This window comes from Pinus tabuliformis, chromosome 3_1 (assembly GCF_031772625.1).
Source record: "Pinus tabuliformis cultivar Carrire ecotype Pingquan chromosome 3_1, CPIR1, whole genome shotgun sequence".
NCBI lineage: Eukaryota > Viridiplantae > Streptophyta > Pinopsida > Pinales > Pinaceae > Pinus > Pinus tabuliformis.
In genome coordinates, this window is record NC_142301.1 from 766090727 (window position 1) to 766162815 (window position 72089).

Here is a 72089-nt window from a genome sequence, read left to right on the forward strand (position 1 = left end):
AATATTAAAATACTTGATGTTCTTTCTTATTGTTCTGTGTTCTGGGTATATTTCTTCACATGTTGGTATTCTGGTATCTTCTCGCAGGTTAAGAGCATAACAGGCAGTGTCAACCCTTATGATTTGCATAACTCCCCGATACTTGGACAGGATATTACATAAGATATATTCTATGGAGCTATCGGGTCCGCACCTTATATTGCAATCATAGTTTTTATTGTGACATCCCTTCATGACTTGCGATATGAAATTTTATATGATGGATGAGATATTGGATTATCGAGTATTGTAATGGAACCATCGGGTCTCGTAATCAACATTTTAATATAACAAGACCTTTAAACAGGACTTGTGATGTGGCAGATGCGATGTTGTATTACGACGTATTGTAATGGTTCCGTGGGTTCGTATATATATCGTAATCGCAGATTTTGAGTGTGACATTCCTTTGCATTACATAATTTCTTATGCAACAGTTCCGGTATGATGGATGTGATATAACAATAGAACGTGTTCTATTGGAGCAGTCAGGTTCGCATATCAAATCGCAATCAAGGGTTTTGTGAGGTGGCATATAATAGAACCCACCGATATGTTTTCTGTCGATATTATATACTGTCAAAAGGATTCCCATGATTTATTACTTCTGGAATATGTGACTGTCGAAAGGGTCCCCATGATTTATTTGAGTACAACAATCTACGGCAGCTATGTACTCGGCTTCAATTGTAGATAGTGGTATGGAGGTTTGTTTTTTGTTGAGCCAAGATACTAGACAATCTCCAAAGAAGAATGCATTTCCACTAGTACTTTTACGATTGTCAACACTTCCGGCCCAATCAGCATCGGTGTATGCAGTCATAGTAAGAGTTGAGCTCTTAAGGTACCAAAGACCGATATCAAGAGTTCCTTTCAAGTATCTGAGAATTCTTTTTACAGCCAACAAATGGGATTGTTTAGGAGTTGATTGAAATCTTCCCACCATTCCTACTGCTTACATAATCTCGGGTCTCGTAGTATTTAAGTATAGAAGGGCTCCAATTATTGACCTGTAATGAGTTGCATCTACCGGAGGGGATTCATCATCTTTGCTTAATTTGCAATCTGTGGTCATAGGTGTGCTCATGGGTGCACAGTCTTCCATTCCATATCTTTTAAGCATGTCTTTAAGATATTTGGCTTGAGATATGAACATGCCTATCGTGGTTTGAGATACTTGTAGTAAGATAACTCTCCTATCATCGACATCTCTAACTCTTTTGACATATTGTTAGCAAACTCATGGCTCATCTCATCATTATTACTAGCAAAAATCATATCATCAACATAGATAAGTGTGACTAGTAACTTATCCTCATCCGTCTTTATGTAGAGATTACTTCCTACCACCCCCTTCTTGAAGCCTTGTTGTTGTAGATAGTGATCCAATATTGTGTACCAAGCTCCAGGAGCTTGTTTCAACCCATATAATGCCTTTTTCAACTTACAAACAAAGTCTTTTCCTTCTGCTAGATTAAACCCTTCTGGGTGCTCTTCTCTGCTCTGATATCCTCTATTGTGATAGCTCTGCTCTGCTATGATATTCTCTGCTCTAATAGCTCCTATGACTTCCGATATTCTCTGCTCTGATATTCTACAATACTCCTCTTATATGTTAACTCCTCTAATATCTTCGATATTTCATGTTAACTCTTCCGTTAACACTGTTTATGCACCTTCGTCGATGTGTTCCATTTTGGTTCTCGTGGCTTGCAATGACCTCTTTGCTCCTTAGATTCTTGCTCCTGTTTCTTCACAGATCTACTCTGCTTCTCCTTGGCTTCATATCATCATTTAGTATCCTAGAATATTACCATATTGACATTAATGAAAATCTAGATCAATACATAGAGGGGGTTTTAAGATAATTTTTTAGTAAATTGCCTTAACTTAAGACAATAAGAAACTTTCAAATTGTCTTAAATATCTTATTCAAGCAAGTGTCGCAAATTATTGTCTTGAAAAATTGTTTCTAGAAAGATAATATAGAACACAAGTATTATTGTCTCTTAAGAGACAATTCACTTTTGTCTCTCAAGAGACTATAGCTACTATTAAACACACATTGTCTCTATAGAGACAATATATCTTTAAACCTAGTTATTATCTATGTAAAGACAATAAAATATTATCTTTAGAAACAAAATATAGAATATGAAATTTCTAAATATAGAATATGAGTATTATTGTTTCTTCAGTGATTAATTCATGGTAGAGCAATGGAATCACACCACCAAACTCTTGTTAGCAAGGTAGGTGCTCTTTCATTGAGTTGACAGTTTTATCTCAATCAGGAAAAAAAATCAACGTACCACATTAAAGCTCTTAGAGTAATAAATAGAAAACCTCTCAAGTGGTCTTATGTTTGGATACCATCTCACTTGATTGTATTATCTTGCTTCTTTTCCAACAACTCTTTTACACACTTATATGTGATGTTGTGGGTTCTATGAGCATATCCAACTCAAAGATAAAAATTCACATTACAAACATTAATTAATATATATAAACTCACGAAAGATATATAATACTAACGAATAAAGAATCATCTTTGATTTCCCTGTACACAGCATGCGAGAAGTATCATTCGTTTGACCTTCTACTTGTTTATAGTTTTACTCCATTTAATTGTCTTATTAATTACGAACAGAAAGGACCTTAAATCCCAAAATAGATGCTCCTATAGTGTACACAATATCTTAACAAATATAGTAATACCTATAATCCTCACAACCAAAAAGGATTTTTTCACACTGATTCATGTAGGATTAATCCTCAGTACCAGACGTCACAATCACCCAATTATCATTCAGTAACTCTGCTGCAAGACAAGTGCCGTATGTGGAAACGGATTTTATATAATGCAAAACACTGAAACTGATCTCGGTTCAAAACCAACTTTAATCATGTTGTTAGGCATCACATTTTTATATGCATTTCCAAGAGGAATAAAATAGGCTTCACCGTGTCTTAGGAAACATTAAAACATCATTGATTTCTTACATTCTTGGGAAGAAAATAGTAACTAGGTGTACAACGCTCGCAATTGGACCAGTCAAACTCAGAAATCAACTTGTTCATAGATTTATCTTTGCTTGGAAGTATAAAAGTATTGATATTTACGCCGTAAGGCGTTTCCCTCTGAGATGAACTCCCCCATATGCCTTTCTGTCTTAATGGTATTCGTCCGATCTTTTTGTTAGACGATTGAAATAAAATCAGCCGTACAATTTAATAAGAAATATTTTAAAACATTAAGAAAACCGTTATCGAACCCGTCATGACGCGTGGATATCAACGTTTGATGTAGAGGAGGGCGGGGATGTTGACGAGGGCGGGGACCTGCAGAGAAGCGTTCGTGCAGAGTTTTGTTAAGGAATATTACTCTGAACGCGTTGTTAAGGAATATGAAATTCTTGGGAGAGTAACGATTCCTGTGAATAACATAGACAAACGACTGGATGATAAGCCTGTGAATCCTCGATGGTTCAGACTTGACAACCCTGCTGTTGCTCCGGGGGAGGGAAAGTCGAAGAAGAAAGAAGTGGAGTCCGCGAGTAGAATTTATCTGAGATTGTCTTTAGATGGGGGCTATCATGTGATGGATGAGCCTATTCATTACAGTGGCGATGTGAGGCCGACCGACGAGCGTCTCTGGAAGCCTAACATTGGTATTTTGCAGGTTGAGATCTTGCGCGCTCAGAACTTGCTTCCTACGAAGTGCAAAGATGGACGACACAGAATGGATGCTTACTGCGTTGCAAAATATGGACAGAAATGGGTTCGTACCAGGACTATGATTGATACCTTGAGTCCAAAATGGAATGTGCAATATACCTGGGAAGTTTATGATCCCTGTACAGTAATGACTGTTTGTGTTTTTGACGATTGCCATCTTCAAGGAGACGAAAAGTCTTCAGCATCCGTGAAAGATGCCGGGATCGGTAAGGTTCGAATCCGCCTTTCGACTCTCGAAACAGATCGCGTATACACGCATGCCTATCCTCTGTTGAGGTTTAATCCCTCAGGAGTCCTGAAGGTGGGCGAGCTTCATCTGGCTTTTCGTTTCTCCTGTTCGTCTTTGATGAACATGATGCTGATTTATACACAGACATTGCTGCCGAAGATGCATTATCTTTGTCCCCTTTCTCTAAGGCAGTTTGACCATTTGACATACCAGGCAATGCGGATAGTGGCAATGCAGCTGAGCCGAGCCGAGCCTCCTCTGAGGAGAGAAGTGGTGGAGTATATCATGGATGTGGATTCACATATGTGGAGCATGCGCCGCAGTAAGGCGGAATTCTTCCGCATAATGAATATCCTGGCTCCTCTCACAGCGGTAAGGCGATCGTTTAACGATATATGCCTCTGGAAAAACCCTGCAACCACCGTCCTGGTGCACATCCTCTTCTTGATTCTCATCTGGTACCCAGAGCTAATTCTTCCTACCGTCTTCCTCTGCATGTTCCTGATTGGCTTATGGCAATTTCGTTTCCGTCCACGGCACTCACTCGATATGGACACAAGCCTCTTCCAGGCCGGACTGGTTCATCCTGACGAAATCAGTGAAGAATTCGACACATTCCCCACTAGCAAAGCCTCTAACGTTGTGAGAATGCGATACGATCGAATCCGGGAGTCTGCTGGGCGAATACAGACCATGGCGGGGGATATGGCTACTGAAGTAGAAAGGCTTCAAAATCTTCTGAGGTGGAGCGATCCACGAGCGACTACCACCACCACAGGATTACCATAGTCTCTGTTTATTAACCAAAACTAAGAAGAAACAGTTGTAAATTTTACGGCGTTTCCCTCTGAGATGAACTCCCCCATATGCCTTTCTGTCTTAATGGTATTCGTCCGATCTTTTTGTTAGACGATTGAAATAAAATCAGCCGTACAATTTAATAAGAAATATTTTAAAACATTAAGAAAACCGTTATCGAACCCGTCATGACTCGTGGATATCAACGTTTGATGTAGAGGAGGGCGGGGATGTTGACGAGGGCGGGGACCTGCAGAGAAGCGTTCGTGCAGAGTTTTGTTAAGGAATATTACTCTGAACGCGTTGTTAAGGAATATGAAATTCTTGGGAGAGTAACGATTCATGTGAATAACATAGACAAACGACTGGATGATAAGCCTGTGAATCCTCGATGGTTCAGACTTGACAACCCTGCTGTTGCTCCGGGGGAGGGAAAGTCGAAGAAGAAAGAAGTGGAGTCCGCGAGTAGAATTTATCTGAGATTGTCTTTAGATGGGGGCTATCATGTGCTGGACGAGCCTATTCATTACAGTGGCGATGTGAGGCCGACCGACGAGCGTCTCTGGAAGCCTAACATTGGTATTTTGCAGGTTGAGATCTTGCGCGCTCAGAACTTGCTTCCTACGAAGTGCAAAGATGGACGACACAGAATGGATGCTTACTGCGTTGCAAAATATGGACAGAAATGGGTTCGTACCAGGACTATGATTGATACCTTGAGTCCAAAATGGAATGTGCAATATACCTGGGAAGTTTATGATCCCTGTACAGTAATGACTGTTTGTGTTTTTGACGATTGCCATCTTCAAGGAGACGAAAAGTCTTCAGCATCCGTGAAAGATGCCGGGATCGGTAAGGTTCGAATCCGCCTTTCGACTCTCGAAACAGATCGCGTATACACGCATGCCTATCCTCTTTTGAGGTTTAATCCCTCAGGAGTCCTGAAGGTGGGCGAGCTTCATCTGGCTTTTCGTTTCTCCTGTTCGTCTCTGATGAACATGATGCTGATTTATACACAGACATTGCTGCCGAAGATGCATCATCTTTGTCCCCTTTCTCTAAGGCAGTTTGACCATTTGACATACCAGGCAATGCGGATAGTGGCAATGCAGCTGAGCCGAGCCGAGCCTCCTCTGAGGAGAGAAGTGGTGGAGTATATCATGGATGTGGATTCACATATGTGGAGCATGCGCCGCAGTAAGGCGGAATTCTTCCGCATAATGAATATCCTGGCTCCTCTCACAGCGGTAGGGCGATCGTTTAACGATATATGCCTCTGGAAAAACCCTGCAACCACCGTCCTGGTGCACATCCTCTTCTTGATTCTCATCTGGTACCTAGAGCTAATTCTTCCTACCGTCTTCCTCTGCATGTTCCTGATTGGCTTATGGCAATTTCGTTTCCGTCCACGGCACTCACTCGATATGGACACAAGCCTCTTCCAGGCCGAACTGGTTCATCCTGACGAAATCGGTGAAGAATTCGACACATTCCCCACTAGCAAAGCCTCTAACGTTGTGAGAATGCGATATGATCGAATCCGGGAGTCTGCTGGGCGAATACAGACCATGGCGGGGGATATGGCTACTGAAGTAGAAAGGCTTCAAAATCTTCTGAGGTGGAGCGATCCACGAGCGACTACCACCACCACAGGATTACCATAGTCTCTGTTTATTAACCAAAACTAAGAAGAAACAGTTGTAAATTAAGGTTCAAACAAAATAGTTCAATCATAAGAAGAAGCAGTTGTAACTTAAGGTTCAAACAAAATAGTTCAATCACTTCATTTCGACTAAAATAGTTCAATCACTTTATTCCAACTATGATGCTTAAAGCGAATTCAATCACTTTACTTCAACTAGGATGCTTACAGTGACATCTGTGAAGTGGTTTGTGGAATTATGCAATTGATGTGAGTTATTTCTCCATCTCCATATTCTGTATGGCTGTGCAACACCATTGTATTAACTATTTCAGCATGTAAATATTTTGCATCACTGTCCAACACATATGCAACAACTATGGAGAAAGCAGGTCAGACTCCCTAAACTTCCCTGAGTTACCGTTTTGCATTGAACGAAACAAATCTTCAACCTGTAAACAGTGCTAAACATACCCTAACCCTCCCAGTATCCAGTTCAATTCTAAAGTCCTCACCAAACAGGATTTCATAAAACCTCTTCTTTTAATGAATCAAAATTTTGTAAGAAGTATCACATGTGTTTAATTTGAGTGAATAAGAAAAATTTACTTTTGGAGTTTTGGTGTTTGTAAAGCTCATAAAACCTCTTCTTTTAATGAATCAAAATTTTGTAAGAAGTATCACATGTGTTTAATTTGAGTGAATAAGAAAAATTTACTTTTGGAGTTTTGGTGTTTGGAATTGCTTTACAGTAGTCCCACTAATGTGCCCTCATTTTTTGCACAGTTTCTATTTCTATAAAATGACATGTTGATATTTTATGATAAAGTTTCTATTTATGTAAAGTGGCATGTTGGTATGTTATAATAAAAATAAAAAGTAAAGATGTCTTAATTCTTACTGAATTAAATGAGAAAGATAAAAATTCCAAATAATATGTCTCAATTCTGGTTAAGTTTGTAAAATTTAGTTAAGTTAAAAAGATAAAAACTCCAAATAACATGCCTCAAATCTTGTTAAGTCTATTGATTGTTGATACTACCTTAAAAAATAAGTTAATTCTTGTTAAGTCTGTAAAGTTTAGTTAAATTAAAAAAATAAAAACTCCAAATAACATGCCTCAAATCTTGTTAAGTCTATAAAATTGAGTGATTGTAAGAATGGTTGATACCAACTTAAAAATTAAGTTATAATATCAAAATTAAGTTATAATGTCAACTAACTTGACCCAAATAAATTAAGCAGTAAAAAAACATTTAAAAACATTTCATCAATATAAAATTGTGCTAACTACATACACCAGAATTTCCCCCAAAACTCATTCCATGGATAATATAAAAAAGAATTTAATATTGTGGGGATGACACTCTCAACACCTTATCTATTTATTTTAGTAAAAAGATTCTATGTAAATTTTCTTTCCCTTATAAAATATAAATTTTGATAAAATACATTGGGGGTTCATTCGACGAAATTTTATTTTTTAGTTAAATTTCAAATCATATAATTCATAACTTAAAAAGGGTGCAAGAGAGGGATTCCAAAGTTTTATTTTATGAAGAATATCATTGTTCATTTAACTTTTTGTTTCAACGAGTTTTATTTTAGAATAAAGTTTTATTTTTATATTTGATATTAAAATTTAAATATATGAAAAAATTAATATTAAAAATTAATTTTTTTTTAAGAAAAAACAATTTCTTTATATGGATTGCTTATGATGATGATAATGAATGGTAATGATGAAATGTATATAATTTGATAAACTTATTTATAAATATATATTGCATAGAGATTTTCTTTTTAAAAGATTTATAGGTGAATCTTTCATGCCTTTGCAGTCAATAAAGGGATAATTGTTGTCATCAAGCTTTTTACTCCCTAGGGGATGCGTTATCGCTGCTGCCGGGGTTCTATGCCTTGTGATTTCATTTTACATATTTCATGCACTAAACTACTTGTCGATCCGATGTAAGAGATGAGAATGTAGTCAATATCGCCACTTAAAATGCATGCAATCACATGCCCACCTCAGCTTTCGATCCACTAGAAGAGATGTCAATGTTATCAATATCGCCACTTGAAGTGCCCCACAACCACATGTCCACCTTAGCTGCATACTCGGGAGTCCCTTTAGGAACAACAACGATAATGCAAGTGAGAAGCTCTTCATCACCATGAGCCATAACGAAGATGAAAAAAACTCGGGATGTTCTGGGGAAGGGTTCGATAGTTCTAGGCTTGTCTTCGTCAATACATTGTCTAGTGGTAAATGAACTATGCTCACGGATAGATATAAGGTAACCATATGAAAATATTTTTAAAGTTTAGATATGTGTGTTTCCCAATAAAATGAAACAATTGTCCAACAGTGGTTATATCTTGCCCCTTTATCGTTTTTTTTAAACCCAAGGTACTTTACAAAACATATAAGGGTTGTTCTTTGTATTTGTGGCTGGGAGACTTCATTAAAGATGATATTACTAATGCAAAACTATTTTGCTTTCATAAATGAGTATGATATCTGAGTTTTCACTTGTCATTTTCTTTTGTGATGAAGTTTGTGATATTTGAGTTTTCACTTGTCATTGTGTTTTGCGTTGAAGTTTGAATGTTGTATTCACCATTGATTATGATATTTACATTTTTACTTTTTATTTATTTTTAACTGAAGTTTGTTGGAATAATTTAATTTATATATTTTTGTAAGAGAAGTTAGTATTTCAACATGTTAATGGGCATGTTAGTTCATATTTGGTTTCTTGTTAGTTGACATTTGGTTGCATATTTGTTAGGTGTATCTTTGCACCTTATAGGGGAAATTGCCAGTATAGACTTTTAGTGAGTTATCTTGTATCATTTTTTTAATACTTTTTAGGTATGCTAAATGGTTTTATTAATCAGGTAATTAGAGTAATTTATAACTTTGTTGGTCTCATATGATATGGAATTAAATTAGTTGAATGATACCATTCAACTTACTATAGCTATGTTGCACTTCCTTTGGGGATAACAAGGACGAGGGGACAATTTTTCAGTGTGGCTATAACACACCCACAAATTTTCCAAGGGACGACAAGTTGGGGACGATATATCTATCTATATATATATATATATATCTGATTTTAAATTTTAAATTCACCATATGCATAAAGATTGTAACATACATCCTCTCACAACTACCCACTTTCATCGGCTTACTCGGGGTAAACATGAGATGAATGGCTACTATGATATGACTCAACCTCCTAGATGCCCTTAAGGAAATGGAGTTGACACAACAGGACCTTGCTGACTTCCTCAGGTGCCATAGCACCTCTAGGAGAAACCCAACACCTCCAGGTGTCCAATCCCTGAGTGTTGTGAAGATAAATCCCATTTGCAAATAGAGGCAATCTCTTTATCCCAATGAGTGGGTCTAGCAATAAACTTAACAAACTAATGCACACTTTCCTAGGTTATGTTTAAAAATGCAAAGAGAGGGAGAAACCTGTTGAAAAGTGTGTAACAAGAAATGCTTGTTGAGAATGCAACAAGATGATGGATCTTAATGAAAAGAGTCGCCTTCACTAAGTGGGTCCACAGGAAAATTATGGAACAAGTTCTATTTTTTATCACAGTGTGGATGATCACAGTGTGGGTGATCACAGTGTGGGTGACCACAGTGTGGGTGACCACAGTGTGGGTGATCACAGTGTGAGTGATCAAAGTCTATTTTTAGACTGGCTGTCAAAAATAGAAAAGTCAAATATTATTGTCTCATAATAATATTTGGACTATAAACTTGATCTTATTCTCTTTGAGCACTTGAGGATGAGCTACGGATGTGGTACATGCAGATCCCAGAGGGAAATATGTGGTTACCTATGGGATGACTAATATTTGCATGCAGGACTTCAGTTAGAACTCAAGTGAGTTGAGTTTAGTGGACTGGAGGTGCAGTTGATGGAGTTGTGTTCAGTTTAACTTTGTTAAACTAGTTGTATTTAGTCTAACTGATCAATAGACTAGAGATGAGTTGGGTGAATTAGTTATTAATTAATTCACAAGTTATTAACTCATAATGCAACTATAGAATACATCAGTTAACTCAATTGCATGTCAGTGCATGTTCAGTTCAGCAGGGACAGGTGTTAGAGGATCAGATTGCTATGAGTGTGACTATAGTTGTGCATGATGATTTGCCAATGACAATGAATTGGCCAATATCAATGACAATGAATTGGCCAATATCAAGAATTGTAGTTTGTGCTCACGTCCAACAGAGTGTGAGTGATTATTTGCAGGTCAAATACAAGTTTGGTAAGCCATTCTCATCAGTTCTTGAGCAGGTATTGAGCTGGAGAGGCAGGCAAGAAGTGGAATAGATTTGGAGATCAGATCTGAGCTGTATTGTGTGTAGCATGTGGAGATAGTACTGAGTACTTGTGAGGAGTATTGTACTATGTATTGTTACATGATTCAATCAATATAATATACAGATAGTGTGGGGTTTTTAGCGAGATGCTTTCCCCCAGATAGTGATTGATAGTGATTGATGCTTCTATGTGTACCTGTGAATGTTTCTGCTTCTGTAAATTAATGATCAACGTAGAGGAGATTATGTATTATACATGTTCTGCTTATAATTGTATGATCAGGATAATCTCTGTGAATATGTGTTAAATTATTCAAAATTTCTACAACCTCACTATGATGCTAATTGCTCAATCCTTTGGTGATGGCTTCGATCCCTTAGCTTCTAGGCTCGCTCTATGCTTATGCCTTACATCTGAATACCTGCAAGAGAGATCAAAGGACAATACGAGATACCAGAGCATACATAATATATATCAAACATTAACTACTTGATAGATCAAGGAATATCAAGCTAAATGCATAAATATTTAGACATTGATGGAAAGTGAACATTTGATGTATATATTAATGAATAGAAAATGGGAAGCATACAACGATTGCCTTGATGTTGGAGACCTCCTTTTGGTGGATGTCCAAGTCCAAGCCAATACTCTTTAATCACTCCTTCTCCAAGTTAGATGGGCAACATTTAGGCATAATCTCATCATAGGAATGCAGGATATCAATGACCAACCATTTGGGAATGGAGGGGATTTGATTTATAGGAAGGGCGAGGGAGTTAGGGATCCAAAAAAGAGGGAGGAAGGTCCACATCTCAAGGGGAAGGCCCTTAAAGGTAAGCTAAGGAGCTCCAAATGAGAGAGCTCAACCATATCTCTACCCAACAACATCTAGCTCGTTGATTCTCGAAGTTTCCAGCATACGAAGATTCTCCTCCATTTTGAGAAAACCTACCAGAAGAGGTTCAACACACGTTTTCATATCAAAACCCGCGTTGGCAGAGCTAGGTCGAAGAATTGAAACCTGCCATCAACACAGGCAAGCAGTGGAGCAACGAGTGTTGGCCCTGAAATTTAGGGTTTCAGTCAACCTTCTCCATAATTGACTTGGTGCAGTTTTTCTTCCATTCTTCGGGGATGTTTCAGTATGTGTTTCATGATGAGTACACTACACAGTTGTCAATATTTTGGCATTTTGGGATGTGTAACAGGAAGTGGATAGGAGGTGTGACAAAATACTATGTAACAGATGCCCCCTAAAGCATGAAGAAAGCACAGGGAGTGATGGGTGAAATAATTTACAAGTCAAGGAAAGGACCAGAAAAACATCGTGAGGAGACCCACAATTCAAGCATATACATATACATATCTGACATCTATGACATAAACATGCCTAATGATACATGAATAGGCATCTAATAGTACATGAATCCACAGTATGGGTGCAACCATCCGAGTAAAAAGGATCATATATATGGACCCACGATATGGTCGCAACCATCTGTATAAGCACGTGTACAATCATGAATAACTCACAACTCCACACAACCTAGGTTTTATCAGATGGAACCTAGGGTCTTGAGGTTTGTCCCGATTCGATCAATGTATGAATTCTAGCATGCGAATAGATGTGTCGAAGTTGAACATGATAGAAAACCACCTGATTACTGGTCAATGATGTAAACCATTAACATGCACAAGAGAAACCACTAATAATGAAAATGGCTCTCAAGGTATAATAAGAAAAATCCAAAAGTGTAGATAATGAAGATGAAGTCAAACACTTGTAGAATAATTCGATCAAAAGCTAATAATGTGAACCTATTTTTGAATGAGAAGAACTTGCCATTGAGGCATGCAAGCTCCAACGTATTAGAAGTGAGTTTCTAGATCATCTTCCTGGATAATGAGCTGAAGTCGATAGGAAGTGATCTGTGAAAGGAGGGCCATAATGTATCCCACATCATTGATATGAAACAAAGGATATAGTCAAGTAGGTAAGTTTGATTCAGGACTGTGGCAGAAAGGTAAGACAATGTATAAGTGGTAAAAACTATAGATAGGACTTCTCTTGAACATATCGATGACACGAATCTAGAGTTTGGCACCATTTGACTCAACATGGGATCAGAGGTCATGATGACGAGGTAGTATAATCAGATGATAGGAAAAATGGATTTACCAAAGCCAGGAAGGCAAGTGATGAAGTGAGGATATCCCAAACCTGACATGAGCAATAAATAAGTGTCATGTTCAAGAGCGACACGCTTCCTTTACACAAAATATAAGAGATGTTCACCTTCATTTTTCCTCCAGTATTTCTAGTGAGTACACACTGCATGGATAATGAATTTCCGCATTTTATGCCTTACGGCGTTTCCTTTGCAACATCTGGTGCAAATGCTAGTTAATATTTTTCTCTTTCCCTATTTCTTTCACGATCTTCTTCTTTGATTCTCTCTTTTTCCTTCTCCGTCTCCCTATCATAGTCCATATTGTTTCCCTACCGATCTCCATCGTTAAACATTTTGTACATCCCCTACTCCTAAGTCAACATCTGCAATTATTTGACACCAAATGGTATTCAAATAAGGCAAACATTTCTTAGAGGGAAAGAAATAATTCAAATACGAGCACAAAACAAATATTTAAACTGACCATCATTGCAGAGGTTTAAACAATAATTTCATTAATACAACATAAATAATCAAGGTTAAATTTCATAAAAGCCCACTTTCACTAGTGCCCAAGGTCACCATCAGTACAGTAGTTACAAGACAGGGAAGCAATATAGATCTTAGCTGAACAAGATAAGAAAATAACACTCTAATCAATATTCCAAACAATTAGAGGAGATATTTAAACAACCATGTAACAAAACTATGATGAATACCCAATTAAAAATTAATGAGGTCGGAAAAGTACTACAATAAGAAAAGTATTATATGAATGTTGGAGATAATTACCATGGTTTGCAGTCTAAGAAACAATTTCATTGAATTCATCCAAATATTTGGATAATTTCCGTAAATGTGAACTACCTAAAACAAATTTTCTATTTAGTAGTTAAAACACAAAATTGTAAAAGCTACACTAAAAGTAATTTTTTATAATATAGGTCCTACTCTACTAGTGTGCTTAAAGATGAAAAAAAAATCATAAGTAATTACAGGGCTAGCTTACCAGGCAACATATCAGTCTTTACATTTGTTTTCAATTGATTATAGAGTGAATGTGTAAATAAATACATTTCAAGAACTCTTTATATGTATTTTGTCTGAACTTTGGTTTTATTCTCTCAAAGAAAACCCAATTCTTGTACATATAAATTTACAAAAATAATCAACCAACTTTTTGAAATTTTAAAAACTTACTTATCTTTAAGATACTATAAATAGATGCTATAAAACCATCAAGCAACTAGACAGACTAACACGATATAGATTGAGTATTATGATGTTTGAAATATGAACCAAACAAAATTATAAACTGAAATGAAAGTGAAATAATAGAAGCTTTAAAGCTTTAATGAACCATAATTCAGTTGTGTGGGGTAAATGTTTATTATTGAAGTGGAATAATTTCACCTTGTGTTATTTATTAATGGTACTTCCTTTAATCCCGTGTTGATAGAAGCATTTGGGTGTGTATGTGTGTAAAAAAGTGGATTTAACGGGGGAGAATTATGAAACTTGCAATAGTTTTCCATTGTTAAGAGGTTGTAGGTGCAACAAGGACGCATCCAGTTAATATAGGATTAAAAGGACCCATGCAACCCTACATTGAACATCCAAACATAAGTGTGATAACCTAAAAAGACTATTTCAAGGAGAATCAACTTAACTTGACTTAGCTCGTATAGCTTCAAGGGAGAATCTGAGTATTACTCTCTCCTTAAACTATTACTATCTTGTATGGCAATGTTTTGAAGACATTGTTTTCAAGCACACCCTCCAACTTCCTTGTTTGAATCAGCATGGGAGTGGATTCCTCGGACATTCCAAAATATTTCCTCTTATGATGTAGAGGATAGATGGCATACAATTCTCATACAATTCTTTATCTCAATTATGTGCTAATCATTTTCACCTTTGTCTTTCTCTTTTTTTCTCAATTTTCTTTTTGATATTTTTCTTTCTCACCCTTGTTACAATGTTCATTCTCTATCTCCATGGAAGTCTTTTATATTTAATAATTTTATTTCCAAGGAAATTATTTTGTAAAATAACTGGTTTTTCTTTTAGTAAAAAACCCAAAAAGACACACAATCAACTCATGGAAGCCATTATAAGAAGCTAAAATCATTACTAAAAAATACAATATAAACAAACCTAAAGAACAAGATGTGTCGAGAAGATGGTCTTGCATAAGCTGGCACATTCGGAATGGCGGTTGGACATGTATGGTCTTGCATCAGCTTGCACATTGGGAATGGGGGCTGGATAGGTTCAGTCTAGTAACCTGTACAGTCTACATTGGGAATGTGGTTGGACATGTGTAGTCTAGTAACATGTGCACTCTACATTGGGAATGGGTGTTGGACATGTGCAGTGTAGTAGAAAAAAATGTAAATTGGTAAAATAATATATAAATTTCTCTAGTAAATATTGATGACTATAAAACAATTTTTCCACCTACATATAAAACCAAAAAGTCTATTCCCTTTTAAATATATATCTGGTATATCCAAAAAGTTCTTATATACTTGTTCATCATTTTAAAACCTTATCTAAAAACAATAAACTAAAAGTGTAAGTAAAAATGCTCATAACCTTGAATTTTTCAAGGCATGAATTTTCGAACTAGATATCCTATACCAATTGACCATTTCAAAAACACATATGGTTACAATAAATTAGGTTGTAAATAATGCATAGCTTTCAAATATCAAAGAATTACATCACCATGACCTTGATCTTATTAACATAATTTATTGATCATTTGTATTACCTTTATTTTATTAACATAATTTATTGCTTAGTTAAATTCAACTGGTTGTTTTCTTATTGGGAGTTCCTATGAAGGAATTGTAATTTCATAACCTTCAGGAAGAAGGTATTAAAACCCAAAATAAGGAAATGATGGGCTTTAAATACATCTCTTGCTCGAGCTATAACACCAGTGGTATAAACTCTGTAGAATTGCCAAAAGAATCATCCTTAATATTATGATTTGTAGTTAATGGAGAAAAACTTGTCTTATTGATTGATAATGCTAATCTTTACAAAAATAAGTACAGAACTCTGGGCCATTACAACTTGCAAAAGTGATCTGGAATTTATCCAGGACAAGGAATTAAAGGTATTATAGACTCATGTGCATGGATGTGCCTATGTTACTTTATGCAATGGATTAATAAGATTGCAAATTACATAGACACTGAGGCAGTTACAGAAAACATAACAGGAAAAACATGTAATACAACAAGTTTAATGAGTTCACCCAATGCTCCTGGGCTATGTCTCCTGGTCCAAATTTTAGTGGTGGCCTCTCTATTATGTTTTCAAAGCAAAGTTTTTTTACAACAGTGAGTTCAATTTGAGTCTCACTCAATAGATATGAATCAGTAGGATTGGAGTGCACATACTCTCCTTACTGGTACTTGACCTCTACTGGTCACAGTAGTATGAGTCCAATCTGAAAATCATACATGACAGGGCTATGCCGAGGAGCTTGCTTGAACCTCTCAAGCTTTCTCTGGAGTGCACAAACTCTCTGACTCTCTCTGGCTCCGTCTGGCTCAATGCTGCCTTCAGGTCAGCTCGGCTTCTCTCTGTTCTCTCCTCTTAGCTTTCCGCGTCTAACTAACTCCTCTCTGTGTCTGTTTGCTTCTGTCAGTTCATGGCTTTAAATCTAGTCTGTTTTCTGTCAGTTCATTTCCGCTTCCCGGCGTTCTGGTTTTCCTGCCTCTGTCTGTTCGAACTCCCTTGTTCTGCGTCATCATCACTGTGTAATGCTTCACAGGGAGGTGGCCACCTATTCTATAACGGTTGAGTGCGTCAGGCTCCTTGGACACATTTGAATGGTCATTATTTCCGTTTGATCCAAGATGCCCGCGAAACACGAATCTTCTGCTAACTCGTTGTCAACGTCGGACTTCAAAATCCCATGTAATCTTGCTTTACAATCTTGTCAAATCCCTTCATTTATCGGGATGCGCCTCCATCGTTGATCTAGGTCCCCCAGATCTTACGGTCGTCGTTCATATCGGGCGGGTAAGTAGCGTGACGTTTACCCATTGATGTGAGTGGTTTTCTCTCTCTTCCGCAGGACACAAGTCAATCAGTGTGTGGTATCAGGCAGGACTCAGTAAAAACTGCTTACCACCTCGAGGCCTTTCGATATCCTGCCGATTTTGTGGAATCCACGGAACCGAATTTATTACTTTTCTGCATTTCATAGCCATTTCGGTTCCGGGCACTTCTGGACTTTCCTTCACTGAGGGGAACACCCTGCGATACGCGATTAGTGCTTTACCACCCCCATTTCTTGAATTAGCCTCTGGTTTTTCCAATTTGCGCCAGTGCGCGTTACCATGGGCCAACGGTCTGCGCGCTCGACCGAGGGTCCTCGTTGCTCCGCGCTGATCACAATTGGAACTATCACAATGATTCCTTCTGATAGCTTGATCTTTCTAAGACTTGAATATGTTTGGCATAATTTGAATGAGTTGATGAAAACTTAGAGAGTGTTTAGGATCCAATTCGGATCATGGCCTTCCCACTGAAAAAGATTTTGGACCCCAAAAGTATATTTTTAAGCATCAATCAAGTGAGGGTATTGATTCCTCACTTGCCCAATTTATATCCATTTTTGCACTGCTTGGTTTTGAACCTTTGAGTCCAATCCTAAGGTACTCAACATCCCCTTTGCACATAGTTCTCACCTTCCTATCCAAAACTGTATGTTCCTGCAATTCATTAAGATATTCAGGCAAAAGATCATCAATAGAAGGAAATTGACTCTGCTCTTTGGGATCTTCAATTAATGAAGGTTCAAATAATCTCAAGCTATCTGCATTAAAAACTAAGTAGATGTGCATGTAAGCTGGTAAATCAAGGCAAAAATCATTCTCACCAATTTTCTCAAGTATCCTGAAAGGTCCATACCTTATTGGCTTCAACTTCTTACCTTCACCTTGCATTCTGTCTTTGCTGATATACAGCCAGACTTGATCACCAACTTGGAAACTATGCTCCATCTCATGCTTGTCATGCCTTGCCTTATACTTGGCTTGGATCATTTCCAGCTGTTCCTGTACTGCCTAGTGAATCTCTTGCATTTGATCAATGAACTTGGTTGCCTCGTCCACATCATTGTGTCCATCAACCGCTATGTCTTTATCAAAGACAAAATCCAAGGGAGACCTTGGTGTAAAACCAAAACAGGTCTCAAAAGGAGATCTCTGAGTAGAAGAATGTTTAGCTTGGTTGTAAGAATGATGCACATAACATAAGTGTTCATCCCAAAGCTTGGGATGCTTGCTACAACTGCCTCTGAGCAACTAGATCACTATCATGTTGACTACTTCTATTTGGCCATTTGTTTGCGGATGAAAAGTTTTGCTCTTCTTTAGCTTGGTGTCCATCAACTCCCACAAACTTGACCAAAATTTCCCAACAAATCAGATATCTTGATCAGATATAATGGAAGTGGGTAATCCAACATGAACCCATACATGATGAAAGAACAACTCTGCAGTTTGTTCAGTTGCAATCTGTTTGTTACAAGGTATTAAAATACACATTTTGCTGAACCTATCCACAACAACATATAAATATTCATGACCTTTCCTAGATTTAGGCAGTCCTCCATCGAAGTCCATGGAAACACTTTCCCAAGGATGAGAAGGAACTGGTAGTGGAGTGTACAAGCCTAGATTTCTATTGTTGAGCTTACTTTTAGCACACATGGTACACCCTCTTACATATCTAGAAACTGTCTCATTCATTTTTGGCCAATAACAAATTCTTTGTAGCTGTGCAACTGTTTTACTTACACCAAAGTGATATTAGAGAAGTGTGTACCTCTTGAATTATCTTTACTCTTTCAGTTTGTGGAATGCATAGCTTCCCAAAATGATATAAGAGCTGGTCCTTAACATGATAATCCAATTCTTCTACTTGTTTTCCATGACTTAAAGTTGCATATACATCTTTAAAATCTGTATCTTGAGCATATTGTTCAATGTAGCTTTCATGCAATACTGAATTATGCTTAATTATAGTGGATTCATTTATGATTGGACTGGACAACATATCTGCAACTTTATTGTGTATGCCCTTTTTATAACTGATGACTAGATGAAACTGTTGTAGAAAATCCATCCATCCATAATGTCTTGATTGTTGCAACTTAGTTTGGGAGTGTAAATATTGAAGTGGTTGATGATCAGTATGTATAACTGTTTCTTTGCCCATTAAGTAATGTTTCCACTTTTTCACACTCTGTACTAATGCATACAATTTTTTATCATATGTGGGATAGTTAACTACTATAGAATTAAATGTCTCAGAATGATAACATATGGGTTTACCGTGCTACATCAACACTGCTCCCATAGCATAATCACTAGAATTTGTTTCAATCTCAAATGGTCTTTGAAGATCGGGCAGTGCTAGTACTGGTGTTGTACTGATCTTTTCTTTCAAGGTGTTGAAGGCTTTTTGTTGTTTGCCTCCCCACTGAAACACCTTGTTCAATCCTGTTAAAGCATGCAAGGGAGTTGCAATTAAGGAAAAGTTAGAAATAAGATTTATCTAATAATGTGTTGCTTCTAAGAAGCTTCTAACTTCTGTAGTAGATTTGGGTTTAGGCCAGTTTACAATGACTGCAACCTTAGAGGGATCTATCTTCAATTCACCACCCCCTACAATATGACCCAAATAATTCAAAGATGTTTTGCCAAATTCACATTTTGAGAGCTTAACATAGATATTTTATTTTTTCAAAACATCTAGAGTCTAATTAACATGCTTTAAATGTTCTTCCCATGTTTTACTGAATATAAGAATGTCATCCAAATATACAATGACAAAATCATCAAGAAAAGGTCTGAGTACATCATTCATTATTCTCATGAAAGTAGCAGGAGCATTAGTTAAGCCAAAAGGCATAACCAACCACTCATACAATCCCTGTTTTGTTTTGAAAGCAGTGTTCCATGCATCTTGCTCTGCAACTCTGACCTGATTATAGCCACTATGCAAGTCCAACTTGGAAAAATAAACAGCTTCCTTTAATTGATCCAATAGATCATCTATGCGAGGAAGGGGATAACGATTTTCGATCGTTATCTTATTCAGTGCTCCATAATCAATTCACATTCTCCATGAGCCATCTTTCTTTCTCACCAAGACAATTGGATACCCACATGGTAATGTGCTAGGTCTGATGAACCCCTTCTAAAGTAGCTCCTGTACCTGCTTCTTGATTTATGCATTCTCTAAAGCATACAACCTGTACATTCCGATGTTAGGAAATGGAGCATCTTGCTACAAATTAATATCATGTACTATTTCATTTTTGGGTGGCAGACCTTTATGATCTTGAAACAATATATCATATTCTGAAACAACTTTTTCTAAATCAGCTTGATGTTTAGCATCAAAACCTTCAAATACATTGGTTTGATCAGGTTTTTTTTCCTTTACAACCATCAATAAAAATTGTTTGCATGAATTTACAATTCTTTTCATCTGCCCTAAGTTTATGAGAGTATAATTATTCTTGGGTTTATGAGCTCTTACAATACATTCGATTCCATTTTTGACGAGTTGATACTTGTTCTTAGCTCTATAGAAAATAGCTTTTCTATCATACAAGTAAGGACTTCCTAAAACAATTCCACATATATCCAAAGAAACTATATCTAACTCAACATCGTCTACAAATGTTGACCCAAAAGAAAACCTAAGTTTACATTGTCTAGTCACTTGTAGCTGTGCTTTATCACATAACCAACCTAATGGATATGGCTTTTTGTGAGGTGTGGTTAGTAATCCCAACTTCTTTACAATTGCTTCAGAAATTAAATTTACTTGTGAGCCACTATCAAACAAACTATAAATCTTTTAATTCTTGGAAATAACTCTAATATGAAAACACTCATGTATTTTCCTCTCATTTTTTTCATTATCAATAGATTGTGTAGAATTACTAGTAGATGCTTCAGAATTTTTACCTTTTATACCTGTGGTTGTGATTGTTGTTTCATCTCCTGAGTCTGACCCCAAATCCTTTTGAATAGTTGCAGCAGTCTTCTTCTTCTTGCCCTCGAATTTCTTGGGTCTCAGCTCTATATGCAAGATCCAACAGTGTTTATCATCATACCCATCCTTCTTAAAATGAGTGCATGAAGACTTGGTATTTTGTACAGTATTGGCCTTCCTCTCTTTCCATTTATGTTTTCTCTTTTCATTGCTTTTTCTTGCAGTGGGTTTTGATGATACCCCAACTTCTGGGTTCACATTCTTTCCTCTAGCCTCTAGATGTGTAGCTTGAACAAATACCTCATCTATGCTAGTGGGATTAAACATGCGAATAGTGTGCCTTAAGTAGCTGTGTAAACCACCTATATACTTCAGCAGAGTTTCAGGTGAGTCTAAAGAAATTCCTAGAATCAAAGCTATTTTCCTAAATTCTTGACTTTAACTTTGTACACTTTTTCCTTCTAATTGGCGAATAGTTTGCCAGCTCATCATGGCTTGCTGCATATAGGCTAGTGGATAGAATTGCTTTTTAATTGCAGAAACAAAGTCACTCCAGACATAAAGAATTTTACCATGTTTCTTCATGTTAACTTTTGTCCTGCCTTCCCACCATACCAAGGCAGTGCCTCCAAGGCGTAGGCTGGCCAGCTGAATCTAACTCTTGTCTGAATCAATGCTCTACACTCTGCAATAAACATCAATCTCTCTAATCCAATTATCCAACTTCTCTGCAGTCAACTCTCCATCATATATCGATAAATCAAATTTAACATCTAATTTAATCAAAGATGTTTTCTTTTTGTTTTCAGGGCTACTAGGAGGTGTGGGAAGTTTTTATTCTTTCCCTTTGCCTTTAGAGTGGTCATGGAGGAGAGATTCTTTTGCTCCTTTATCTTGTTTGGAGTTTGATGAATCTTCAACTCTACCTTTCTTAAATTCTCTATACATTTCCTCCATCATAGCTTTCATGGTCAGGAAACCATCCATGAACTGGGAGTCTGATTCCAAGAGGTTTTCTTTTGATATTTTCCTCTTAGAGTGGACTCTTCCAATTTCAGGGTTAGTTTTAACCAACTCTCCTTCTCCTAATTTAAGCTTTGATCTAGTTAGCCTTCAACAACAAAATCCAACACAAGCTTGTCTAACCTTGGTAACCTAGAGCTCTGATACCACTTGATCTGGAATTTATCCAAGACAAAGAATTAAAGGTATTATAGACTCATGTGCATGGATGTGCCTATGTTACTTTATGCAATGGATCAATAAGATTGTAAAATACATAGACACTGAGGCAGTTAGAGAAAGCATAATAGGAGAAACATGTAATACAACAAGTTTAATAAAGAGTTCACCCAATGATGCTGGGCTACGTCTCGTGGTCCAACTTTCAATGGTGGCCTCTCTATTATGTTTTCAAAGCAGAGTTTCTTTACAATAGTGAGCTCAATTTGAGTCTCACTCAACAAATATGAATCAATAGCATTGGAGTGCATAGACTCTCCTTACTGGTACTTGACCTCTACTGGTCACAGTAGTATGAGTCCAATATGAAACTCATACATGACAGGCCTATGCCGAGGAGCTCGCTTGAACCTCTCAAGCTTTCTCTGGAGTGCACGGACTCTCTGACTCTCTCTAGCTCTATCTAGCTTGATGTTGCCCTCAGGTCAGCTCGGCTTCTTCTCTTTGTTCTCTCCTCTTATCTTTCTGCGTCTAACTAACTCCTCTCTGTGTCTCTGTCTGCTTCTATCAGTTCATGGCTTTAAATCCAGTCTTCTTTCTGTTAGTTCATTTCCGCTTCCGGGCATTTTGGTTTTCCTGCCTCTGTCCGTTCGAACTCCCCTGTTTTGCATCATCATCACTGTGTAATGATTCACAGGGAGGTGGCTACCTATTATGTAATGGTTGAGTGCGTCAAGTTCCTTGGACACATTTGAATGGTCATTATTTCTGTTTTCTCCAAGATGCCCGTAAAACACGAATCTTTTGCCAACTCGTCGTCCACGTCGGACTTCAAATCCAATGTAATCTTACTTTACAACCTTTTCAAATCTGGTCATTTATCGGGACGCACCTTTGCCGATGATCTGGGTCCCCCAGATCTTACAGTCGTCGTTCATATTGGGCGGGTAAGTAGGGTGATTTTTACCCGTCTAATGTGAGTAGTTTTCTCTCTCTTTCGCCGGACGTGTGTCACTCAATGTGTGCCATCGGGCGGGACTCGGTCAAAACTGCTTACTGCCTCGAGGCCTTCCGATATCCTACCGGTTTTGTGGAATCCACAGAACTGAATTTATTAATTTTCTGTATTTCATAGCCATTTCGGGTCTGAGTACTTCAGGGCTTTCCTTCACTGAGGGGGACACCCTTAATCGTGTATTAGAAACTGCCCCCATTTCTTGAATTAGCCTCTAGTTTTTCCAATTTGCACCAATGAGCGTTACCATGGGACAACGATCTACGCACTCAACCGAGGGTCCTCATTGCTCTGCGCTGATCACAATTACAACTATCACGAGGATTCCTTCTAATAGCTTGATCTTTCTAAGACTTGAATTTGTTTGGCATAATTTGAACGAGTTTATGAAAACTTAGAGAGTGCTTAGGATCCAATTCATATCAAAAAGTCTTCCTAACACTTGTTCTTAGCATTTGTTCTAGTAAGATGCATTTAACATAGGAAAAGAATTCTTGAGAAATATCACTTCCAAAACTCCCAAAATCAAAGAACCTTAAATTGCAACCAACAACAAGCTTACACACCTTTTTCAATAGTTCAAGTAGAGAGAGATTTGTATTGTTATAAGTTTTGTGCCCAAAGTTAATTAAAATTTAAATATTTAACTATTTTTCAGTCAACTAAGTCATTAAAATCAGATTGGTCTATAATTTCAAGTCCATCTGAGTTGACCCTTGACTGATTCAGATTTCAAGCCTATGTTTCAAAGCATTTTCTTCTTCTATGAGAAAATTAGAACAGGGTATCCTATAGAAAAGAAGTTACCACAAATTACAATAGAACCTTGTAGATTCCAGCTTTTAGCTGTCCAACTTGAGATGGTCTGATGAGATGGAAAATTGAACATAAAATAGAAAATCAGTGCTTGTAGAGATAAATTTTTTAGGTTCTCTACAAGTAGTCACATATCTAATTTATTGCAGGCTCACCCTCAACCTGCTTGAAACTCCTGTTTTATTTTAAGGAAGAGTGGGGGCAAGTTTCAACTTGTCCTCCTTGCTTATAAAGTTATAAATTCCTTAATGTATTACATGGTTAATGGGGATTTTGAAATTTGAAGTTGATGGGGGTATGAACCGGCCCAAACCAAACATAGCAATTCAATTAGAAACAGCGTTGTGGCCTGATAAACCACTTAAGGCCACCAATATCTAAGCTCATAGGTTGTATCTCACACGTCAATAGATTGATGAAAAAACATGGTCGTCCTCTAGTATCGGAACACCTTACATGACTTGTTTCATCTAAAATAGTTCTACAGAAAGCATCCCTTAGGGACTACCATTCTGCTTTTTCCAAATGCCTTCAACTCTATTCTTAATTATGTTAGTGTATTTGAACAATGATCCAAGTTAGTTAAAGTTAGTGTATTTGAAAAATGTTCTCTATAATAGAATAGAAAAGTACCTCCTATCAATATCGCAATACCATCCCCGTATTGGCTTTTCTTCTCTCCAAATCCGGGATCTTTCAAAGTGCATTGCAATACCATCCCAGTATGGCTATCTTTTTGTGGATTGATATTGGCGAATTGGATGGATATAGGTGCGATCATTTTTTTGACTGCACCTCATATCGGTCCGATTCCCAAATATTCGGGGAACCAACAATCGACTTAAGCCCAATGTCCCAGTATTGCCTTTTCTTCTCTTTGAATGGGGGATCTTCCAAAACAGCAACTTTCAACAAATGCATTTTTAAATATTTAAATAAATTTCCCAACTTAAACATTCCAAACACATTTAAATTATATGAATTTAATCACTTACATTAACAAATTTAATAATTTCTATTAAAATTTCTATGAAACACACTAATATAATAAATTATCCATAACATAAAACTAACTTTTTACCATGGGGTGTAGTAAATTTTTTATACTTGGTACTTTTCTCATTTCGCTCATATTTGATCATTTCTTGAGATCTTCAGGCTGATCCCATACATTAAAATATATCTTTTTGAGATCTTCGGGCTGATTCCATACATTCCTGCTTGGTTATATAATAAGAAATCGCTTGGGAAGCTTTTAGATCCACGTCGAATTTCATAGTCGTCTACTGCCAGCACCCAACTCCAGAGATTAGCTGACCAGCTGACCTCGTGCGAAAATCATTTTCGTTGTTTGTCTTTTTCCATCCATGTCGAGATTAGCTGACCAGCTGACCTCATGCGAAACTCATTTTTGTGGTTTGTCTGTTCCATCCAAGTCGAATTCCATAGTCGTGTACTGCCAGTACCCAACTACAGAGATTACCTGACCAGCTGACCTCATGCGAAACTCATTTTTGTGGTTTGTCTGTTCCTGGCAGGCACGATACATCATTCTGTGCAGACCGATACGTTTTTCAGTTTAATTCCGTAATCCGAAAACATGTGGGAGTTGTTAGATCCATGGTGATCACCTTGGCTAGCTTGTCCTAATCATCGCAGAGTTGTTAGATCCACACTGAATTTCTCAGTTAAATTCCCGGTAGTCGCGTCCTGGCAGGCACCTAATCATCACAATGACCTGACCGCTGACCTCATGCGGAAATCTTCTTTGTCGTTGTCCTTTCCCTACAGAAACGATACGTCATGCCCTGGCGAGAGAGAGGACTGGATCGGGATCGGGTCGATATCGGGATCGGGAGGAAATAATATTTATCCAATTGAATATTCCCGTAACATGTCCCACTCATCTTTAAACGCTCAGTATGCTAATGAATAAATTAAATCGAAAGATAAGCTTACATTCAAATATTTCCGCAATCAACCAATGATTCAAGCTTCTCGAGGAATCTTGAGTTTTTTGTTTCTTCCGCCAAGAACCATACCGTGAACCATTATTTGGATGAATAAATTTTAAAACTGAATACCGTGACTCCTTAAACATAAAATACACCGACTGTTCTATGCCCAATATGATGGTATTCATATCAGTCTGCAAACAACGAGTGTTCAAGTCTGTGGGGGAATGTTCGAATCCTTGTTTCCGCCACTAAGAACCGTAATGTGGGTGAATAAATTAAACAACAACAACCCTGACTCTTCTACGCTGAATATGGTGGTAATCTATTAATGTACAAACAACTAATGAATTCAAGCCTTCAGGGAATCTTCTGCTCTTTGTTTCTTCTACCCGGAACCATTTTGTGGGTGAATAAATTAAATGGACGACACTTTTCCTCCATGAGCATAGACGTATTCAAATAATTTCGCTAATAACGAATATGTCCAAGACTTGTGAAGAACGTTTCAATCTTTGCTTCTCCCGCCAAGAACCATTATCTGGGTCAATAAATTAAACAAAAAGGACCCTAACTGCTCTCGCAGAATAATCTGCAAACAACGAATCAGATCAAGCATTTGGGGGACTCTTTTTTAACTATTATGTGGGCATACAGGTTAAACCGAAAAAAAAACACCCTTGACGACTGTGCTGCATATGATCGTATTCAGATAGGTGTGCAAACAAGTAATGCGCTAAAACACTCTACCACCAAGACCCATGAACTAAGGAAAAAAATACCTTCACTGTTCTACTCTGAATATGCTCCTATTGAAATAAATCTGCAAACAACAAATCAGCTCAGGCTTTTGGGTGAACGTTTTGATCTTTGTTTCTTGCTCCGAGAATCATTGCGTAGGCGAAGAAATTGAAGAAACTATCATACCCTCTTTACACTGAATTTTACGTCAAACAATAAAGGAGTTCAGTCTTTTGGACGAATCTCTCGACAAAGGAGTTCAGTCCATGGTCATATGACTGTTATTTTTTTTTGTTTGCAATATATCATGCTATTTCATTGAGAGTATAAAAATGCATCCACAGCCTATCTATTTAGCTGATAAACTAAAGATTAAAAATAAACTATTTCCTAATAAATAACCATTAATAAATTCATTTTAGAAAGTCTAACCATCAAAATAAATTAATTAAACAAAAAATTTGAAATTCACATATAGATTAAATTTCGCCCATGTCATTTTTTCATTAGCACATAAAAGAGTTGAGTCCAACCGTGTAAAGTGGGATATTTTTTTTAAGGAAAGTTATTTTGATCTAATTTAAGTGGGTTGCAATATTATTATCTTTTTCACTTATATCCAATTCCATATTCAATTTTATTATATGACCGGTAGAATAAATTCTTATTATAATTTCAAACCTTATTATATCGAATTCCCTAGTAATGAAAACATATATATTTCCAATATGGAATATAAATATATTTATTAGAGTTGGTAGTGTAATATTTTAAGTATTGAAATATTTTAATTAATTAATATTGAAAAACAAAATATTATTAAAAATATGGTATTTCAAAATCAAATCAATAATTTTATATATTTTTTTCCAAAAAATATTGAAAAATAGAAAATACATTTTAATAAAAAAAATTAACATTTTTAACTTTCAATTACTTATACTCTACATTTAAGTGGGTAATGAAAAAAACATATCAACATCAAAGATGCAATCAAAGATCATTACGAAGTAGGTGAGCCTAGAAAATTAACAATAGAGGGGCAGTTTGTTCACAAAACATTTCAACTGAGGTTTTTAATATGCAACTTTTCCAATTCACTAAACATCTTTCACTTCCATCTTGCAAATTCCAGATAACATTTTCTAGATCCGAGAGATTCTTAATTTTCTCTTCCAAATCATTATGAAGGTTGACCTTAGTCTCAAATTCTTCTACGATATTTTGGAAAGACATTCTCATTTGTATCCCAAGACTATCCACCTATTTTATTTTCTTAGCCATAATATTCAATTCTCATTTGTATCCCAAGACTATCCACCTATTTTATTTTCTTAGCTATAATATTCTAAACTTGATTCTGATGTGTTGCGTTCTCTATTTGAATTAGAAAAATGAATGATTGCAAATAAAAACCTTGTTGTGAAGTTGATCACTTTCCAACTTATCAAAAACATCCTGCAATAATTTTACATATAGAAATAAATTGTTCACCACATAAAATCTATTATGTGTTTCCAATAACTTACACGAAAGTATGAAAAGAAAAGAAAAAAAGCCAAATTAGGTATGCAATGCAATGCTTTACCGAATATACAAATCAAATCTTCAAGGCTTTAAATCAAACAAATTTTCCCTTTTACACATTAAACTATATTTTAATGGCATATTAGAGTGTAGAGAGAGGGGTCCATGTTAAGCTCCATTGATTTTACACAAAAGCTACCTTGATTTATGGAATTGCAGCTTTTCTTAACTTTTGGAAACCAACTGCAATTACTAAATTTATAATTGGGAGCTACTAAAGTGGTCGATCACTTTGATCTGATCTCTACCTTGATTTGTGGTTTTTCTAACACATAGCTTTTAGAAGCTTGATGGAAACTTAGCTATATGTTCATCTGTTTGGTCCCCAAGCTCATATCTCAATCCCCTTCAGTCCTACACCATCTAGCTGAGATATCAGAGCTTGGAAGTGCCTTCAGAATTCTTGTGTTCTTTTTCTTTTGCAAGCTGGAGTGCAGAAGAAGTAGCAGGCAAGTGGACTGTGGTCTTCATCAAAACATCACCAATGGCTGGAGGTAACTCGTATCATCAAAACATCACCAATGGCTGGAGGTAACTCGTATCCCTGGGTATTAAGTTCCAGTGATTCTTTTCAGTTCTTTCCGCATGCAGAATCGTTGTTTAAGTTTATTAGTTTTCTAACAGTTGGTATCAGAGCGGAGTTTACCTCTGCCTTGGTGTGGATTCAAATATTTTGAAGTGATTTTTATTTTCATTTATTCGACTGAATCTCATCGTCAGTTTTGTATTGCTTCGTTTCATTTCATTCGTTGGTGTTGTTTCTGCTGCTTCGATGCTTTCTCCACTGCTGTTCTTCTTCTCCCCTTATTGTTTTAATGGTGGAGTTAGTTTCGAACCTTCACTTTCTTCACGCAATTTTCTTATATTGATATGCACATACATCATAAAAAGAGTGTGCCTATCAGCCATGAATTTTGGGAAACAATCAGTCTATTTTGTCAGAGTAGTCAAAGCATGCTGACGAGATATGGTCTGTTATATGCATGGAATTGCATTGGACATATCTCGCATTTGGCTATAGGGCGAAATGTTTTTGGAAGACCGATTGATTATTCATGCGATTTTAGTGGCTGTGTGAGACCGAAATTATGCTTTATACCCGAGATTTGAATTCGAATGAGGCGGGTAGTGATCGAGCTCGCAGCTTAGAATCGTATAAAATTTTTCCCAACACGGGAACTTCAAAATTTTTTTAATTAATGGTGCAATTAAAATTTTTTAATTGCATTCAAGTGTATATATGTTAGATATATATCGATACAAGTACGGGCAGAGATTTCAATCTCATGGTGCGTGCCTATATAACTGATGACGATGGATATATATGTTGTTTGTATGTGCAAGTCCTCCATTTGAAAATATGATGATTTCTTGTTCCAGAGCAGAGTAGGATTTCAGGGTTTAATTTTTACAGGTGCCATCGTTATTGAGGTATGCAAGATGCAGGCTCTTTGTATTTGTATATATTTATTGGATTTTTGCCCTCTTAACGTATATGTCAATCGAGTATTAACTATCACGGTTTGAAATTTGAATTATATCGTTTTGCTTGAAAAAACGGATCCTGGCGGTAGAAGACTTGTGTTGTTTTAAAATGGATCGGGTGAAAGTCTTGAATCCAAAGAATCAAACCAAGTTAATTTTGGTAAATAGGGCATTCTGTGACCGAAATTAATTTTGAAACCCTTTTGTCTTGCGTTTATTTATGGCTTAATACGAATTGAATTCTTGATTGCTTGAAAAACCTGTTCAAGCATGCTCCTCTTTTACATGGTTCACTAAGAGGGAAAGAATGCTACAATAGATTTGTGTTCGAATTTTTTCCTCAACATGAGGCCTTTGAATGATTCTCTTTATAGTTTTTTATTTTATTTAATGAGCTGAAGAACTAGAAGTTGAATTGAATTGTGTAGTATGAATGAGTACAGAGAACTGTCCTGGTTATTGAAAGTTAAAACAATGGAATGTGTAAGACTTGACGAACAGAAGGCTATTGACTGTAAGGCACTGTCGTGGGTTGGTTATTGAAAATTATGATACTTTTGATTATGTTTGTATGAATTGGCTTTCGGTGTTAGTTATAAACCGTTTCCACAATGTAAATCAAGGAAGTGTCGAACTATTTTTCGGCTACATGCATGTTGCACATGTTGGAGTAGTAGCTGCCTCATTTGTGTTTGCTTTTGCTTCATTTTGTATCATGCAACGTTGGTTTTCTCTTGTATTTTCTCATGTTTGTAGCTTATATGTGTAGATGTATACACATATAATGTGTTAGGTTTATATGCACTCAGCAGCAACATTGCTCATGGCGATTTCACTGCTGATTGACTTTAAGCGCTTTCTCATTATTTTGTCCAAGACGTGCATCTTCCAATCACTGTTGCACATGTTTGCTAGTGTCTGATGGATCAGTTGATGTTTGACAATGAAGCGTTATATGCTTGATTATATGCAACCCATCTGAATGAATTGAATGATCAGTTGGATTAGATTCTTGAAAATGAAATGGGACATTATCCATTTTAGAATCGGAAAGTTAAACCACATTATATTCATTTTCAAGCAAATTCATTAATTGATCATTGAAAATAATTTATTCATTTAATTTATTGTCATTTAAATAATATCACAACCAATCAGTAAATATGTTTCCTTTTTTTATGGATTGAAGGAACAATATTTGTGTGTGAATAAAGGTTGTTGTTGATATAAATCATGGTTCATATCTTGTGAGCAAAATAGCTTGTTTGCTGGTCTATTTTGTTGTTTTATAAACTTAAGGACGGAGCCTGAAGTCAAGCCAGCTAGTGTTCGAACTGGATTTGCTATGCAAATGAAAAGTAGATCAAAGTTGATTCAGTCAATCTCCGGGTTAAGTTTATAAATTGAACAATCAATTTGTAGTCATTTTCGGTAATGCTGACTGCTTTTGATTTTGCTGGAGAATTATTACAGTTTATGGAGTTTATTAAAATATCATTTTGACTTACTCCTTTCAGTAAACATTATTTTTCTCTCTGGTTAAGTTTTGTTTATGCAACAAAATAATGTCTAGTGATCCATATGATTTTAATTAATTAGAGAATAGCCACAACATCTTTAATTAAATAAAATAATATATTGATTGGCAAGATCACATAAAGATTATTTAGACATTAAATTGTAATTAATTACACTGAATATAATAAATTTTATCCCACAGGAAGTTTTATTATATTTATGTGATTAATTAGGATAAAATTTCATAACCTACCCACAGGAGTTATGAATTAATAAGTTTTATCATAAAGTTTTATTGAATCTGTTTGAATTGAAAATTTAGCCCACAGGCAATTTTCATGTCATTTGATTCAATTCTTTTTAGCATGTTTTACATTGGTAAAACGTGAAAGTTCATAAAGTTTTATTGAATCTGCTTGAATTGAAAATTTAGTCCACAGGCAATTTTCATGTCATTTGATTCAATTTTTTTAGCATGTTTTACATTGGTAAAACGTGAAAGTTCATAAAGTTTTATTGAATCTACTTGAATTGAAAATTTAGCCCACAGGCAATTTTCATGTCATTTGATTCAATTCTTTTTAGCATGTTTTACATTGGTAAAACATGAAAGTTCATAAAGTTTTATTGAATCTGTTTGAATTGAAAATTTAGCCCACAGGAAATTTTCATGTCATTTGATTCAATTCTTTTTACCATGTTTTACATTGGTAGAGCATGAAAGTTTATTAAGCCTCAACATAAGCATGTGATTCTTTATTTTGATGCAGTAGTACAACCTGCAAATTTCTCTGAAATTCGTTCTGACATTCCCAAACTTGAGGAAGTAATCTCGTTTGTTTATTATGAATCTGATATGGTTAATGTTAATGTTAACACATGGTGGATTGATTCTGGATCAACAATTCACATTTCGAATTCCTTGCAAAGGTTTGCAAAACCTAAGGAAGCCAGTAGGAAGTGAGCAAAGCATCTTATCAAGAAACAAGATGGGCTCGCATGTGGAAGCTATAAGAACATGTTATTTAACTTTAAGTAGTGGCTTTGTTTTGGAGTTAGAAAAAACTTTTTATGTTCCAAGTTTTTCCAGAAACTTGATTTCAGTTTCAAGGCTTGTACCTTTTGGATATTCCTTAAACTTTTCAGAAAAATCTTTCAGTCTATTCTATAAATCTGATTATGTTGGGAATGGTATTTTGTCTAAAATGGTCTTTGCTGCATTAATTTACAAAACAATGTCACATATGATTCAATGCATGTTCACACTGGCACTAAAAGATGTGTTATTAATGAAGTTTCCTCTAAATTATGGCACCGGAGACTAGGTCATATCTCCATAGATAGAATTAAAAGATTGTTAAATGAAGGAATACTTAATACTCTAGATTTTACTAATCTTGAGACTTGTGTGGACTGCATAAAGGGAAAGCAGACCAACAAGTCAAAGAAAGGTGCCAATAGGAGTTCAGACATATTAGAAATCATACATACTTACAGATTTTATTGTCCATCTCACAGCACTAGGATTGTGGAATCAGGAAATGCAAAGTTTCTTGAAAATGACTTGATCAGTGGGAGCGATCAAACCAGAAACATAGTTTCTGAGAAAGATCATTCAGAATCTCAACCTTCCACTTCAAGTGAAAGATTGGTTATTATTCATAGCACCCCTCAAGTACAAACTGGTGTTGAACAACTAATTGTTGAAGTTCCACAAGCTGCTGACGATATTCCAGTAGATCAAGGAGTTCAAGAGTTGCCAAGAACTTTTGAACAACAAGTTGAACCACATATTTCTCAGGAAGATGATGGTACAACATTAAGAAGATCTACTAGACCTAAGAGATCAGCAATTCCTAATGTATGCTCAAGTCTGCACAAGACCTGACATTGCATTTGTTGTGGGAATGTTGGGACGATATTAGAGTGATCCAGGTTTAGACCACTGGAGAGCTGCAAAGAAAGTAATGAGGTACCTTCAAGGGACCAAAGACTACATGCTTATGTATATCCTGTTTTGAGGCTGCTTTACATGGTGTATGGCTTAAGAATTTCATTTCTGGGCTTAGAATTATGGATTCTATATCTAAGCCATTGAGAATATATTGTGATAATTCAGCTGCTGGTTTTATGGCTAAAAAAGTGGGAGTCGAAATAAACACATCGACATTAAGTATTTAGCTATAAGGGAACGTGTTAAAGAAAAGAAAGTGGTCATTGAGCACGTCAGCACTGAGTTAATGATCCTTGATCCTTTGACTAAGGGCATGCCACCGTTTAAATTCAAGGATCATGTATTGAATATGGGACTTGGTTCCATTATGCAGTTTTTCATTGTATGGACAATGTTAATGAAATTCTTAATTATTGTGATGTTTTTTCTCATATTTATGTGCACCTTAAGTTGATTTGAGAAAATTCATTTAAGAAGGACCAATAATAAACATAAGGTTTATTCATTAAGATATTGTTGCCACATAAATTATAATAAGAATAAATGCATAGTAATACATGGAAGATAATACTCGTCATAAGAGGACTTATCGCCATGATTCATGTATCTATTACTTAATACAGATTGTCAATGGTTTTTGAGACATTAAGTTTGGAAGTATGGACCAAGTGGGAGAATGTTAAGCTCCATTGATTTTACACAAAAGCTACCTTGATTTATGGAATTGCAGCTTTTCTTAACTTATGGAAACCAACTGCAGTAGTTTCCTTAAGTTAAGAAAATCAACTGCAATTACTAAATTTATAATTGGGAGCTACTAAAGTGGTCCATCACTTTGATCTTATCTCTACCTTGATTTGTGGTTTTTCTAACACATAGCTTTTAGAAGCTTGATGGAAGCTTAGCTATATGTTCATCTGTTTGGTCCCCAAGCTCATATCTCAATCCCCTTTAGTCCTACACCATCTAGCTGAGATATCAGAGCTTGGAAGTGCCTTCAGAATTCTTGTGTTCTTTTTCTTTTGCAAGCTGGAGTGCAGAAGAAGTAGCAGGCAAGTGGACTGTGGCCTTCATCAAAACATCACCAATGGCTGGAGGTAACTCGTATCATCAAAACATCACCAATGGCTGGAGGTAACTCGTATCCCTGGGTATTAAGTTTCAGTGATTCTTTTCAGTTCTTTCCGCATGCAGAATCGTTGTTTAAGTTTATTAGTTTTCTAACAGTCCAAGGACTATGCCATCCATGAAGATTACTTCAAGGGAGCTAAAATAATTAGCCTCACTTTGAGCATCCTCCAACTTTCACATTGTCTGAATAACAATAGGTTCTGGAGGATTGTAACAGTAAAAATGCATTTCGGGAAGTGTTCCTTGAAGCTTTTGAATTTAAAACTGATGCTACAATAACTCCGCAATCCTTGCTGGTAACCGAAAGAAGTTATTGTTTAAGCTTGTAGACATGCGCAATGCAACTTTCAAATGGAACTTTGAAATATCGGGGCTATTCCTAAATCTCATCCCCAAATCCCAAAGACAATTCCTAAAACAAATTATATTGTTTAAAGAGACGGGCTCACCATGCTTTCGGTGCGCGCAAACCCTTCCCTTGGCGGACAACAAAACATGTGCAGTCAGAAATATCAAATAAACTTCAAGAAAAAGAGAAACTTGCCAAAATAACGCAAGACTTTTCAAAGGGACCTCTGAGCATCCATAAGTTAGCTTGAAACAACCATTGATAATCAATTGATATAAAGTAGTAAAAGCAAGGTGGTCAATAGCCAAAGTCTTATGACAACAATTAAGCTGCCACCGAAAAGCTCTCTTTCCCAAAAACATCGTGCAGCTCGCTAAGGAATTCACGAGATACTTCATATGGCTTGATAAGAAGCAACATTGTGAAATTGCAGTGTCAGTCCATTGTCAACAATTCCCTCGCTATATAGTGGATTGGTCCCTCTGACACGTGGCTGACATTTCTTTTTAGTCTCCAGATCTGGCAAAATCCGGTCAGGCTCCGGCTCCAATTAGAGCTCCAGACACACATTGAATGTGGTGTCTTGGAAAGTGACAACGACTTGGATATGGAGAATGAGTTGCGAACAACATGCGGCCGTGATGATAAAACCTTGATCGTGATAGAGAGGCTGACTTACTCCTAGATTCACTCTTTTTCGAACACTTCATGTTAGAAAATAGAGAGACGGGAGAGAGTTAGATTTTACACCAGGCAAATTATATTATAATATTATTCCTCACAATAATTACATATATATAATTACATATATAGGATATAAGCAGAGCAAGCATATTTTTTAATAAAACTAAGTAGAGCCAACATAATTCTTTTTTAAGAAAATATTCTTGAAAAAGTAAATGAGTATAAGTAAAATTCAATTGGGAGGACGGTAAATAGAAGAGAATTTTATGAGGGTGGAAAGGAGTTATGGGATTGGAAAACTATTAAAGTGCTTTTTGGACTCTTAGTTTGTCGAGTGATGCTATATGGGTGTGAATTGTGGGCTAACAGCACTCCCATCTCAAAATGGAAACAAATTGAGAAAATCCAAAAACACTTGATTATGAGCAAGTTCAAAATAAAAAGTTCAGATAATGTTGAGTGAAACATGAACAACTCCCATTGAAGTAATTGCTATGGTGCGACTCATAACATATCTAAAAAGAATTGAGCAAATGAGAGTAGTTAGATGGCCTAATGTTATCTTCAATGAATTCATGAGTGAAAGTGAAAGAAAGAAAACATGAATGAAACAAAACTACACATGGATGCAAAAATGGAATATCTACCTCAATGCATGTCCCACAAATAGCAAGGAGCTAAAGGATTTTGTTATGAAGAAGTTTTGTAAAAAGGTATGGGGAAAAGATTTGGGTAGAAAAAAGAAATATTACATTGAGGAATTGAACCCTACATGTGATCTACAACCAAAAGAGTTCATTGGAGCTAGCATTTGGTGGTGGGAAAAGGTTCTTATTGCTCAATTAAGGACCAACTCACATCAACTTCGGTGTGAAACAGAACAGTGGAAAAAGCCTAAAAAAGCTTGGAAAGAACGGGGGTGTACATTTTGCACGTCTAGGGATGTGGAATTGGAAAAACATTTCATTTTGGAATGTGATACATTGAAATGCATCAGAGAAAGTTATGAGAACATGTTAGCATCAGTTTCTTGGCATTGCCTTTTTAGCGAGGGGATTGTTGGAAGGTTGGGCTAGCTCATCATCAATTTGAATCAGAAAAGGATTGAATTGTAAAAAGCGAAACTATTTTTAGTCTTGTGGACCTTAGAATATTATTTCATAACACAATGACACACATCTAAATCATGATTGCAATTCACTACATAGGAATCAACAATTTCTAGACTAACCCCAGGGACTCACAATGACAACTACATATGACATGGAAAAATTTACTTCCAACACACTTCTTTAATGCTTACATGGAAAACACATATTACAACAATATGATATTTGTCTCATTGGTCTTCATCAGCACTCACATCCACTGTGGAATCTCGCAAACACGTTCTTTCTTCACCACCACATCTTCAAGCTATCACTTGACCTCCATTTGAAACACAAAAGCCTCCGACAATGGTTGACAAACTTTGTACAATTGGCACTTCTTGACTACCTCGAAGAATACCCTAAATATTAAATATCTCTATGGACATGCTTCCATCCTAGTAGTATGCATCGAAATACATTTATATAAGTAAGTTGTCTATGTACTGAGTTTATAGAGCAGTCCACCGACCTTTTAGACATATACACTTTCATACATATGAAGAAAACGTGTAGCTAATGTTCTTGAAGCACCAAATAACCATAAAACACATTAACATATAAGAAACTCAACATAACCGACACAATAATATGTTCTCTAGGCACCAAAAAAATATTAATAACCATTCACTTGAGAAATGTTTTTCTGTTCTTTTATATGATTAGAATAAAATCACGCTAACATTACATATCAGACCCATATCAAACCCTATCAGAGACCAAAAATAAACCCTAAAACATTGACCCACCATCATTGCCACGATAGACAATTTTAATTCCACGCTTGAGGGCTGCATAATATCTGACCATGGATTCCAATCGACATCAGACAGGTACACGCATTAGTCAACTCCTTGACACAATACTAGTCTTGGCTCCAAGCTCCATGACACTGGCTTCAAAACTTCAACAGGCCCACAGGTTGAGTCCAAGTATCATCGTGCAACATGCAACATGTACTCGTAGCAGCATAAATTGTAGACTCCGAGATCCAATCGGCTCATTCTCGGATCCCTCATTACTCTCCTCCAGCTCAAATTGAACACAACGTTTCTCCAAGCCTGAATAATTTGTGAGTCATGATGTATGATCTCATATCATCTTTTCTCATAAGCTTATGAAAGGAATTTACGTGTATTCATTTGGCCAATTGTTTTGACTTAAGACCATGCATATACATTGTATTTTGGTTTCAACAAAACACAAAGTCAATTTCTCAAAACTTTGAAGCAACATCAGACAATGCTCCATGATCCCACTATGACCAACTCTCTAAAGTAAGCTTCACAATGAATCCCATAGGAGACATTGTCAACTACGTCAAACACAGTGTTTACCTTGCGATCGATTCGCGTATGAAATCCCCATCTGTTGTGAACACAAAGATATTGCACCAATGACAGATCACTTTATCACGATTCCATTGGTTCTTCCGTCTGATCTTGAATTGCAAGAATCTTTTCATTTAAATCCAGTCTCTATTAAAAATCTAAAAAAAATGTCTTTCACACTTTACTGGTTTAAAAATGCTATGTAGCGCTATTACAGATCTCGGGACACCCAAGGTATCCATCTCTGATGCCAGACGTCGAAGTGTGTAACATGAGCAAGAAAAATACAAGTTCTGGTTCAGAGATAGCGTCCCCACAGAAGCAAAAAACGAGACCCACTTCCATCTACAAGAATCCTCAGTCTACAAGAAGGCCACCCGTAAAAAGCCATATCAATAGACGATTAAATGAATTCTACTCCCTCATCGTTTCAATCAACCACCTGCCTTCTGCACCCTTCTCCCTATTCCCAACAGACCTATCATTGGATAGATATCCACCCGAACTAACGACAAGTTCCGGGAAGATAAGCACACAAAAAATTTTGCAGATAGAAAGATGCCGTAAGAATCCAATGATGTTTGAAGAAAAAGAAAAGAAAAAACATATCTACACATAGGATCACAAAAACAATTCACACTAAAAATGAACTCTTATATATCTATACTAATATGTACAGAGACAATAACACTCAAGATATCTTGCATTTTCCTGGCCCTCTCATGATGGATTTAAGCCAATATCTGCTCTGATACTATGTTAGAAAATAGAAAGATGAAGAGAGAGAGATTTTACACAACATAAATCACATTATAATATTATTCATCACAACAGTGAAATATGTATAGGATTTAACAAACTGACTTCGACACATCTAGTCCAACTCACTACATAGGAATCAATATCTTAATGAATCCAACTTACTACATACGAATCAATCCGTTCTAGACTGACACCTAGGGACTCACAATGACAACTACACATGAAATGGAAGCATTACTTCCAACAGTTCAACTTCGACTCTTAACCTATCTATAGCTTTAACCATCTAAAGTTGTGGCAGTTTGATTCATAGGCATAGTAAAAAAGAAATATATATAATCACAACATAAAATGCAAGAGAACCAAAAATGACGAACATTACTCATTCTTGCGTAAAAGTCACCGTCACCATTGTTATATATAAGAATGAAAGAGATTCAGAGTTAATCAAACATAACAATGACAATTGAACATATTAAAATCTGTATAAACTAACAACCCACTACAATTAACCTATTGAAAAAAATGTCGCTTATCAACGAAGTATAGCTACTCACACTACCTAAATATTCAATGACATCCGTAATGCTGTTAAAAACCTCTCGCTCCACTTTTCAAACAATAGCCCTACAAGGAATGTTGCATCCATTTTGATTGCATTACCTCTGTCTATTTGCATCGAATATGGATTTTACAAATAACGTTGTTGCTTATGGGATAAACCCTTAAAAGTCTAATCTCCAAAGAAATTGTGGAATTCTCTTAACCCTATCGTTTTGAGACACTTACCTAAACTGCATTCAATTTTGATGGTTTTACTTAATATCTTCTTTATTGGGTGAAATATCATTATCCTCCTCACATGTGTTCAATTATGGTATGTGAGATGTTGAGCTGACAATGAGTATATCCTTATAATGGATTCAAACCTTTTTTTAATCTATGAGAGTCTCTTATAATCAAAACATATGTATTTCTGATATGGAATATAAAGATATTTTTTGGAGTTGGTATTAAAATATTTTACTTAATTAACATTGAAAGAATTATTTTGTTATTAAAAGGTATGGCATCTCCAAATAAAATCAAGAAGTTCATCAATTACACACCTCCTTCATATTGGGGAATAGAAAGCACCTATTAACAAAAGAATTTTATTTTTAGCTTTCAATTTTTTTATATTCTCTATAAATTTAAGTGTACAAAAGCATGTGATGGAAAACACATATCAACATCAATAATACAATCAATATCATTAGAGGTGTTTGAAGTAATAGGTGAGCCTAAAAAATCAACAATAATAATTACCTTCACAACATTTGGTAGTTAGAATGATTTCCATTTGTAATGCCTAAACAATTGCATTCGTATTATTCAACTATAACAAAAATTCATTGTAATCTTCTTTCAAGGCCCCATATTGATTAAACAATCTTTAGTTATCAGCTTGAAGAGGGGCATCTTCTTCTCAAAGCATTTCCACTAAGGCATTTAAATATGCAACTTTAATTATTCACTGGGCATCTTTATCTTCCATCTTACAAATTCGAGATAATATTTTCTAAAGGAGAGAGATTTTTTCTCCTCCAAGTCATCAATAAGGTCGACTTTAGTTTGAAATTCTTCTACGATATTTTGGAGAAACATTCCCATTTGCATCCTGAAACTATCAACCTTTTTATTTTCTTATCCATAGTAGTCTAAAATTAATTATTGTGTTTATTTCTCTATCAACAAGAGAGAAATGAATGATTTTAAATGAAGGACCCTCTTATGAAGTTCATTAATTTCCTTCTTGTCAAAAAACATCCTGCAATCTTTTACATATTGTGATTAATTGTTCACAACATAAAATCAATTATATATTTACACTAACTTACACAATGCAGATTGGATAATAAATAGTGACATGGCCAAATTATTTTTGCAAAAGTATAATTCACCCCATATGAAAAAGGAAAGAAAAAAGAAGGGCCAAACTAGGTATGCAAGGAAATATTTTACCGGATATACAAATCAAATCTTCAAGGTTTTAAAGAGAAGAGACTTTCCCTTTTACACATTAAATTGAATTTTAATGGTATACTAGGTTGTAGAGAGGTCCATATAGTATGTCATCCATGAAAATTTGTCTAGGGAACTAAATAATTAGCCTCACTTTGAGTAGTCGCCAACAACTTTTACATTGTCTGCATAACAACAGGTTCCAGTGTATTGTAATATTAAAATTGCATTGTGGGAAGAGATCAAGTTATTGAAGTTAAAATTGATGCTATAATTATTCCACAATGTTTGTTGGTAACCAAAAGAAGTTATAGTTTTGGTTTGTAGACATATGCAACAAAACTCTCATTTATCTCATCCCCAAATCCAATCTTAAAGACAATTTAAAACAAAATCATCTTGTTTAAAGGGTGGGGCTCACCTTGCTTCCAGTGGGCCCTTAACAAACTATAGAAATACCTTCCCTTGGTGGACAACAAAACATTTGCAGTTAAAAATATAAAATAATCTAAATAAAAAAAATACTTGTCAAAATAACGCAATACTTTTCAAATGGACCTTTGAGCATCCATAAGCTAGCTTGAAACAACCTCCATTCATAATTAATTGATATAAATAAGTACAAGCAAGGTGGTCAATAGCCAACGTCTTTTGAGAACAATTAAGTTTCCACTAAAAATATCTCTATCTCAAAAGAATCGTTTAATTGGCTAAACTCACTACTATGTAGTGTTGGAAATACTAAGAGGGGGGTGAATCAATATTTCTTTTCAATTGTCATTTTTACCAGTTAAATCATTTACATTTAGAACACAAAATGAACAATAGGAATATATGCATTTATTAATATAATCTTTACAATGAATCAGGTGCAATATATATAAAGCTTCAATCGATTTCCAAGCACCAACTTGGATATTTTGTGGGGCTCCAATCTCCAGGGCACCAACCATGTCATGTCAAAGCACCAACCTTGGATTTAGGAGCACCAACTCCATGGACACCAATCCTTCGAATTCTGAGGCACCAACCCTAAGGGCTCCAACCCTCTTCTGTATATTGTCTAGATATGTTTGGTAGTTATTCTCTGCTCCCAACCTTGCTGCACCTATGACTTACTTCTGTCCTCCTACTTTCTTTTGTCCTACTGGACGTGCAGCTTACCTCTGTTTCTTCTAGTTTACGAGTTATGAACCGTTACCTCTTCTCGGTGATAGATGCTCGAGATGCATGACTGTCTGCACAAAAAACGACAATTCTCTATTTCAACTCGTTGTTCTATCCGCCGCGGTAAGTGCTTCAGGCACGACTTCTTCTCACTATTCTTAGTGTCGCGATATCTTACTTCCAAGGATCATACTCATAAATACTTCAGTACTGGTATAGTCTATTGTTCCCTTCAAATGATGGTAGATCAAACCTTATTTCGCTTCACCGAATTGTTCAACTTAGTTACGATCTATATTGCTCCTCTTTTTAAATCATCACAGGTTCAAGCATTTGAAAGATTAACCCACACAACAGTGTCGCTTGACCTTCGACTTCCTTCTTTCTTGTTTTCTCTTCGACTTCTTCTATTCCTTCAATTACCCAAGGAGGTCCCACATCCACATCATCAATCGCAATTGCAACTTTCAGTGGTCTGTGGTTGCAACTCTTAACACCACCGATATTCGCATTGTCAATGAAATAGATGCAATATGATATTAAACTGTCATTAATAGATCCGTCAGGTCCACAGCTAATATCGCAATCAGTAGTTGGGTTCACAAGACTTATCGCAGCGGCAGTCCGGAAGTGTTAGTGTCCAACCCTAACCCCGTTATTTATGTAATAGGGTTGAGTCATAGTTATAGTAGTTATAGTTAAGTAAAGAGTCAATAAAGCCCATAATAATTGTAAGTGGTTAACCCACATTTAAATAAGGGACCACAATTAGTTGCAAATGGGCCATGGTATTAGATAGATGGTATTAATAAGAACCATGGCATTGACCCATGGTATTGCATGTATGAATCCTATATAAAGGATAGAGACTCCCCTCGAGGAGCATCGTGTCTCAGCTTATTGGAGGTTGCCCCCTCAAAGAGACAAGTGAACATTGCTTTCCTTTCTGAATAAAAAAATAGTTGTTGTTCTTTCTTATTGTTCTGTGTTCTTGGTATATTTCTTCGCATGTTGGTATTTTGGTATCTTCTCGTAGGTGAAGAGCATAAAAAGTAGTATCAGAGCGCTTTCCAGGGCCAGTGGGATCTCCATTTTTAGAAAAAAAAAAATGGCTAGAGACATGTTCCGACATCTTTAAACCACGGGATCTGTCATTGAGCACATAAACCTGCGGGTTTGGGGAGGCATGCACGCAGTAAGTACAAGAGGTGGTCACACTTTTTGGACTCCCTTGCAACCCCTGTGGGTACCCCTTCGAGTAGTAGTGCATTAGACAAAATCACGCACAGACTATCTTCCATATACCCTCTGGGTATATTGGAATCCCCCTAGGCTCTCTTGAAACCTCGCCATAGATAAACCATTGGTCATGTTGCTACTACAGTACATCGATAACAGCACTCGGGGAGATTACTCATGCGTATGATAGGGAAGTCGGGTTGTATGGCTAAGGGTGCGGTTAATCCTCCTTGGTTAGTGCCCTGAAAGATTGGGCCGAGTACTACTATTAGACCCTTATGTATACTGCGATTTGTAGCACCTAACACTCCTTGAGACCATAGTTCCCATGTCTCTTTCTAGATAACGCATCCTCTTTTCTAGATCCGATCTAGTAGGTGGGATTCTGTCATAGCCGCAACAATCAGCTCTGCCATTCAGATCTCTCAGATCCGCTAGTTAGATCTATCAGATCCACCAATCAGATATATCAGATCCGCCATTTAGATCTAGTAGCAGGGGTTCGATCATGGTCACATTCCTACACATACTTTGTAGTTGAAGGTTAGCCGACAGATCAGATTATTTGTGTGGGTTCCTATACCTGGGCGTGATTCTCATAGGACATTGGGCATTATTGACTTTTATGGGATTTGGCTACTGCAGTATTCCTAAGCGAGGAGTAAAACTCCTTTTGGAGTAAAAAAAAAAGTCTAAGAGCCTCCCGGGACGCTTATAAGAGACTTAGCCCATAAGAATCTGGTCGACGAGCTGAGCAAGGTCGTACCATTCAATTGTTACCATCAAAATTTCGGGTGGTCCCAAATTTTAAGTGCACCGGATCGGTGCATGGTACAAACCAAAGCTCAAACTATGGCCAATGAGAAGATCGACACCCTTGAACAAAAGCTGAATGTAGTACTGTCGTCGCTCAAGACCTTAGCTGACACACTCACAAAGGGAAAGTCGAAGGAGCACTCAAAGGCATATGCTTTCAATGAAAACATTGAGGGTGAGTCGAACCATTCTCTTCACCTATTTGGCAACCACCAACAGTCCCAGATGCAACCACCCAAGCTGGACATGTATAAATTTTATGGCTCTCATCCAGCCACATGGCTAGCAAAAATGGAGCAATATTTCACACTGAATCACATCAGAGATGATGCGACTCAGCTTAGTGTGGGTAGCATGTACTTGGATAAACAAAGGTGGTAATGGTGGCAGTGGCATCAACATTGCTATGGAAGGCTCGTGACTTAGCAGACATTCACAAAAGCTCTTACGGATCACTTTGACCATGAATCTAACTTTTTGGGTCATCTTACTAAGCTCTAACAGATAGGAACGGTGAACGAATATATTACAGCCTTTAAAGCCTTAACCTTCCACACAGGAGGTCTACATGATTAGTGCTACTTGGAATGTTTTGTAAGTGGCCTCAAAGAAGCCATACAAGCCCACGTATAACTGCAACACCCAACCTCATGGCTGGATGCTTGCAAGATAGCTCGTGAAGTAGAACGTGCGTTAGCGCCTAGTCCAATCGCCCAGATTTCATAGCCAAGGGTCACCCCACCCAGGCTCAAAGTACTACCCAAACACTCAAGGATCAAAAGGTGTCACCAGCGGAAATGGTGGAAAGAAGAAAGCAAGGATTGTGTTACTACTATGATGAGAAATACTCCCCTGGGCATAAATTCAAGGAGCCCAAATTCTTTCAAAGTGATGCTACTGATCATAGTTCATTGGAGGAAGCCCCACCACTTGAGGAACCAAAGGAGGAAGAAGAGGACAACCAGCCGGACAATGTACCTGAAGAACTAGTTATCTCACTTCATGCTTTGGCAGGGATTTCTTCTCCCCAAACTCTCAAAATCAGAGGCTTTATTAAGAATCACCCTGTAGTAGTCTTGATTGATAGTAGAAATAAGCATAACTTTATCCATCAAAGAGTCGTTGAAGCAATGCATTGTTTTGTCAGAGCAGTCTCTAATTTCCAGGTCCAAATTGCTGATGGGGGGACAACGAAATGTGAAGACCGCTGTGAAAATGTCAAACTTCAAATGGGGGATTATCAGTTAAAGACCCATATGTTTTCCATACACATGGGAGGGTGTGACATTGTCTTGGGTGCTAAATGGCTCTGCACACTCGGCCCAATCACAATGGATTTCCAGGAGTTATATATGAGCTTTAAGCAAAAAAACCACACACATACCCTCCGTGGACTCCAGGCGGGTGCTCCCTCTATCATTAGCTCACATAGGATGGAAAAGTTGTTAAAAAAGGGCCACCATGGAGTTATAGCCCAATTTAATGCCATCTAGGCCTTTGAACCCACTTCTCTTCATATTCATATTGAGATGCAACAGATCTTAAACAACCATCTGTTGGTCTTTGACAAGCCCCATGAGCTTCCACCTTCCAGAGGGGAACATGATCATAGCATTACTTTGGTCCCAGACGCCCAACCACCAAATGTGAACCCATATAGATATCCATTCTCCCAAAAGAATGAGATTGAAAAATTCATCAAGGAACTCCTAGAAGCAGGTGTCATTCATCCTAGCATTAGTCCTTATTCATAGCCTGTGGTCATGGTGCTCAAGAAAGATGGGGAATGGCGCATGTGTCCAGAATTCAGGGCCCTCAACAAGTTGACAGTCAAAGATAAATTTCCCATCCCGGTTGTCGATGATTTGTTGGATGAACTAAATGGGGCTGAATTCTTTACTAAGCTCAACCTTCACTCGGGCTATCACCAAATTCATATGAAAGAAGTATACATTCCAAAGACTAGTTTCTGAACTCATGAAGGCCATTATGAGTTCCTGGTCATGCCATTTGGTCTTTGAAATGCGCCATCCACTTTTCAGAGCCTCATGAACCACCTGCTCAAACGATACCTTAGAAAATTTGTCCTTGTTTTCTTTGACAACATCCTCATCTACAACCGCACCTGGGCCACACATCTTCAGCATGTAGATATGCTCTTTCAACTGCTCCGAAAGCATAAATTATTTGTCAAGATGTCCAACTGCTCTCTTGGCATGGAAGAAGTTGAGTATTTGGGTCACATTGTGGGGCGTGAAGGTGTTAGGGTGGACCCCAAAAAGATCCAGGCAATGCAGGATTGGCATCAAGCAAAGACCTGAAGAGCTTGAGAGGATTTTTGGGTCTCACAGGTTACTATCGCAAATTTGTCCACAATTATGGTTGCATTGCTAGACCCCTCACTCACCTTCTCAAGAAAAATTCATTTCTCTGGAATGATGAAGTGCAACAAGCATTTTTAGCTCTCAAACATGTCATGTGTTCCACTCTTGTATTAGCACTACCCGACTTCACCAAATCTTTTGTGATTGAATGTGATGCTTCAGCTATGGGTATTGGGGCGGTCTTAATGCAGGAAGGTCGACCCTTGGCCTTCACTAGCCAACAACTAAGTGGGACAAATCTGGGACAATCTACCTATGAGAAGGAGATGATGGCCATCTTACATGCAGTCGATACCTGGCAACCATACTTATTGGGATGGTGTTTCCAAATCTGCACAGACCATCAAAGCCTTAAATATTTTTTGGAGCAACGCTTATCCTTGCCACAACAAAATAAATGGCTTGCCAAAATGTTGGGATATGATTATGGGATAGTTTACAAGAAAGGGTGCGAAAATGTTGTAGCAAATGCATTATCACTCCAATTTGAGGAGGAAAGCACCCTGCTCGCAATGTCCCTTCCCTTTCCAGAATGGATTGAAGAGGCTCGCAAGGAATGGTTTTCACATCCTTTGCTCTCCCAACTCATTAATAAATTGCAGGCGGATCGAAATTCCACGCCGGGTTACTCTTGGCAGGATGAGATTCTTCGCTACAAGGATAGAGTCATGATATCACGAACATCCACCCTCAGAAGTTGCATTTTGGCAGAGTTGCACTCATCTCCCACTGTAGGCCATTCAGGCCTTTAGAAGACTTATACTCGCACTCGACGTTCATTCTTTTGGACAGGCATGAAAAAGGGCATTCTTACTTTTGTAGCTGAGTGCGACATATGTCAGCGCCACAAAGGAGAAACATTCAAACCCCTAGGAACATTACAGCCATTGCCCATCCCGGCCTCAATCTGGATGGAGGTTTCTATGGACTTCATTACGGGTCTTTCGAAGTCAAGCACCAACTTTGGTAGCTCAATATTTCATGGACCAGATCTTCAAATTGCATGGCATGCCCACTTCCATTGTGTCTGATCGTGACCCGATCTTCACCAGTAACTTTTGGCAGGAACTCTTCAGGCTACAAGGTACCCAACTACAACTCAGTACTTCCTATCATCCCCAAACTGATGGTCAGACTGAAGTAGTCAACAAATGTCTAGAGACCTACCTTAGGTGTTTCACTTTAGAAAAGCAACATCTATGGGTACAGTGGTTACCTCTAGCTAAATGGTGGTATAACACTAACTATCATGCCACCACCAAAATGACTCCCTATGAAGCAGTTTATGGTCAACTCCCTCCTTCCCCTACTTCTTATATCAAGGGATGCTTGAAGGTACAAGCAGTGGATCAACTCCTACAGAACCGCACAACCATGCTGGCCCACCTCAGAGAGAATCTCCATCAAGCTCAAAACCACATGAAGCAACAGGCATATCAACGTCGTTCAAAACACCAATTTCAAGAAGGGGATTAGGTATTTTTGAGGCTGCAACCATATAAGCAAACATCACTCAAAGACAAGGGTTGTCAAAAAAATTTCTCCAAAATTCTACGGACCGTATCAAGTACTTCAACGCATCGAAGAAGTCGCCTACAAGCTAGCTTTTCCACCCACTACAAAAATCTATCCACTCTTCCATGTCTCATGCCTCAAGAAAGTTATTGGGAACCATTGCCGAATTCAAACCAGTCTACCAAAATTAGATGAAGAAGGTTCAATCTGGCTCCAACCTGAATAGGTTTTTGACATGTGAGAATGGCACCTGCACGGCCGCACGATCAAGGAAGTCCTCGTCAATTGGAAAGACACCTCCCCGGAAGATGCGACCTGGGAACTAGACACTATCCTTCAGCAGTTTCCGCAGCTTCAGCCTTGAGGACAAGGCTATTCTTATGGGAGACCGCATGTTAGGGTCCAACCCTAACCCCCTTATTTATGTAATAGGGTCAAGTCATAGTTATAGTAGTTATAGTTAAGTAAAGAGTCAATAAAGCCTATATTAATAATTGTAAGTGGTTGACCTGCATTTAAAGAAGGGACCACAGTTAGTTGCAAATGGGCCATGGTATTAGATAAATGGTATTAATAAGAACCATGGTATTGACTTACAGTATTGCATGTATGAATCCTATATAAAGGATAGAGACTCCCCTCGAGGAGCATTGTATCTTATTTTGTAATTGAGCCTAGCTCTATTGGAGGTTGCCCCCTCGAAGAGGCAAGTGAACATTTATTTCCTTTCTGAATATTAAAATACTTGATGTTCTTTCTTATTGTTCTATGTTCTGGGTATATTTCTTCGCATGTTGGTATTCTGGTATCTTCTCGCAGGTTAAGAGCATAACAAGGAGTGTCAACCCTTATAATTCGCATAACTCCCCGATACTTTGACACGATATTACATAAGCTATATTCTATGGATCTATTGGGTCCGCACCTTATATTGCAATCATAGTTTTTATTGTGACATCCCTTCATGACTTGCGATATGAAATTTTATACGATGGATGAGATATTGGATTATGGAGTATTGTAATGGAACTATCGGGTCCGCAATACATATCGTAATCAGCGTTTTAATATAACAAGAGCTTTAAATAGGACTTGTGATGTGGCAGATGCGATGTTGTATTACGACGTATTGTAATGGTCTCATGGGTCCATATATATATCGCAATCGCAGATTTTGAGTGTGACATTCCTTTGCATTACATAATTTCTTATGCAATAGTTCCGGTATGATGGATGTGATATAACAATAGAACTTGTTCTATTGGAGCAGTCAGGTACGCATATCAAATCGCAATCAGGGGTTTTGTGAGGTGGCATATAATAGAACCCACTGATATGATTTCTGTCGATATTATATATTGTCAAAAGGATTCCCATGATTTATTACTTCTGGAATATGCAACTGTCGAAAGGGTCCCCATGAGTTATTTGAGTACAACAATCTACAGCAGCTATGCACTTGGCTTCAATTGTAGATAGTGGTACGGATGTTTGTTTTTTGTTGAGCCAAGATACTAGACAATATCCAAAGAAGAATGCATTTCCACTAGTACTTTTCTGATTGTCAACACTTCCGGCCGAATCAGCATCGGTGTATGCAGTCATAGTAAGAGTTGAGCTCTTAAGGTACCAAAGACCAAAATCAAGAGTTCCTTTCAAGTATCTGAGAATTCATTTTACAGCCAACAAATGGGATTGTTTAGGAGCTAATTGAAATCTTCCCACCATTCCTACTGCTTACATAATCTCGGGTCTCGTAGTATTTAAGTATAGAAGGGCTCCAATTATTGACCTGTAATGAGTTGCATCTACAGGAGGGGATTCATCATCTTTGCTTAATTTGCAATCTGTGGTCATAGGTGTGCTCATGGGTGCACAGTCTTCCATTCCATATCTCTTAAGAATGTCTTTAAGATATTTGGCTTGAGATATGAACATGCCTGTCGTGGTTTGAGATACTTGTAGTCCAAGGAAGTAAGATAACTCTCCTATCATCGACATCTCTAACTCTTTTGACATATTTTTAGCAAACTCATGGCTCATCTCATCATTATTACTAGCAAAAATCATATCATCAACATAGACAAGTGTGACTAGTAACTTATCCTCATCCATCTTTATGTAGAGATTACTTCCTACCACCCCCTTCTTGAACCCTTGCTATTGTAGATAGTGATCCAATATTGTGTACCAAGCTCCAGGAGCTTGTTTCAACCCATATACTGCCTTTTTCAACTTACAAACAAAGTCTTCTCCTTCTGCTAGATTAAACCCTTCTGGGTGCTCCATGTAGACTTCTTCCTTGAGTTCCCCATTCAGAAATGTTGATTTTACGTCCATTTGATAGATTTTAAATACTTTTGGGCAAGAAAATTCAAAGAAATCCTGATAGCTTCCACGCGAGCTACTGGTGCAAACGTTTCTTCAAAGTCAATTCCTTCACTTTGTGAATAGCCTTTACAAACAAGCCTTGCCTTCTTTCCAATGATTTGTCCATCTTCATTCATTTTTGATTTTGAACACCCACTTGGTTCCAATTATATTTTTATCCTTTGGATGAGGTACTAGCTCCCATGTCTCATTCTTCTTGATTTGAGACATTTCTTCTTCCATGGCTTTTACCTAATAAGGATCCTTACTTGCTTGAGTAAATGTTTTTGGTTCTATCATGGATAGAAGAGAAACATCATTTTTCTTTGGTATACTTGTCATCCTTCTTCGATTTTACATCCTTTCATCTATATTGCCAATAATATGCTCTCCATAGTGATGTTTACGGAGAAACTTCATCTTTGAAGGGGTTTGAGATGGTTCTTTCCCTTGTGTTTTTCTTGATATTTTTCTTCCTTTTTAGGTTCTTCTTCAATGAGAGGGTCAACTTCATGTTCTTCAATTTATTTTTCTGGAAGGTCTTCATCAATCTTCACATCAATGCTTTCCACTATTTTCCGTAGTTGATTATTGTAGCACTTGTAGGCTTTGCTCCTTGTACAATATCCAAGGAATATCCCTTTGTCAACCCGAGAATCAAATTTTCTTGGTGAGCGATCATTTATTTTTATGAATCACTTGCTTCCAAAAATCTTGAAGTATTTTACTAAAGCAGGTCTTCCTTTCCATAATTCATAAGGATTCTTCTCATTATTTGGTCTTAGTTGAGTTCGATTCAAGGTATAGACAGTTGTCCCGACTACGTCTCTCCAGAATTTTGGCTGCAAGTCAGCGACTATTAACATTGTTCTTGCCATTTCTCGAATTGTTCGGTTTCTTCTTTCAACTACCCCATTTTGCTTGGGTGTTCTAGCAGCAGAGAGTTATCTTTCGATTCCATGTATTTTGCAAAATTCATCAAATTGTTTTGATGTGAATTCTCCCGCTCTATCTATTCTGAGACATTTAATCTTAGATTCCTTTTCATTTTCTACAAGAGCTTTAAGATTCTTAAAACACTCAAATGCTTCGAATTTATATTTTATGAAATATACCCACATCATTCTAGTATAGTCATTAACAAATAAAGCAAAGTACCTTTCTCCTTGGAGTGCCAGAGTTGTAGTTGGTCCACATAAATCAGCATGGATGATCTCCAAAGGTTTTGATGTAGAAAACTTGTTGGTCTTGTGGCTGGTTCTAGTTTGCTATCCATGTTGACATGGACCACATACTCCTTGATTTGGCTTGGATAACTTTGGGATGTCTCGTACTACATTAATCTTGATGATATTGATCAAGTTATTGAAGCTTGTATGTCCAAGTCGCTTGTGCCACAACCAACTTACATTTGTTTGACTTAAGTAACATTTATCTTCTTGAATTTTGTTCAGAATGTAGATGTTGTATGGTGTTCTAACCCCTTTTGCCACAAGTTCCCTTGAGGAAGAGTTCCTTATTTCAAAATCTATAGTGCTAAAGACAACATTATGTCCTTGATCATAGATTTGGCTAACACTCAAGAGATTTTGTTTGAGCTCATTTACTAGCAAAGCATTTTGAGCCTTTCATTTTCCATTAATAAGGGTAACAGTTCCTTTTCTAGCAATTTTGGCAGAAACACTTCCAAAGGATACGTTTCCTTCCTTTTTGTTCAATGAGACAAACTTCCTTCTGTCCCTTGTCATGTGTCTGGAGCACCTACTATCCACAAACCAATGGTTTTCATCATTGTGACCACATAGGGCTAGGCCACATTTATTCGTGTTGGGATTCTCATTTTTTGAATTTTCTTCTTTTCAGGGGGCAATTTTGTTCATTGTGTCCATTATTATTACATAATGAGAAAATCAAATCAAATTTGGCCAAGGGATCAAAAGGGTTGTAGCTCTTGATTTGTCCTTGCCCTTTGGGACCATATGGTTTGTTTGTTTGACCCTTCAATTTTGGTGTTTCATATGATGCAATGTCTTCTTCATCATCCACTTTTAGACTTTCAAATTGCCTTCTATGAGTTTTAAGCTTTACCTTCTTAACTTTGGAGTCCCCATCATATAAGCTAATTAGCTTATCCCATACTTCTTTGGCTGAGTTACAATTCATGACTTTTGTAAATTCATAATCAGTGTTTCCACTAGTGATGGATTTTAAGGCTTTTGCATTTGCAATGTAAGCTTTCCTTTAGTCTTGATCTGTTGGAAGAGTGGAAGGAGTTGTGTACTCATTTAGAACTGTATGCCAGACTTCAGGTCCAAGGGACATTAATTAGTAGGACATTCTTTTTCTCCAAAAACCAAAATTTGTGCCATCAAACAGAGGAGGTCTTCCTAACACTTCTTAATTTCTCATCATGGCTAAGAATCCTTCTTCTAGTTGTTAGGCTGATATGAAGAAGCCCGCTCTGGTACCAATTGTTGGAAATTCTGAGAGGGGGGTGAATCAGTATTTCTTTTCAATTGTCATTTTTACCAGTTAAATCATTTACATTTAGAACAAAAAATGAACAATAGCAATACATGCTTTTATTAATATAATATTTACAATGAATCAGGTATAATATATATAAAGCTTCAATCGGTTGTTAAGCACCAACTTGGACTTTTTGTGAGGCTCCAACCTCCAGGGCACCAACCCTGTCTTTTCAAGGCACCAACCTTGGATTTAGGAGCACCAACTCCAAGGACACCAATCCTGAGGCACCAATCCCAAGGGCTCCAACCCTCTACTATATATTGTCTAGATATGTTTGGTAGTTATTCTCTACTCCCAACCCTGCTGGACCTACGACTTACTTCTATCCTCTTGCTTTCTTCTCTCCTACTGGACCTGCAACTTACCTCTGTTTCTTCCAGTTTACGAGTTGTGAACCATTACCTCTTCTCTGTGATAGATGGCTGAGGCGCCTGACTGTCTGCACACAAAAAAAAAAAAAAAAAAAAAAAAATCTCTGTTTCAAGCCATTCTTCTATCTCCCATGGTAAGTGCTTCAGTGGTGATTTCTTCTCATTGTTCTTAGTATCACGATCTCTTACTTCCAAGGATCATACTCATAAATACTTCAGTACTGGTGTATTCTATTGCTCCCTTCAAATGATGGCATATCAAACCTTATTTCGCTTCACCCAATTGTTCAATTCAATTATGATCTGTACTGCTCCTATTTTTAAATCATCACAGGTTCAAGCATTTCAAAGATTAACCCACGCAGTAGTGTCGCTTGACCTTCGGCTTCCTTCTTTCTCATTTTCTCTTCAGCTTCCTCTGTTCCTTCGATTACCCAAGGAGGTCCCACATCCATGTCATCAATCACAATCGCAACTTTCGGAGGTCTTTGATTGCAACTCTCAACATCACCAATATTCACACTGTTGATGAAACAGACACGATATAATATTAAACTACCATCAATATATCTATCGGGTCCACAGCTAATATCGCAATCTGTGGTCGAGTTCACAAGACTTATCGCAATCGACAGTTCGGGAGTGTAAACCCTTACGATTTGCATAAATCCCAGATAGTGATATTACATAAGTTATATTCTATGGAGTTATCGGGTCTGCACCTTATATCGCAATCGTAGTTTTTATTGTGACATCCCTTCATGACTTGCGATATGAAATTTTTTAATATGGATGCGATATTGGATTATGGCGTACTGTAATGGAACCATTAGGTCTACAGTACATATCGCAATTAGCGTTTTAATGTGACAATAGCTTTAAACAGGACTTGTGATGTGGTAGATGCGATGTTGTATTATGGCATAGTGTAATGGTCCCGTGGGTCCGTATATATATCGCAATCACAGATTTTGATTGTGACATTTCTTTGCATTACATAACTTTTGATACGATAGTTTCGGTATGACGGATGCGATATAACAATAGAGCGTGTTCTATTGGAGCAGTCGGGTCCGCATATCAAATCACAATCGGGGGTTTTGTGTGGTGGCATATAATAGAACCCGCCGATATGATTTCTGCCGATATTATATACTGTCGAAAGGGTTCCCATGATTTATTACTTCTGGCATGTGCGATATATCTGCATTGTCTTGGCTCGTCGCTCCTGTGGTTTCTCTTTATTTCTATGACTTCCGATACTAGTTCGAGAGCTCTTCTCTGCTTTGATATCCTCTATTGTGATAGCTCTACTCTGCTCTGATATTCTCTGCTCTGATAGCTCCTATGACTTCCGATATTCTCTGCTCTGATATTCTACAATACTCCTCTTATATGTTAACTCCTCCGTTAACATTGTTTATGCACCTTCGCCGATGTGTTCCATTTTTCTTCTCATGGCTTCCAATGACCTCTTTGCTCCTTAGATTCTTGCTCCTGTTTCTTCACAGATCTACTCTGCTTCTCCTTGGCTTCATATCATCATTTAGTATCCTAGAATATTACCATATTGACATTAATGAAAATCTAGATCAATACATAGAGGGGGTTTTAAGACAATTTCTTAGTAAATTGCCTTAACTTAAGACAATAAGAAACTTTCAAATTGTCTTAAATATCTTATTCAAGCAAGTGTCGCAAATTATTGCCTTAAAAAATTGTTTCTAGAAAGATAATATAGAACACAAGTATTATTGTCTCTTAGGAGACAATTCAGTTTTGTCTCTCAAGAGACTATAGCTACTATTAAACACACATTGTCTCTATAGAGACAATATATCTTTAAACCTAGTTATTATCTATGTAAAGACAATAAAATATTATCTTTAGAAACAAAATATAGAATATGAAATTTCTAAATATAGAATATGAGTATTATTGTTTCTTCAGTGATTAATTCATGGTAGGGCAATGGAATCACACCACCAAACTCTTGTTAGCAAGGTAGGTGCTTTTTCATTGAGTTGACAGTTTTATCTCAATCAGGAAAAAAAAATCAACTTAACCTCTCAAGTGGTCTTATGTTTGGATACCATCTCACTTGATTGTATTATCTTGCTTCTTTTCCAACAACTCTTTTACACACTTAGATGTGATGTTGTGGGTTCTATGAGCATATCCAACTCAAAGATAAAAATTCACATTACAAACATTAATTAATATATATAAACTCACGAAAGATATATAATACTAACGAATAAAGATTCATCTTTGATTTCCCTGTACACAGCATGCGAGAAGTATCATTCGTTTGACCTTCTACTTGTTTACAGTTTTACTCCATTTAATTGTCTTATTAATTACGAACAGAAAGGACCTTAAATCCCAAAAAAGAGGCTCCTATAGTGTACACAATATCTTAACAAATATAGTAATACCTATAATCCTCACAACCAAAAAGGATTTTTTCACACTGATTCATGTAGGATTAATCCTCAGTACCAGACGTCACAATCACCCAATTATCATTCAGTAACTCTGCTGCAAGACAAGTGCCATATGTGGAAACAGATTTTATATAATGCAAAACACTGAAACTGATCTCGGTTCAAAACCAACTTTAATCATGTTGTTAGGCATCACATTTTTATATGCATTTCCAAGAGGAATAAAATAGGCTTCACCGTGTCTTAGGAAACATTAAAACATCATTGATTTCTTACATTCTTGGGAAGAAAATAGTAACTAGGTGTACAACGCTCGCAATTGGACCAGTCAAACTCAGAAATCAACTTGTTCATAGATTTATCTTTGCTTGGAAGTATAAAAGTATTGATATTTAATATTTTTCTCTTTCCCTATTTCTTTCACGATCTTCTGCTTTGATTCTCTCTTTTTCCTTCTCCGTCTCCCTATCATAGTCCATATTGTTTCCCTACCGATCTCCATCTTTAAACGTTTTGTACATCCCCTACTCCCAAGTCAACATCTGCAATTATTTGACACCAAATGGTATTCAAATAAGGCAAACATCTCTCAGAGGGAAAAAAATAATTCAAATGCGAGCACAAAACAAATATTTAATCTGAACATCATTGCAGAGGTTTAAACAATAATTTCAGTAATACAACATAAATAATCAAGGTTAAATTTCATAAAAGCCCACTTTCACTGGTGCCAGCCCAAGGTCACCATCAGTACAGTAGTTACAAGACAGGGAAGCAATATAGATCTTAGCTGAACAAGATAAGAAAATAACACTCTAATCAATATTCCAAACAATTAGAGGAGATATTTAAACAACCATGTAACAAAACTATGATGAATACCCAATTAAAAATTAATGAGGTCGGAAAAGTACTACGATAAGAAAAGTATTATATGAATGTTGGAGATAATTACCCTGGTTTGCAGTCTAAGAAACAACTTCATTGAATTCATCCAAATATTTGGATAATTTCCGTAAATTTGAACTACCTAAAACAAATTGCATGCAATTTTCTATTTAGTAATTAAAACACAAAATTGTAAAAGCTACACTAAAAGTAAATTTTTATAATATAGGTCCTACTCTAATAGTGTGCTTAAAGATGAAAAAAAAGATCATAAGTAATTACAGGGCTAGCTTACAATGCAACATATCAGTCTTTACAATTGTTTTCAATTGATTATAGAGTGAATGTGTAAATAAATACATTTCAAGAACTTTTTATATGTACTTTGTCTGAACTTTGGTTTTATTCTCTCAGAGAAAACCCAATTCTTGTACATATAAATTTACAAAAATAATCAACCAACTCTTTGAAATTTTAAAAACCTACCTATCTTTAAGATACTATAAATAGATGCTATAAAACCATCAAGCAACTAGACAGACTAACACGATATAGATTGAGTATTATGATGTTTGAAATATGAACCAAACAAAATTATAAACTGAAATGAAAGTGAAATAATAGAAGCTTTAAAGCTTTAATGAACCATAATTCAGTTGTGTGGGGTAAACGTTTATTATTGAAGTGGAATAATTTCACCTTGTGTTATTTATTAATGGTAGTTCCTTTAATCCCCTGTTGATAGAAGCATTTGGGTGTGTATGTGGGTAAAAAAGTGGATTTAACGGGGGAGAATTATCAAACTTGCAATAGTTTTCCATTGTTAAGAAGTTGTAGGTGCAGCAAGGACGCATGCAGTTAATATAGGATTAAAAGGACCCATGCAACCCTACATTGAACATCCAAACATAAGTGTGATAACCTAAAAAGACTATTTCAAGGAGAATCAACTTAACTTGACTTAGCTTGTATAGCTTGTAGGGAGAATCTGAGTATTACTCTCTCCTTAAACTATTACTATCTTGTATGGCAATGTTTTGAAGACACTGTTTTCAAGCACACCCTCCAACTTCCTTGTCTGAGTCTACATGGGAGTGGATTCCTCGGACATTCCAGAATGTTTTAAAGCACACCCTCCAACTTCCTTGTCTGAGTCTACATGGGAGTGGATTCCTTGGACATTCCAGAGTATTTCCTCTTATGATGTAGAGGATAGATGGCATACAATTCTTTATCTCAATTATGTGCTAATCATTTTCACCTTTGTCTTTCTTTCTTTTTTCTCAATTTTCTTTTTATATTTTTCTTTCTCACTCTTGTTACAATGTTCATTCTCTATCTCCATGGAAGTATTTTATATTTAATAATTGTGTTTCCTAGGAAATTATTTTGTAAAATAACTGATTTTTCTTTTGTAAAAAACCCAAAAAGACACACAATCAACTCATGGAAGCCATTATAAGAAGCTAAAATCATTACTAAAAAATAAAATACAAACAAACCTAAAGAACAAGATAACATATCTTGACCACATTTTCTTTGTGTAAATACCAAATAGAAGTTACTCCAAAGATGTGTCAAGAAGATGGTCTTGCATAAGTTGGCACATTGGGAATGGCGGTTGGACATGTATGGTCTTGCATCAGCTTGCACATTGGGAATGGGGGTTGGATAGGTTCAGTCTAGTAACCTGTACAGTCTACACTAAGAATGGGGTTGGACATGTGTAGTCTAGTAACATGTGCAGTCTACATTGGGAATGGGTGTTGGACATGTGCAATGTAGTAGAAAAATTGTAAATTGGTAAAATAAAATGTAAATTTCTCTAGTAAATATTGATGACTATAAAACAATTTTTCCACCTACATATAAAACCAAAAAGTCTATTCCATTTTAAATATATATCTGGTATATCCAAAAAGTTCTTATATACTTGTTCATCATTTTAAAACCTTATCTAAAAACAATAAACTAAAAGTGTAAGTAAAAATGCTCGGCATGAATTTTCTAACTAGATATCCTATACCAATTGACCATTTCAAAAACACATATGGTTACAATAAATTAGGTTGTAAATAATGCATAGCTTCCAAATATCAAAGAATTACATCACCATAACCTTGATCTTATTAACATAATTAATTTCTCATCTGCATTACCTTGATTTTATTAACATAATTGATTGGTTAGTTAAATTCAACTGGTTGTTTTCTTATTGGGAGTTCCTATGAAGGAATTGTAATTTTATAACCTTCAGGAAAAAGGTATTAAAACCCAAAATAAGGAAATGATGGGCTTTAAATACATCTCTTGCTCGAGCTATAACACCAATGGTATAAACTCTGTAGAATTGCCAAAAGAATCATCCTTAATATTATGATTTGTAGTTAATGGAGAAAAACTTGTTTTATTGATTGATAATGCTAATCTTTACAAAAATAAGTACAGAACTCTGGGCCATTATAACTTGCAAAAGTGATCTGGAATTTATCTAGGACAAAGAATTAAAGGTATTATAGACTCATGTGCATGGATGTGCCTATGTTACTTTATGCAATGGATCAATAAGATTGCAAATTACATAGACACTGAGGCAGTTACAGAAAACATAACAGGAAAAACATGTAATACAACAAGTTTAATGAGTTCACCAAATGCTCCTGGGCTATGTCTCCTGGTCCAACTTTTAGTGGTGGCCTCTCTATTATGTTTTCAAAGCAAAGTTTTTTTACAACAATGAGCTCAATTTGAGTCTCACTCAATAGATATGAATCAGTAGGATTGTAATGCACATAATACCCTTACTGGTACTTGACCTCTACTGGTCATAGTAGTATGAGTCCAATCTGAAACTCATACGTGACAGGCCTATGCCGAGGAGCTTGCTTGAACCTTTCAAGCTTTCTCTGGAGTGCACAGACTCTTTGACTCTCTCTGGCTTTGTCTGGCTCGATGCTGCCTTCAGGTCAGCTCGGCTTCTCTCTGTTCTCTCCTCTTAGCTTTCTGTGTCTAACTAACTCCTCGATATGTGTCTGTCTGATTTTGTCAGTTCATGGCTTTAAATCTAGTCTGTTTTCTGTCAGTTCATTTCCGCTTCCCGGCATTCTGCTTTTCCTGCCTATGTCCATTCGAGCTCCCTTGTTCTGCATCATCATCACTGTGTAATGCTTCACAGGGAGGTGGCCACCTATTCTATAACGGTTGAGTGCGTCAGGTTCCTTGGACACATTTGAATGGTCATTATTTCTGTTTGCTCCAAGATGCCTGCGAAACACGTATCTTCTACTAACTCGTTGTCAACGTCGGACTTCAAAATCCCATGTAATCTTGCTTTACAACCTTGTCAAATCCGGTCATTTATCGGGACGTGCCTCCATCGTTGATCTAGGTCCCCCAGATCTTAAGGTCGTCGTTCATATCAGGGGGGTAAGTAGTGTGACGTTTACCCATCGATGTGAGTGGTTTTCCCTCTCTTCCGCCGGACACATGTCACTCAGTGTGTGGCATCAGGCAGGACTCAGTCAAAACTGCTTACGGCCTCAAGGCCTTTCGATATCCTGCCGATTTTGTGGAATCCACGGAACCAAATTTATTACTTTTCAACATTTCATAGCCATTTCGGTTCCTGGCACTTCTGGACTTTCCTTCACTGAGGGGGACACCCTACGATACGCTAATAGTGCTTTACCACCCCCATTTCTTGAATTAGCCTCTAGTTTTTCCAATTTGCGCCAGCGCGCATTACTATGGGCCAACGGTCTGCACGCTCGACCTAGGGTCCTCGTTGCTCCGCGCTGATCACAATTGGAACTATCACAAGGATTCCTTCTGATAGATTGATCTTTCTAAGACTTGAATATGTTTGGCATAATTTGAACGAGTTTATGAAAACTTAGAGATTGTTTAGGATCCAATTCGGATCATGGCCTTCCCACTGAAAAAGCTTTTGGACCCCAAAAGTTTATTTTTAAGCATCAATCAAGTGAGGGTATTGATTCCTCACTTGCCCAATTTATATCCATTTTGCACTACTTGGTTTTGAACCTTTGAGTCCAATCCTGAGGTACTCAACATCCCCTTTGCACATAGTTCTCACCTTCATATCTAGAACCGTATCTTCCTACAATTCATTAAGATATTCAGGCAACAGATCATCAATAGAAGGAAATTGACTCTGCTCTTCGGGATCTTCAATTAATGAAGGTTCAAATAATCTCAAGCTGTCTGCATTAACAACTGAGTAGATGTGCATGTAAGCTGGTAAATCAAGGCAAAAAGCATTCTCACCAATTTTCTCAAGTATCTTGAAAGGTCCATACCTTATTGGCTTCAACTTCTTACCTTCACCTTGCATTCTGTCTTTGCTGATATACAGCCAGACTTGATCACCAACTTGGAAACTATGCTCCATCTGATGCTTGTCATGCCTTGGATCTTTTCTAGTTGTTCCTGTACTTCCTAGTGAATCTCTTGGATTTGTTCAATGAACTTGGTTGCCTTGTCCACATCACTGTGTCCATCAACCGCTATGTCTTTACCAAAGACAAAATCCAAGGGAGACCTTGGTGTGAAACCAAAACAGGTCTCAAAAGGAGATCTCTGAGTAGAAGAATGTTTAGCTTGGTTGTAAGAATGTTGCACATAACATAAGTGTTCATCCCAAAGCTTGGGATGCTTGCTGCAATTGCCTCTGAGCAACTAGATCACTATCCTGTTGACTACTTTTGTTTGGCCATTTGTTTACGGATGAAAAGTTGTGCTCTTGTTCAGCTTGGTGTCCATCAACTCCCACAAAGTTGACCAAAATTTCCCAACAAATCAGGTATCTCGATTAGATATAATGGAAGTGGGTAATCCAAAATGAAACCATACATGATGAAAGAACAACTCTGCAGTTTGTTCAGTTGCAATCTGTTTGTTACAAGGTATTAAAATACACATTTGTTGAACATATCCGCAACAACATATAAATAGTCATGACCTTTCCTAGATTTAGGCAGTTCTCCATCAAAGTCCATGGAAACACTTTCCCAAGGATGAGAAGGAACTGGTAGTGGAGTGTACAATCCTAGATTTCTATTGTTGGGCTTACTTTTAGCACACATGATACACCCTCTTACATATCTAGAAACTGTATCATTCATTTTTGGCTAATAACAAATTCTTTGCAGCTGTGCAACTGTTTTACTTACACCAAAGTGACCTGATATTAGAGAAGTGTGTGCCTCTCGAATTATCTTTACTCTTTCAGTTTGTGGAATGCATAACTTCCCAAAATGATACAAGAGCTGGTCCTTAACATGATAATCCAATTCTTCTACTTGTTTTCCTTGACTTAAAGTTGCATATACATCTTTAAAATCTGTATCTTGAGCATACTATTCAATGTAGCTTTCATGCAATACTGAATTATGCTTTAGTATAGTGGATGCATTTATGATTGGTCCAGACAACATATCTGCAACTTTATTGTGTATGCCCTTTTATACCTAATGACTAGATGAAACTGTTGTAGAAAACCCATCCATCTATAATGTCTTGATTGTTGCAACTTAGTTTGGGAGTGTAAATATTGAAGTGGTTGATGATCAGCATGTATAACTATCTCTTTGCCCATTAAGTAATGTTTCCACTTTCTCACACTCTGTACTAATGCATACAATTCTTTATCATATGTGGGATAGTTAACTACTACAGAATTAAATGTCTCAGAATGATAACATATGAGTTTACTGTGCTACATCAACATTGCTCCCATAGCATAGTCACTAGCATCTGTTTCAATCTCAAATGGTCTTTTAAGATCGGGCAGTGCTAGTACTGGTGTTTTACTGATCTTTTCTTTCAAGGTGTTGAAGACTTTCTGTTGTTTGCCTCCCCACTGAAACACCTTCTTCAATCCTGTTAAAACATGTAAGGGAGTTGAAATTAAGGAAAAGTTAGAAATAAGCTTTCTCTAATAATGTGTTCGTCCTAAGAAGCTTCTAACTTCTGTAGTAGATCTGGGTTTAGGCCAGTTTATAATGACTGCAACCTTAGAGGGATCTATCTTCAATTCACCACCCCCTACAATATGACCCAAATAATTCAAAGATGTTTTGCCAAATTCACATTTTGAGAGCTTAACATAGAGATTTTCTTTTTTCAAAACATCTAGAGTCTACTTAACATGCTTTAAATTTTCTTCCCATGTTTTACTGAATATAAGAATGTCATCCAAATATACAATGACAAAATCATCAAGAAAAGGTCTGAGTGCATCATTCATTATTCTCATGAAAGTAGCAGGAGCATTAGTTAAGCCAAAAGGCATAACCAACCACTCATACAATCCCTGTTTTGTTTTGAAAGCAGTGTTCCATGCATCTTGCTCTGCAACTCTGACCTGATTATAGCCACTATGCAAGTCCAACTTGGAAAAATAAACAGCTTCCTTTAATTGATCCAATAGATCATCTATGCGAGGAAGGGGATAACGATTTTTTATCGTTATCTTATTCAGTGCTCCATAATCAATTCACATTCTCCATGAGCCATCTTTCTTTCTCACCAAGACAATTGGAGACCCACATGGTAATGTGCTAGATCTAATGAACCCCTTCTGGAGTAGCTCCTATACCTACTTCTTGATTTCTGCATTCTCTAAAGCATACAACCTGTACATTCCGATGTTAGGAAATGGAGCATCTTGCTACAAATTAATATCATGTACTATTTCCTTTTTGGGTGGCAGACCTTTAGGATCTTGAAACAGTATATCATATTTTGAAACAACTTTTTCTAAATCAACTTGATGTTTGACATCAAAACCTTCAAATACATTGTTTTGATCAGGTTTCTTTTCCTTTACAACCATCAATAAAATTGTTTGCATGAATTTACAATTCTTTTCATCTGCCCTGAGTTTATGAGAGTATAATTATTCTCAAGAGTTTATGAGCTCTTACAATACATTCGATTCCATATTTAACGAGTTGATACTTGTTCTCAGCTCTATAGAAAATAGCTTTTCTATCATACAAGTAAGGACTTCCTAAAACAATTCCACATATATCCAAAGGAACTATATCTAACTCAACCTTGTATAAAAATGTTGACCCAAAAGAAAACCTAAGTTTACATTGTCTAGTCACTTGTAGCTGTTCTTTATCACATAACCAACCTAATGGATATGGCTTTTTGTGAGGTGTGGTTAGTAATCCCAACTTCTTTACAATTGCTTCAGAAATTAAATTTACTTGTGAGCCACTATCAAACAAACTATCAATCTTTTATTTCTTGGAAATAACTTGAATATGAAAAGGCTCATGTATTTTCCTCTCATTTTTTTCATTATGAGTGGATTGTGCAGAATTACTAGTAGATGCTTCAGAATTTTTACCTTTTATACCTGTGGCTGTGATTGTTGTTTCATCTCCTGAGTCTGACCCCAAATCCTTTTGAATAGCTGCAGCAATCTTCTTCTTCTTGCCCTCGAATTTCTTGGGTCTCAGCTCCAGATGCAAGATCCAACAATGTTTATCATCATGCCCATCCTTCTTATAGTGAGTGCATGAAGACTTGGTCTTTTGTACAGTATTGGCCTTCCTCTCTTTCCATTTATGTTTTCTCTTTTCCTTGCTTTTTCTTGCAGTGGGTTTTGATGATCCCCCAACTTCTGGGTTCACATTCTTTCCTCTAGCCTCTAGATGTGTAGCCTGAACAAATACCTCATCTATGCTAGTGGGATTAAACATGAGAATAGTGTGCCTTAAGTAGCTGTGTAAACCACCTATATAATTCAGCAGAGTTTTAGGTGAGTCTAAAGAAATTCCTATAATCAAAGCTATTTTCCTAAATTCTTGAGTGCAACTTTGTCCACTTTTCCCTTTTAATTGGCGAAGAGTTTTCCAGCTCATCATGGCTTGCTGCATATAGGCTAGTGGATAGAATTGCTTTTTAATTGCAAAAACAAATTCACTCCAGACATAAAGAATTTTACCATGTTTCTTCATGTCAACTTTTATCCTGCCTTCCCACCATACCAAGGCAGTGCCTCCAAGGCGTTGGCTGGCCGGCTGAATCTGACTCTTGTCTAAGTCGATGCTCTACACTCTGCAATAAACATCAATCTATCTAATCCAATTATCCAACTTCTCTGTAGTCAACTCTCCATCATATATCAGTAAATCAAATTTAACATCTAATTTAATCAGAGATGTTTTCTTTTTGTTTTCAGGGCTACTAGGAGGTGTGGGAAGTTTTTAGTCTTTCCCTTTGCCTTTAGAGTGGTCATGGAGGAGAGATTATTTTGCTCCTTTATCTTGTTTGGAGTTTGATGAATCTTCAGCTCTACCTTTCTTAAATTCTCTATACATTTCCTCCATCATGGCTTTCATGGTCAGGAAACCATCCATGAACTGGGAGTCTGATTCCAATGGGTTTTCTTTTGACATTTTCCTCTTAGAGTGGATTCTTCCAATTTCAGGGTTAGCTTTAACCAACTCTCCTTCTCCTAATTTAAGCTTTGATCTAGTTAGCATTCAACAACAAAATCCAACACAAGCTTGTCTAACCTTGGTAACCTAGAGCTCTGATACCACTTGATTTGGAATTTATCCAAGAAAAAGAATTAAAAGTATTACAGACTCATGTGCATTGATGTGCCTATGTTACTTTATGCAATGGATCGATAAGATTGTAAAATACATAGACACTGAGGCAGTTAGAGAAAGCATAATAGGAGAAACATGTAATACAACAAGTTTAATAAAGAGTTCACCCAATGCTTCTCGGCTACGTCTCCTGGTCCAGCTTTCAGTGGTGGCCTCTCTATTATGTTTTCAAAGCAAAGTTTCTTTACAACAGTGAGCTCAATTTGAGTCTCACTCAACAGATATGAATCAGTAGCGTTGGAATGCATAGACTCTCCTTACTGGTACTTGACCTCTACTGGTCACAGTAGTATGAGTCCAATATGAAACTCATACATGACAGGCCTATGCCGAGGAGCTCGCTTGAACCTCTCAAGCTTTCTCTGGAGTGCACAGACTCTCTAACTCTCTCTATCTCTATCTGGCTTGATGTTGCCCTCAGGTCAGCTCAGCTTCTTCTCGCTATTCTCTCCTCTTAGCTTTCTGCGTCTAACTAGCTCCTCTCTGTGTGTCTGTCTACTTCTATCAGTTCATGGCTTTAAATCCAGTCTTCTTTATGTTAGTTCGTTTCCGCTTCCTGGCATTTTGGTTTTCCTGCCTCTGTCCGTTCGAACTCCCCTGTTCTGCGTCATCATCACTGTGTAACGCTTCACAGGGAGGTGGCCACCTGTTATGTAATGGTTGAGTGTGTCAAGTTCCTTGGACACATTTGAACGGTCATTATTTTCGTTTGCTCCAAGATGCCCATGAAACACGAATCTTCTGCCAACTCGTTGTCCACGTCGGACTTCAAATCCCATGTAATCTTACTTTACAACCTTTTCAAATCTGGTCATTTATCGGGACACGCCTTTATCATTGATCTGGGTCCCCCAGATCCTACAGTCGTTGTTCATATTGGGCAGGTAAGTAGGGTGATGTTTACCCATCCAATGTGAGTAGTTTTCTCTCTCCTTCGTCGGACGTGTGTCACTCAATGTGTGGCATCGAGCGAGACTTGGTCAAAACTGCGTACTGCCTCGAGGCCTTCCGATATCTTGTCGATTTTGTGGAATGCACAGAACTGAATTTATTAATTTTTTGCATTTCATAGCCATTTCGGGTTTGGGCACTTCAGGGCTTTCCTTCACTGAGGGGGACACCCTTAATCGTGTATTAGAAACCGCCCCCATTTCTTGAATTAGCCTCTAGTTTTTCCAATTTGCACCAACGAGCGTTACCATGGGCCAACAATCTACGCACTCAACCAAGGGTCCTCATTGCTCCACGCTGATCACAATTACAACTATCATGAGGATTCCTTCTGATAGCTTGATCTTCCTAACACTTGTTCTCAGCATTTGTTCTAGTAAGACACATTTAACATAGGAAAAGAATTCTTGAGAAATATCACTTCCAAAACTCCCAAAATCAAAGAACCTTAAATTGCAACCAACAACAAGCTTACACACCTTTTTCAACAGTTCAAGTAGAGAGAGATTTGTATTGTTATAAGTTTTGTGCCCAAAGTTAACTAAAATTTAAATATTTAACTATTTTTCAGTCAACTAAGTCATTAAAATCAGATTGGTCTATAGTTTCAAGTCCATCTGAGTTGACCCTTGACTGATTCAGATTTCAAGCCTATGTTTCAAAGCATTTTCTTCTTCTATGAGAAAATTAGAACAGGGTATCCTATAGAAAAGAAGTTACCACAAATTACAATAGAACCTTGTAGATTCTAGCTTTTAGTTGTCCAACTTGAGATGGTCTGATGAGATGGAAAATTGAACATAAAACAGGAAATCAGTGCTTGTAGAGATATGTTTTTTAGGTTCTCTACAAGTAGTCACATATCTAATTAATTGCAGGTTCACCCTCAACCTGCTTGAAACTCTTGTTTTATTTTAAGGAAGAGTGGGGACAAGTTTCAACTTGTCCTCCTTGCTTATAAAGTTATAAATTCCTTAATGTATTACATGGTTAATGGGGATTTTGAAATTTGAAGTTGATGGGGTTATGAACCGGCCCAAACCAAACATAGCAATTCAATTAGAAACAACGTTGTGGCTTGATAAACCACTTAAGGCCACAAATATCTAAGCTCATAGGTTGTATCTCACACGTCCATAGATTGATGAAAAAACATGGTCGTCCTCTAGTATTGGAACAGCTTACATGACTTGTTTCATCTAAAATAGTTCTACAGAAAGCATCCCTTAGGGACTACCACTACCATTCTGCTTTTTCCAAATGCCTTCAACTCTATTCTTAATTATGTTAGTGTATTTGAACAATGATCCAAGTTAGTTAAAGTTAGTGTATTTGAAAAATGTTCTCTATAATAGAATAGAAAAGTACCTCCTATCAATATCGCAATACCATCCCCCTATTGGCTTTTCTTCTCTCCAAATCCAGGATCTTTCAAAGTAGCATTGCAATACCATCCCAGTATGGCTATCTTTTTGTGGATTGTTGATATTGGGGAATTGGACGGATATAGGTGCGATCAATTTTTTGACTGCACCCCATATGCGATCAATTTTTTGACTGCACCCCATATCTCTCAGATTCCCAAATATTTGGGGAACCAACAATCAACTTAAGCCCAAGGTCCCAGTATTGCCTTTTCTTCTCTTTGAATCGGGGATCTTCCAAAGCAGCAACCTTCAACAACTGCATTTTTAAATATTTAAATATATTTCCCAACTTAAACATTCCAAACACATTTAAAATATATGAACTTAATCACTTACCTTAACAAATTTAATAATTTCTATTAAAATTTCTATGAAACAAACTAATATAATAAATTATCCATAACATAAAACTAACTTTTTACCATGGGGTGTAGTAAATTTTTTATACTTGTACTTTTCTCATTTCACTTATATTTGATCATTTGTTGAGATCTTCAGGCTGATCCCATATATTAAAATATATATTTTTGAGATCTTCGGCTGATTCCATACATTCCTGCTTGGTTATATAATAAGAAATCGCTTGGGAAGCTTTTAGATCCAAGTCGAATTTCATAGTCGTGTACTGCCAGCACCCAACTCCAGAGATTAGCTGACCAGCTGACCTCGTGCGAAACACATTTTCGTTGTTTGTCTTTTTCCATCCATATCGAGATTAGCTGACCAGCTAACCTCATGCGAAACTCATTTTTGTGGTTTTTCTGTTCCATCCAAGTCGAATTCCATAGTCGTGTACTGCCAGCACCCAACTACAGAGATTACCTGACCAGCTGACCTCATGCGAAACTCATTTTTGTGGTTTGTCTGTTCCTGGCAGGCACGATACATCATTCTGTGCAGACCGATACGTTTTTCAGTTTAATTCCGTAATCCGAAAACATGTGGGAGTTGTTAGATCCATGGTGATCACATTGGCTATCTTGTCCTAATCATCGCAGAGTTGTTAGATCCACACTGAATTTCTCGGTTAAATTCCCGGTAGTCGCGTCCTGGCAGGCACCTAATCATCACAATGACCTAACCTCTGACCTCATGGGGAAATCTTCTTTGCCGTTGTCCTTTCCCTACAGAGCGAGAGAGGACTGGATCGGGATCGGGTCGGTATCGAGATTGGGAGGAAATAATATTTATCCAATTGAATATTCCCGTAACATGTCCTACTCATCTTTAAACGCTCATTCTGCTCATGAATAAATTAAATCGAAAGATAAGCTTACATTCAAATATTTCGCAATCAACCAATGACTCAAGCTTCTCGAGGAATCTTGAGTTTTTTGTTTCTTCCGCCAGGAACCATACCGTGAACCATTATTTGGATGAATAAATTTAAAAACTGAATACCGTGACTCCTTAAACATAAAATACACCGACTGTTCTATGCCGAATATGATGGTATTCATATCAGTCTGCAAACAACGAGTGTTCAAGTCTGTGGGGGAATGTTCGAATCCTTGTTTCCGCCACGAAGAACCGTTATGTGGGTGAATAAATTAAACAACAACAACCCTGACTCTTCTACGCTGAATATGGTGGCAATCTATTAATGTACAAACAACTAATGAATTCAAGCCTTCAGGGAATCTTCTGCTCTTTGTTTCTTCTACCAGGAACCAGTTTGTGGGTGAATAAATTAAATGGACGACACTTTTCCTCATTGAGTATAGACGTATTCAAATAATATCGCTAATAACGAATATGTCCAAGACTTGTCAAGAACGTTTCAATCTTTGCTTCTCTCGCCAAGAACCATTATCTGGGTCAATAAATTAAACAAAAGGGACCCTAACTGCTCTCGCAGAATAATCTGCAAACAACGAATCAGAATCAAGCATTTGGGGGACTCTTTTTTAACTATTGTGTGGGCATACAGGTTAAACCGAAAAAAAAAAAAAAAAAAAACCTTGACGACTGTGCTGCATATGATCGTATTCAAATAGGTGTGCAAACAAGTAATGCGCTAAAACACTCTACCACCAAGACCCATGATCTAAGCAAAAAAGTACCTTCTCTATTGTACTCTGAATATGCTTCTATTGAAATAAATTTGCAAACAACAAATCAGTTCAGGCTTTTGGGTGAACGTTTTGATCTTTGTTTCTTACTCCGAGAATCATTGCGTAGGGGAAGAAATTAAAGAAACTATCATACCCTCTTTACACTGAATTTTACGGCAAACAACAAAGGAGTTCAGTCTTTTGGACGAATCTCTCGACCTTTGTTTCTCTGTACCAGAACCCATGGTCATATGACTGTTATTGTTTTTTTTGTTTGCAATATATCATGCTATCATTGAGTATAAAAATGCATCCACAGCCTAGTGTTCTATTTAGCTGAAAAACTAAACATTAAAAATAAATTATTTCCTAATAAATAACCATTAATAAATTCATTTTAGAAAGTCTAACCATCAAAATAAATTAATAATACTAACGATTTAATAATAATAAAAATAATAATAAAAAATTAATATAATAAAAATTATAATAAATTAAATAAACTATCACTGAAATTAATAACTAAAAGAAATATTCAAATAGATAAAACAAAAAATTTGAAATTCACATATAGATTAAATTTCGCCCATGTCATTTTTCTCATTAGCACATAAAAGAGTGGGATCCAACTCATTAGCACATAAAAGAGCTGTTTCATTAGCAAATAAAAGAGTTGAGTCCAACCGTGTAAAGTGAGATATTTTTTTTAGGAAAGTTATTTTGATCTAATTTAAGTGGGTTGCAATATTATTATCTTTTTCACTTATATCCAATTTTATATTCAATTTTATTATATGACCGGTAGAATAAATTCTTACCATAATTTCAAACCTTATTATATGGAATTCCCTAGTAATCAAAACATATATATTTCCAATATAGAATATAAATATATTTATTAAAGTTGGTATTGTAATATTTTAAGTATTGAAATATTTTAATTAATTAATATTGAAAAACAAAATATTATTAAAAATATGGTATTTCAAAATCAAATTAATAATTTTATATATCTCCTTTCCAACAAATATTGAAAAATAGAAAATACCTTTTAATAAAGAAAATAACATTTTTAACTTTCAATTACTTATACTCTACATTAAAGTGTGTAATGAAAAAAGCATATCAACATCAAAGATACAATTAAAGATCATTACGAAGTAGGTGAGCCTAGAAAATTAACAATAACAGTCTCTTTCAACATTTTGTAGTTGAATGATTTCTAGTTCAAGGTTCTATGTGCACTATTGCAATCCCTAAATAATCTCATTCTTATTATTCAAATGTAACAAAAATTCATTGTAATCTTCTTTCTCAAGCCCCTATTTTTATCTGCGGGAAGAGGGGCAGTTTTTTCACAAAACATTTCGACTAAGGTTTTTAATATGCAAATTATTCTTAATGTTCTCTTCCAAATCATTATGAAGGTTGACCTTAGTCTCAAACTCTTCTACGATATTTTGGAAAGACATTCTCATTTGTATCCCAAGACTATCCACCTATTTTATTTTCTTAACCATAATATTCAATTCTCATTTGTATCCCAAGACTATCCACCTATTTTATTTTCTTACCCATAATATTCTAAACTTGATTCTGATGTGTTGCGTTCTCTATTTGAATTAGAAAAATGAATGATTGCAAATAAAGACCCTGTTATGAAGTTGATCAGTTTCCAACTTATCAAAAACATCCTGCAATAATTTTACATATAGAAATAAATTTTCCACCACATAAAATCTATTATGTGTTTCCAATCACTTACACGACAATATGAAAAGAAAAGAAAAAAAGCCAAATTAGGTATGCAAGGCAATGCTTTACCGAATATACAAATCAAATCTTCAAGGCTTTAAATCGAACAAATTTTCCCTTTTACACATTAAATTATATTTTAATGGCATATTAGGTTGTAGGGAGAGGGGTCCATGGACTATGCCATCCATGAAGATTACTTCAAGGGAACTAAAATAATTAGCCTCACTTTGAGCAGCCTCCAACTTTCACATTGTCTGAATAACAACAGCTTCTAGAGGATTGTAACAGTAAAAATGCATTGCGGGAAGTGTTCCTTGAAGCTTTTGAATTTAAAATTGATGCTACAATAACTCCGCAATCCTTGCTGGTAACCGAAAGAAGTTATTGTTTAAGCTTGTAGACATGCGCAACGCAACTTTCAAATGGAACTTTGAAATGTCAGGGCTATTCCTAAATCTCATCCCCAAATCCCAAAGACAATTCCTAAAACAAATTATATTGTTTAAAGGGACGGGCTCACCATGCTTCCGGTGCGCGCAAACCCTTCCCTTGGCGGACAACAAAACATGTGCAGTCAGAAATATCAAATAAACTTCAAGAAAAAGAGAAACTTGCCAAAATAACGCAAGACTTTTCAAAGGGACCTCTGAGCATCCATAAGTTAGCTTGAAACAACAACCATTGATAATCAATTGATATAAAGCAGTAAAAGCAAGGTGGTCAATAGCCGTCTTATGACAACAATTAACCTGCCAATTAAGCTGCCACCGAAAAGCTCTCTTTCCCAAAAACATCGTGCAGCTCGCTAAGGAATTCGCGGGTATACTTCATAGCAGTTG

The 72089-nt window shown here is 36.7% G+C and overlaps 2 protein-coding genes across 2 annotated transcripts; both read left to right on the forward strand.

The window, feature by feature from the left end:
- Positions 1 to 3361: 3361 nt before the first annotated feature.
- Positions 3362 to 4795, forward strand: LOC149189632 (FT-interacting protein 3-like). The gene has a single exon (XM_089410290.1). The coding sequence runs from the start codon at positions 3362 to 3364 to the stop codon at positions 4793 to 4795; it is 1434 nt and encodes a 477-aa protein (XP_089266416.1).
- A 239-nt stretch (positions 4796 to 5034) lies between these two features.
- Positions 5035 to 6468, forward strand: LOC149189633 (FT-interacting protein 3-like). The gene has a single exon (XM_089410291.1). The coding sequence runs from the start codon at positions 5035 to 5037 to the stop codon at positions 6466 to 6468; it is 1434 nt and encodes a 477-aa protein (XP_089266417.1).
- Positions 6469 to 72089: the final 65621 nt, after the last annotated feature.

Excerpts from the sequence above, each read along its gene's own strand:
- LOC149189632 (XM_089410290.1), top strand. The coding sequence starts at position 3,362 with ATGTTGACGAGGGCGGGGACCTGCAGAGAAGCGTTCGTGCAGAGTTTT.
- LOC149189633 (XM_089410291.1), top strand. The coding sequence starts at position 5,035 with ATGTTGACGAGGGCGGGGACCTGCAGAGAAGCGTTCGTGCAGAGTTTT.